Source organism: Ixodes scapularis, unplaced genomic scaffold (genome assembly GCF_016920785.2).
Source record: "Ixodes scapularis isolate PalLabHiFi unplaced genomic scaffold, ASM1692078v2 PGA_scaffold4__175_contigs__length_147842914, whole genome shotgun sequence".
NCBI classification, from domain to species: Eukaryota; Metazoa; Arthropoda; class Arachnida; order Ixodida; family Ixodidae; genus Ixodes; species Ixodes scapularis.
In genome coordinates, this window is record NW_024609879.1 from 85,379,928 (window position 1) to 85,452,016 (window position 72,089).

Genomic DNA, 72,089 nt, shown 5'->3' on the forward strand with positions numbered 1-72,089 from the left:
GGGGGGGGGGGGGGGGGGGGGGGGGGTTCCTGCAAACTGGAAGTCCCCCGGGTTCACTTCTGGTGACGTCATATTGCCTCCAGAAGCCTCCTGCCTCCATGACATGACTAGATCTCAGGAGAGCTCGTGGTGATGGGAACTGTGGGGCTGTTCACGTATACGCTCGTGCTGACTAGAACATTTTGAAAGCGGCATGATTCTTATCATTAGGAGCTCAGAACAGACACAAAATAGAACGACCGTGAAGGAAGGTCATCACGCATTCAGTTTTACATTCATTCTGCCTTTCCTGCGTTCTGAAATCACAAAACGTTAAACCAATATGAACTTTGTCTTTGATTTCTATATAATCTCACATGCCGTAGATCGGAACAGCATAATGCTTCAAGCAGCCATACATACCAGGAAAGGTTTATCGTCCCGATCCCAAATAGTGTTCCCGCAGTGGTCGTGCCCAATTTATACGAGCCTAATTCGACTATTATCGCGATGAAGTATTCCGGTCATCAAATTCTGAGAAGGCCAAATTGAAATCAAAAGTCCACTTTTGTTCTTCAAATTGAGCCGCGACCATGAAGCTTCTTGTTTACTGGCGTTCCGTGTGAGTCTACTTAGGTCACACTAGGGCCCGTAAGGTTGTCTAAAGCTAAAAATATTCCAAACCAATATCGATACAGGCATAGATTGCCTCCACCGCGCATCGTGGTAAGAAATTACTGGAAGGCGACGGCCATTAAAATCTGAAGGCCACCAGCAATAATTCCTAGATCGTCCCTTTTCTCTTCGTTCCCGTTGGTCAACGGAAGGTGTGACATTTTTTATTTTGACGCAGCTCGTTATCGGCGGGACCAAATAATGAGTCAAGTTCTCAGAATATATTTTTCAATAGAAAGTCCCCCGAGCAGCTTGGCGCATCGCAATGCGCATGCGCTGAATTTCTGCGCTTGCGCAGTGCGTAGGCCTCAAGGTGCTCGGGGAAACCGAAGAGTTGGGGACCCCTATTCTAATACCTTCCATTGTTGCGATATGTGCCAAGAAATGATATGATTGGAACGCGTACTTTTTTTATTATTATTATTTTGAAAGGAAATTAAGAAACTTTTCGCGTGAGTGGGACTAGGAAACGGTTTATATTTTTCTGAGAAACGATATAAAAAGTGTTTTCTTAAAAACGTAACGCGTTGAGAAAACGGGTTAGGAAATGCATTTCCTTGCATTTCCTAAAAATACGTAAAGGGAGTTGTTTTTTTTCCTTGCACAGCCTTTTTTTTTTTGCCTAAAGATTGTACCAGACTTGGGAAGTAATCCATGAGTAACGGATTACTTCTAATTCGTTACATTTTTAAGTAATTTATTATTGCCACGTAACTTTTTGTGGTAGTAATTTTAATTGAATCTCGTTACAAATATTTGTAACGAATTACTTTAATCACTCGTTAATTTTTTTAAATATGAACCTAATACAGACACTGAAGAATATTCATGAGCCGGCAATTCAGCAGCATAACGATAGCAAGTTCAACAAATAAAAAAAATATCGTGAAGAGAAGAAAGACACCCCCCTCTCCCTAAAAAAAAAAAAAAATATGCGAAAAACAAATATCAAGAAGACAGCGCCGAGTAGGCTCTGCTTCTTTTCATCGCCTTTCTATCGTGTTTTTCCCTTCTCCTGCTTATGAGAAATAGAAATTAGTCAGAAAGGAAAGCGTGCAGGCGAGCTGGTTAAACGACATAGTTGAAAACCCCGAGAAAAGGAGAAATGAAAAGAAACACACAAGACAACACAAGTTCTCGAACACAACTGAGTTTATAGACACGGAAGCACCGATAAATGCACTTTGAGACGGAGAAAGGGGAAAGAGGGACCTTAATGGACAGACTACGACTAAACACGACCAACAGTCGGACCGGCTAAGCCTCTCCCGAACCCCCCATGCACCTTTTTTGTTTTTTAAACATCAAACTTGTTTCTATTGTTTTCTTGATAAGCGTACGAAAAAAAAAAGTAACGTGAAAGTAATTTGTAACGTAACGGGTAAAGTAATCCGTTACTTTTCAGCGAAAGCAATTTGTAACGGTAATTCACTACATCTGAGGCTCGGTAATTTGTAATTTCGATCCATTACATTTTTCGAGTAACGGGCACAAGTCTGGATTGCGCAACAAGGTAATTTGTGACCGGTTTATGTATCTGTGATTAATTGTAACCTAGTGGAAAGAGCAGTACAATCGCGTATTCGTGCCTTGAAATAAGATTAGAGCATAGAGACCACCCTTCAAAAGCATGGCTGTTCAAAAATGCACAAAAGTAGCATGACTGCAGAAAGACGTCATTGCCTGAATTATGGTAACCCCCTATTTTGAATAAATTACAATCATAGCAGAAACTGCTCAAACAAAAAAAAAGAAGAAGAGAGGGGGAATTTGTTTCCTAGTTTTGAGGAATGGAAATTATCGCTGCTTTCATGATCTAGGAGGTCATCAATAATGTTGCTATCTTTTCTTCCCGGGAAAAAAAAAACGTTATTTAATAATGGGGAAAGCCTTTCCATGCAAGCAGCAGCTAGGGTCATTTATATTCGTGTCGGTACGTTTCCAGCTGCTCTGACATGTTTGAGAGAAAACACCATATCTGAATTTCGACTACACGGTATGTAGGGTTTCCCTTCAAATTAACACCGACCTTTTTTGGTCTTTGTTTCAAGAGTTGGAAAATATTATCATCAATATTTCGTAATTTCTTAACCCAAAAGAATTAACGAGTTACAACTTACAAGTATCGCGTCAGTATACTTCGTCCTACCATAACCTGGCAAATTTGAGCGAACGCTACGACCCCCCCTTCCCGCGTCCATCAGGGGGACGGCAGCGAGGCTCGTGACAGCCATTAACAAAGGTACAGGGCGTAGAGCGCAAACCAAACAATTGCAAAAGGGGAGGGAGGAGGAACTCCCCTCATACTCGGGGTGTCATCCCAATCCGGCTGAAGCCTCAATTCGGCTAGAAGTTTCGATTCGGCTGCACCCCCAGTTCGGCTACATCCCCAGTTCGGCTAGAAGTTTCAATTCGGCTAAATGTTTCAGTTTGTCTAGACCCCCGTTTCAATTCGGCTGGACGTTCCAAGTGATCGAGTTGGACATCCAAGCATAAGGCGCCCCCAATGAATGTGAATTTTTCGCGCTTTGGCGTCAAGTAGAAAAACACCAAATCGCCCAAACCTCCATCTTCACATATTTTTAGTGTTGCCAGTAGAAACTTCAACTTTGAAAAAGTGACAAGGAACAAATTTGAAAATGAAAGTCGCCAAAAAAGTTTATGCGGACGTAACATTTTGATTACGAGGTCAGTCATATCTACTGGTGTGTTTAGCCAATTTTGAATCAAATCCGTGACCTTGAAAATAATTACAGGTGTACTGCTACATTCCTCTTAGACGCCTGAAATAGAAATCGCTGGATTGAACCCCTACCACATTGTTTCGTCTGAAGACGGATGCGGGTATCTTCTCTTTTTCTTCGACTCGGTTCGACGTAGGAGCTACCAAGGCGTACTGTCCCTTTCACGTGAACAGTGGCCAGGACTGGAAGAAGAAGCAATCTTTAGACTTCTGTAAATTCATTCTTTTGGCAAGTAAATCAATAATTTTATTGTGAAGCAGAGACCTTGTGTTTACACACCAGCTCTGCATACAAACAACACAAATACAAATGTTTCTGTGCCCAAAGCTTAGCTGCTTGAAATTACTGGTTTAAAGTCGCAGGTTCCAGCGTTGTCCAGCCGAATTGAAAGAAGGATCTAGCCAAACTGAAGCATGCAGCCGAATTGAAACTAGTAGCTGAACTGAAGATCTAGTCAAACTGAAGCGTGCAACCGAATCTAAACTTCTAGCCGAATTGAGGCAATAGCCGAATTGAGGCTTCAACCGGATTGGGACGTAATCAAAGAATAATTAACCCGTCACTCAAAATCCGTACAAAAACGACTTGTCGCTCTCTCTCTTTCTCCCGCCCATGGCTTTGAGAGCACTGCACACAACTAGTGAGTGAGATAGAGAACAGTCACGTGTCTCCCTCCGACGCGCTGATTGGCTCACTGGGGTTGTAGCCTCCGCCGTTTGCCAAGTTAATGTGAGACTGAGTATGGTAACGCGTCAGGTAAAAGTATCTTCACGTGCACGAAACAAACTATCGAGGCGCATTTTTTAAAAAATCTGTTAATATTATAGGTGGATGAATGAACAAATTAGCAAAGCGAACTACTTAAAGTTGCACGACTTTAAGCAACAATGTTATCTAGACCAATTCAACAACCATGTTTACCCATGAGTATGTTTAAATCATTTGTTGTATGCAGTGAGAGGTTAGGAGTGAAGCCGAAGCTCCACCCAACTCTTTGCATTTTAGCAGAGCGAACGCTGGAGAGGAGGTCGGCTCCTCTCCAGCCTTCGCTCTGCTAAAGGGGAAAGAGGTGGAACCAGCTTCCACTTAACTCTCAACCTCGTACCGACCGCAGTCAGCTATGTCATGCTCGTCTTTCGCGCCCTTTGGCGAAGGGATTTCAGTGCGAACTTCCGGGGGCTAATACAGTGCCTTGCAGTAGGACTATACAACAGTAAACCATATTATCACGATGGCCGTAAAGGTAGAGCGGTACCTCTCGTAATCTGATACGTAAGCGCATTATTGCAGGGACAATTTCCCGATGTCGAATAAATGGTTGATATTGATAATTCTTACTTCAAGGATAATGCTACAGTCTACGCTACTGCACTATATATACCGGGAGTTCTCGAGAAAAGATAATCGTGTTTATCGGCCCGGGTATATAAACTATGCATCGCAGGAAGCTCAAACACCGGGACAATGTGACGCTGGCCGTTGGGATAGAACGCGAATGTTTGAAAACATGACGTTACCTGGATCGCAAGATAAGAGACCCTTCCCGAAATTCAGTCCGGGCACTTTTATCACTATCATCATCTAAGGAATGACATATGCGTAGTACTAACGGCGACCTCGTGGTTACTAATAATAATTAAAAAAAACAAAGCTGAAGATATTCCAAAGCGTATGAAGCGAGGGTTATATATTGGACACGTGAATACGATGCGACGCAGGAATTGAATACAAAAGCTGCGTAAGCGTTCATTCTAAATCGGGTCTAGTCATTCTGTTTGCGGCATATAATCAGCTTTCAAGCCCTTCGATGTATAAACGTTTATCACGGTGTAAATGTGAATTGGTGCCTTGTTCCTACCACTTTTATATTGTCACCATCGATACTAGGAGATCGAGCAAGAAGTGCAAGGTAAAGAACACAATATAGTCTGCTGTTGACTAGCGAAAGTAACGGTGTTCGGCAAAACACTACAGACTGCAGGTCGATTACCGCCATTAGTACCACAAAAGATAAACTGCTATTTGAGCCACAAAATGGTTCTAAATGTAGAAAATCGTCTACTGAGAAAAACAAAATATCATCAAAACAAGAAATGACATTGTGAGCGCCCGTATGGCATCTATTTCAGGAAAAAAAAAAACGTGTTAGCAACAAACAAAGTGAACAATATTATCTTTCTTGTTGAGAAGTGTGCTTCTCCTATATAAATCGCACATGCGTCTGCAATCAGTTCAGTATGAATATCAGTACTTGCTTTGACGATATTAGGCTTAGGGTTCTGTTCCAACCGCTAGCGTCACATTCTCGTGGAGTCTGAGCTTTAGGCGATGCATAGTTCATTAACCTGGGCCGAAAAGGACGGTTTTCTTTGCTCGGGAACAGCCTGTAATATATAGTCACCGACAACTCGGAGAATATCAGGGCGTGGCGAGTTCAGAACATTTCATTATCGAACTTTAGTTAACGATATCGCGGCATTCACCGATAAGAACGCCGAAGGACGAATGAAGGAGCAAAAATCATTAGAATAGCCACATCCTGCGCACCCTAAACTGTACCCGTCGATAGATGCTTGTTTACCCCGGCTGGGCATAATGAATGAAAGCCGCGTGCGTCACGCCAACTGCTGGCGACGTGGTAAGCTAAAAGAAACGGTGTTTGCTGCCCCGGAAGGAAATCGACAATGGAAAGACGACCGCTGCGAGGCCCGATATGTCCTTTGTTCGAATGACCATGTTGTTATATACAGAAAGCAATCGATCGTTTTATTTTTTTTAACTTCCTTTACTAATTTATTCGGCGCTCAACGGGGAACCCAGTTGCAGCGATATGAGTAGCTTCCACCGACGTAGGTCAGACATAATGGGTGTAAGAGTGCGGGGAAGGGTAGCTTTTTCTGCGCTTCTGGCTACCAGAAAGAGAGGCGGACTAACGTCACGCTCAAGCCATAAATAAAGCCCTACCTCAGATAACTGACCCGTCCTACCATCGATCAACGAGTCGTCCATAATGGTAATTTTAATTTTTAGTACAGATATCTAGCTTTGCGTTAAATGTATGGCGAAAGCTCGCTTTCTTCCACGCACAGCGCGTGTCGAGATCCGTATCTTATTACAGCCCCGCAACCAATGGGCTGCGGTGAAGACGCTTCGAAGCAGCTGATCATGGGTGCCGCCGTAACCAACTTTCAATTTTTCTGTCCCCTTATTGCGTTTACTTCACTTCGTCGTGACCACATCAGGACAGGTTATTGCCATTTTAGCATCTATAGTGTGTCCTTCTCCCCAGCATTGGCCTTTGTAGAAGCTCGTCAACGGCGGCTTCACTGGCTCAGCGTCCGGGTAAGGCAAGAGAAGGTCAGCAACGGCATCTGTAATCTGGCTCGTGTGCAAAGGGTGCACAAAACGAACGCTGAAAAGGAGTCAGAAATCAAGGTGCGTGAGCATTATAGACGACGCCCTGTTTCTTTATCTGCCGGTGACTACGGTCGGGTAATTAGATTGGTATAGCTTAGTACTTTTCATCCGCGTGCACTCACGGTCGCCGCGTTCGATAACGTTGTCTGAAGGGAATCGTTTCTTTTATTTAGAGTGTATTTTTAGAGCCCAGGCTCTTAGGCGCCCGTTTCCAGCTTGAGTGGCGTCGCCGTCGCCGTCGGCGTAACCGCGCGGTGCATTATGGGCAAATTGCCCGCTAAATGTAGCGGAAAAATTTCCCCGCTAAATCTAGCAGAAAAATTTCCGCGCTTGATCTAGCGGAAAAATTTCCCCGCTAAATCTGGCGGAAAGATTTCCCCGCTAAATCTAGCGGAAACTTTCCCCGCTAAATCTAGCGGAAACTTTTCCCCGCTGAATCTAGCAGAAAAATTTCCCCGCTAAATCTAGCGGAAAAATTTCACTGGAGGGTCACTTGACCTGGGGGTCACCTGACCCCCAGGTCACGTGACACCCCCCATGTTACGTGACCCCCTCCCGAGGTGACGGGGGTCACGTGACCCCCACGTGGACCGGTCACGTGACCTCGGGGGGGGGTGCCACATGACCCTCAAGGTCACGTGACCCCCCCCCTCCCCGAAAACACATTACCCTCAGTACCCTTCCCTCCTCCTCCTCAAGAGCTGCGCTCTACTTCGGTGTTACAGGGAGGTGTAAACGGCTTTCACGTTTTTTTATTTAAAATTACTCTCAGTCGTTGGTGAAACAGCCTTAACGAACTAGCGCCTCGTAGCGGCGGGACATGGCAAGTTACGCCTTAATATAATCATGCTGATATGTTGAAAGCATCTAGAATCGTGCGCATTGCTTAAACTGCATAAAAAAATCCTGGTTTTTGTTGTGTTTCGGAAATGGGCTGCAGGGTGACTGCCGAAGCACTTGCGCGCTGAACTGCAGAAATACAATCCAGAGATGACAGTAATGGCATTACCGTATTTTCCGGACTATAGTCCGCACCCGGTGTATAGTCCGCAGGGGGAAATTTGGGGTCAAAAATAAAAGATTTTGCTTAGAAAGCCCGCATTCGGTGCATAGCCCGCACCCGGTGCATAGTCCGCACCTGGTGCTTAGTCGACACGAAAATGTCTGCTTTTGGGCTCACAAAAAAAGCCTATAATGTGCATAAATCATCATTAACATACACTTTAGTGCACAAAATTCGTCACGTCTCGTCATAATAAACGATCTTGAAAAACATAATTCCTGTATAGTCCGCACGCGTAGATAGTCCGCACAGCCAGAAATTTAAACTTTTAAACTTGTATAGTCCGCGGACTATAGCCCGAAAAATACGGTACTCTAATAAAATGACAGTAATTAAATTACTTTTTGTTGTAAACAGTAATGCAATTAATTATTTTCCAGACTGGTAATTTAGCAATGTAATGCATTAACCTTCAGATCTGTAATTCCGAACAATTACTTATTCTTTTCGTAATTACATTTTTTTCCTCGAGGACCACAACACGCAATTGCACTGCACACAAATACCTTCCCATCTTATTTGGCGGAGAAATATTCCTGCCAAGTGTAGCCTCGTTGCGGGAAATAAATGTACGAACTTTTTCCCCACTAAATCTAGCGGCGAAATTTCACCCACCAAAAACTTAGCGGGAACATCTTCTTCACTAAACGACACGTTGTCACGTTACATAGTGACGTCGAGTGAAGCGCTTACGTGACGTCATGCGTGTCACGTGATGTCACGTGACGCTGCGACGTGACGAGAAGTGGTTACGTCACACCGTGAGGTCCTGGTGCACTGTGATGTCAGGTGACGCCACGAGGTTACGTCCCATTTTACGTCACGTGACAGGGACATCGCGCGTCACGTGAAACTCACCCGGGGATCCACAAATAACCTCGCCGTAATAAAAAATAAACAAAAAAGTCTCGTGAAACGTTTTGTGTGAAGGGCTCAGTACGACCACATTAGCGTTTCGCTAAGACACCATGAAAGAGCAAAACTTGGACTTTTGTTCCGAACCTTCCAGAATGTTTCTATCCGGGGTATTAAGATCAACGTCTGCTAACTTCTCGCTTCGTTACGTGCAATTTGCCAACTTGTAAATAGCAGGGCAAAAAATTATATATAACCCGGAATAAATATATTTGTATATCAAAATGTTATTAGGTTAAAAAAAAAGAATTAAAACCAAAACGAAAATGCGAAGCACGTGGAGACCGAAAAGCGTCAAATATATGCGTACCTTCACCGCGTGCGTGTATTACTTAAACACAAGCCACGCAAGCGGGAAAATATGTGTTTGCGAACCAAAGGTCACAACACTAATTACCCCTTCCAAGGGAAAAGAAAAAAAAAAATTAAGCTTTCACTAATGAAGAAAAGTATCGAATTATAACTTTCGAAAACAGTTTTAACGAGGTGCGAGCTTCGCACAAATGATATGCTAATTGCGCCACGCGCCTCATTATTCACACGCAAATAAGTGAAGAGGAGCTCGCTTCAAACCCCGCATTCACTCTACCGGGGGCCTTTGGCTTTTAGTGAGCTTTCGCGGACCTCAAAAAGCCCAGAAGTGCTGGGATCGTCGTTGAACACTCCGGGGTTGTTGTTGTTGTTTTCTATTTTTCCGTCCTACACATACTTTAGGTCCCTATGAATATTACGCCTGATCTAATAAAAAAAATTATTAAAGCAAAAAAGAAAAACCTCAATCGAAGCTTTATATTAACTTTACACAAAGGCGGCACAACTGTGAAAGTAACACGGTCTAACCGAACGAAGAGTTTCGTTTTTACGGTATCGTTTCTTGCATGATGGTGACGTGACGTGGTCGTGCTTTACAGGACCTCTGCCGCACCTGTGCCTTCTTAGTAACGTATCATAAAAAGAAACTTGATATGAAAAACAATTTGGAAAACAAAACAATTCGGCAGAGACACTTAAGACTGCTTACGTGCAGGAATGCGAGAGCATTCCTACATGCAGAGCATTCCGACAAGCAGCGCGCCACTTCTTCCTTTCGCACACGGCGCTCCGGCGGTGACACCACGCACCCTCATTGCGCAGGCGCGGCACACCCCGCCGGCTTCACGACGGATTCCGTGACGGAGCATCTGCGTTGCCCTGCTTTTCTTTGTGTTTTACTTCTGAGGATCGTCCGCTTTGACCTTGAGCGCCCCCGCCGCCTTCTGTAACGAGGCATCTGCGTTGCTCTGCCTTTCTTTGTCTTTTATTTCTGAGGCTCGCCCGCTTTGACCTTGAGCGCCCCCGCCGCCTTCTGTGACGAGGCATCTGCGTTGCTCTGCTTTTCTTTGTGTTTCATTTCTGAGGCTCGTCCGCTTTGACCTTGAGCGCCCCCGCCGCCTTCTGTGACGAGGCATCTGCGTTGCTCTGCTTTTCTTTGTGTTTCATTTCTGAGGCTCGTCCGCTTTGACCTCGAGCGCCCCCACCGCCTTCTGTAACGAGGCATCTGCGTTGCTCTGCTTTTCTTTGTGTTTCATTTCTGAGGCTCGTCCGCTTTGACCTTGAGCGCCCCCGCCGCCTTCTGTGACGAGGCATCTGCGTTGCTCTGCTTTTCTTTGTGTTTCATCTCTGAGGCTCGTCCGCTTTGACCTTGAGCGCCCCCGCCGCCTTCTGTGACGAGGCATCTGCGTTGCTCTGCTTTTCTTTGTGTTTCATTTCTGAGGCTCGTCCGCTTTGACCTTGAGCGCCCCCGCCGCCTTCTGTGACGAGGCATCTGCGTTGCTCTGCTTTTCTTTGTGTTTCATTTCTGAGGCTCGTCCGCTTTGACCTTGAGCGCCCCCGCCGCCTTCTGTGACGAGGCATCTGCGTTGCTCTGCTTTTCTTTGTGTTTCATTTCTGAGGCTCGTCCGCTTTGACCTTGAGCGCCCCCGCCGCCTTCTGTAACGAGGCATCTGCGTTGCTCTGCTTTTCTTTGTGTTTCATTTCTGAGGCTCGTCCGCTTTGACCTTGAGCGCCCCCGCCGCCTTCTGTGACGAGGCATCTGCGTTGCTCTGCTTTTCTTTGTGTTTCATTTCTGAGGCTCGTCCGCTTTGACCTTGAGCGCCCCCACCGCCTTCTGTAACGAGGCATCTGCGTTGCTCTGCTTTTCTTTGTGTTTCATTTCTGAGGCTCGTCCGCTTTGACCTTGAGCGCCCCCGCCGCCTTCTGTGACGAGGCATCTGCGTTGCTCTGCTTTTCGTTGTGTTTCATTTCTGAGGCTCGTCCGCTTTGACCTTGAGCGCCCCCGCCGCCTTCTGTGACGAGGCATCTGCGTTGCTCTGCTTTTCTTTGTGTTTCATTTCTGAGGCTCGTCCGCTTTGACCTTGAGCGCCCCCGCCGCCTTCTGTGACGAGGCATCTGCGTTGCTCTGCTTTTCTTTGTGTTTCATTTCTGAGGCTCGTCCGCTTTGACCTTGAGCGCCCCCGCCGCCTTCTGTGACGAGGCATCTGCGTTGCTCTGCTTTTCTTTGTGTTTCATTTCTGAGGCTCGTCCGCTTTGACCTTGAGCGCCCCCGCCGCCTTCTGTGACGAGGCATCTGCGTTGCTCTGCTTTTCTTTGTGTTTCATTTCTGAGGCTCGTCCGCTTTGACCTTGAGCGCCCCCGCCGCCTTCTGTGACGAGGCATCTGCGTTGCTCTGCTTTTCTTTGTGTTTCATTTCTGAGGCTCGTCCGCTTTGACCTTGAGCGCCCCCGCCGCCTTCTGTAACGAGGCATCTGCGTTGCTCTGCTTTTCTTTGTGTTTCATTTCTGAGGCTCGTCCGCTTTGACCTTGAGCGCCCCCGCCGCCTTCTGTGACGAGGCATCTGCGTTGCTCTGCTTTTCTTTGTGTTTCATTTCTGAGGCTCGTCCGCTTTGACCTTCAGCGCCCCCGCCGCCTTCTGTGACGAGGCATCTGCGTTGCTCTGCTTTTCTTTGTGTTTCATTTCTGAGGCTCGTCCGCTTTGACCTTGAGCGCCCCCGCCGCCTTCTGTGACGAGGCATCTGCGTTGCTCTGCTTTTCTTTGTGTTTCATTTCTGAGGCTCGTCCGCTTTGACCTTGAGCGCCCCCGCCGCCTTCTGTAACGAGGCATCTGCGTTGCTCTGCTTTTCTTTGTGTTTCATTTCTGAGGCTCGTCCGCTTTGACCTTGAGCGCCCCCGCCGCCTTCTGTGACGAGGCATCTGCGTTGCTCTGCTTTTCTTTGTGTTTCATTTCTGAGGCTCGTCCGCTTTGACCTTGAGCGCCCCCGCCGCCTTCTGTAACGAGGCATCTGCGTTGCTCTGCTTTTCTTTGTGTTTCATTTCTGAGGCTCGTCCGCTTTGACCTTGAGCGCCCCCGCCGCCTTCTGTGACGAGGCATCTGCGTTGCTCTGCTTTTCTTTGTGTTTCATTTCTGAGGCTCGTCCGCTTTGACCTTGAGCGCCCCCGCCGCCTTCTGTAACGAGGCATCTGCGTTGCTCTGCTTTTCTTTGTGTTTCATTTCTGAGGCTCGTCCGCTTTGACCTTGAGCGCCCCCGCCGCCTTCTGTAACGAGGCATCTGCGTTGCTCTGCTTTTCTTTGTGTTTCATTTCTGAGGCTCGTCCGCTTTGACCTTGAGCGCTCCCGCCGCCTTCTGTGACGAGGCATCTGCGTTGCTCTGCTTTTCTTTGTGTTTCATTTCTGAGGCTCGTCCGCATTGACCTTGAGCGCCCCCCCCCCCCCCCCCCCGCCTTCTGTAACGAGGCATCTGCGTTGCTCTGCTTTTCTTTGTGTTTCATTTCTGAGGCTCGTCCGCTTTGACCTTGAGCGGCGCGTGCTTGATGACGCATTTTTATTGCCATCTTTCGGGTAGAACGCCGACGTCTTGTCGCGTAAAAGGACAAATAAGGCTTTTGCCTTACTTGCTTTACGTGCTTATTTCGGCTTTCTCCTTATAATGAGCACGCAAGAATGGGAAGGCCGATAAGCACATCTGCGTTCGAGTGCGTTCTACCGCACCGCTTTGAGAAACAAAAACAAATCACCGGCACGTCTGCGCTTCGTATAAAGCGTGGAATCCAACTCAAGGAGTAGCTTGGCACGCGACATAAGAAGGGACGTCCCGGTTTCTCGCAGCCGCAACGCAGTCAAACGCACTCAAACACTCTCAAACGCAATTGCGTGTAAAGCCTGGTTCAGACAGTTGCGTTTGGCTGCGTTGCGGCAGCGAGAAACCAGGACATTCCTGCTGCTTATATCGCGTGCCAAGTTGATTCCTTGAATTGGATTCCACGATTCATACGAAGCACAGATGTGCCGGTGACTCGCTTTCGGTTCTCGAAGCAACGCAGTCAAACGCACTCAGACGCAAGTGTCTAAACTGTCTGTTTAAGTACACGAATGTCATTAAATAGTGACAACGTCAAAAGGATACAATCGATGCAAATTTGAACATTGTAGGTATGCGTTTACGCCAGCAAAGCAAAAATAATAACAACTAAACAAAACCTAATTACTAAATAGACGGCCCACGCCAAAATGAGTCTACACAATGCGGCCATTTTTCCAATGACAAAAAAAAATATAGAGAAACGCAATAAGTAATAGAAACGGAATATTTATTGTTTACTTCGAAACGATTCATCGCGGCTTGTTAACGCACCAGAGGTGGCAAAATTAGTTTTATTTTGTAATTGAATTACATTGCAACGTTTCTATAATCCGCCAAATAAAAGTTCGACTGCAAAAGGAAAAAAGTAGCTTGCAGCCAGAGCAAAATCCGAACCCGGTGCAGAGTCCGGATTGGGTGCCTACTTTACCCGTAAACAATTCTTATGCACAGCGTACCTTGAGAAAGGCCTGCTTCATTAGATCACCAAGAAGCTTGTAACATAAATAAATAATCATTAACGTACTCTATGATTCACAAATTCCGTCACGTCTCATCCTAATAGACGACCTAGAAAAAACATTCCTTGTGGAAGTGACACAGACCAAAAAAACAACGCAGAAAGATGTGACACAGCACACAAAACGAAGTATTCTCATTGCCAAAAAAATGTTGCCTATAACATACCCTTGGCAAGTGGTAAGTGAAAATCCGGATGACGTCACCATAAGTTTGCTAGCTCCAAGCGTGAAGTGCTAATCAAGGACAGCTCGAAAAAAAAAAAAAGGAATGTGCACAAGAAGGCGCATAGAGGCGGACATACTTGGGGCTATCCATTTTGTCTTTTGTTAGCGTTTAAAGAGTGAATTTCGCTAGTGCTTTGTTTCATTTTTTGTGTTCGGCCGCTTGGCTCCAAGTTTGATATCGGTTCAGCGTCACCCTCGAGTCTGACGGTCCCTAGTTCTGAAGATTGTTCTGGAGAATTTTTTCTACTCCAAGGTTTCAAAATGTATTTGAGATACTGAGTACAAGATAAATGTAATTAAGATAGACTAGCAAATACTACAAACTAACTGTAGTTCCAAGATACACTACTAGAAGTATTTGAAATACGGTATGTTGAGTAGAATATTTAAGATAGGCGCAAGTCTGGGCGAACCCTGGTTCGCACTTCTGTTTATTTTTTTATGGCGATACCAACAAACTTATATGCATTCCTAAGGAAGACAACTGACCTTTTCCTTTACTTTTTTCTCAGTTACGAGCGCCGTCTGGGGAGTTGTCTACGAATTACAAATGAAATGCTGCCCGACATGCCTTCGACCGTCAGAACGCATTGGCATCAAGCCGTTGGATTGGTTTTCATTAGGTTTTGTGACCCATACTACCGATTTTAGCAAAAAAAAAAATCGTCAAAATAGACGAAAACGCGCAATGACAAGTGCTCACAACAGGGAGTTTTAAAGTAACGTACGCAAAAAGCCCTGTGTACGCAAACAATAGCGTTGCCGCCACCGCACATGCGTCGAACGCTAACAGCGTTTTTTACGTGGCGTGTGCTATTTTTCGGATATTGAGTGCGTACGCAAAAAGTCGTTGCGTTCATCGTGGGAAGTTTCATGACGCGCGAGAAGTTGGCTCAAGCCAAGACGAGCAGTCCGGAAATGACGTCACCTAGGACTGCTTGGGTCGCGGCGGAAAAAAGCCATTTTAAAACTCTCTTGCGTAACGTGCACTCACGTAAGGGCCACATTTAGCGCTAAAGTGCGTTACTATTGCTCGCGTTATTCTAAAACTCCCTAATGCACGTCGTGCGAAATAGCGACCTCCGAAAGCGGCGATAATGAGTATAGCACGGCAAGAAGAAGGCGTGTGGACAAAATTCCATTAACTCACTAAAGCCATCAGACACTTTCGGAGAGCTTTCAAAAATTTTGAGCGCAGTGCCATAATTCAACCGGCTCTGTCTTGTTACGTTTCTGCCTGTAAAATCTTACCACGTTCCTACACAGGATTAGGGCTCCTACGAGTAAACGCCTACAAACATATGCATACGCACGAACATCTCTACAAATATCTATGTCCCTGGCCCGTGAAGCAGTAGATTATCGGCTGCCGATGGCTCGCAACTTTGCGAGGCAACTTCGAAAATCGTTCGTCTACTGAATTGTAAACAAAATTTGTAAACAGCCATTTCGTTGCCGGACTCGTGTTAGCAGGTATTCTGAGTGTCAAGTATAACGGCTATGTCACGTGCTTATAAACGCTTTATAACGTTTCAATCGTATTTATCGATCGCTACATCAGAGTGGCCCACCGGAGTCAGGTGCTTCTATAGCTCGCGCGCACTCGGCTTGATATGTCCGCAGCATGGCGGGTGTAGCGCGACTTCCTGGGAATTTAGTAAAGGCCCAAAGGCGTGAGCGATGCAAACGGGCGGCGCGCGGGTGACAAAAACAGACGTGGCGCGCGGCGGTTGCTAAGGAAAAGCAACCGCCGCGCGCCACGTCTGTTTTTGTCACCCGTGTGTTTTGGGCTTTGCGTTTCTAAAGAAATTAGCGTGAAGTCCATTCGAATTACGATATTATACTCCGTCCCGAGGTTTCCCTGGCACGCTGTGTGTATGTGTGTGCGTGTGTAAAAAAAGGGGGGGGGGGTGCTGATGAAGAACTAAACTTGCATTCGTCATTTGCGCGATTCATTAGAATGCTCTTGAACTTCGGGCTATTCACCTTGATACTTTACACAATCGTTTGTCACACTGCACTGCGAAGTGAAACGGAGTACGTATAACACCTTGACTGTTACAACAACACCTTTAGTGTACCGTAGTAATAAGATGCTGCGACCCAGCACTCTATTTTTATGGTGAATCACCATCTTTGAGATATTTTACAATCCACGAGTTTACAATAAACACAGAACGAATATTACAAGGGTGAAACTAGGGACTACGCACAATTTCTTTCCTTAAATAAATTGAACGTCGTCCATCATCCCACCTTTGCCTTATGGTTTCGGTGTTCCTCAACTGAGCCAACACGCTCGTCAGTCTAAAAGTTAACATGCGGCGCGTATCTCATACATTTTACCGTGCAAAAATACAGGCGAAATGAAGCGTGCACGAGACCGAAATCACAACCGTGTTAACTGCTCCATCGCCCTATATCTTCGAGAGCTGGATGCTACTTATTTTCCGGTGATCGCCTCCACGATTACGAAGGAAAGCCCATGTTGCTTTGTTCACAACAGTATTGCACATAAAACATACTGTCTCAGTCTCCAAGGAATCTATCTTCATGTCAATCAATACAATTTATGATACAATCTCCTCTAAAGCTGTTTGAAGCGGGAGTAAGGTAGCTTACACATTTTTCCGGAGCAGCACCTTTTTTCACACCCTTTTTGTATCCTTCGAAAATGAAGGGTGTTCTTACACCCCACCTAACTAAAAGAGTGTTTTACTCGAAAGAACGGTGGTAAAGGGGTCTACTCATGCATGAGCCTCCGACGCACTTTTTCAAGACCTTAAAGGGTGTAACATGTTTTAACTATGGCGTGTCATTGTAACGCTTTTCGTGCTCCACTTTGGCACACTGCCTTCTGCCCGAGAAACACTGTAGATATGTCACAGCGGTACTGTGATAGTGTGGCGACATGCCACTGTTGCAGCATCCCACTAAGCGAACTTTCAAAGCAATGTCTTCCTAGCGTTAGCTGCTTCAAGCGTCGCCACAAGCCACAGCTTATACACCAACTCCTGTTTACAAACAAACCATGGTGGATACATCCTTACCCCCATCTGATACACCAATTACGTCAACACAAACGACAAAAGAGCCAAAGGGTAAGGGACACCCTTACACCGCCTCCCGGTACGTGAGGATCGTGCCGGGCTAAGGCTGACATGAAGCATCTCCTTTGGGTCTGCCCGCTGCACTCGGAGCCTCAGACCCGCGCCTAGACCACCATCCAAAAGGATTCTCGGCCTACCTCGTTGCGCGCCTGGGCTAGCCCGGACCCCTTTCACCCCTAAGGTGACCGCCATCAAGCTCTGGCGATCGCTGCTCGGGTACCTCCAGCCTCCAGGACCCTGCAGCTCCACCTGTTAGCGCCCGGCTTCATCCTTCCACCGCAGCGTTTTAACGCAATCAAAGTGAAATAAACGTTCTACCACCACCCCATAGCGGCACGCCACCGGCGACGCGCATGCGCGATGGAATGGGGGCAAGAAGCGAGCCGACGCCCATAAACAAACCATCGGAATGCGATGTTGTCGGCGTCGGTGCTCTTCTTCGCATTGCAATTGTTGATTGTACGTTTTCCTAGCAATATCTGAGTACTTTAATGACCGAAATTAATGAGGCTCGGTACACAGCAAAACGTTGCGTGGATAATGCGACATGCGGCGATTCATTCCGCGTGGACGTCGCAAAATGGACGATAGAGCCTTATGAGTCACGTGATGGAATTCTGCTCGATATTTTCAGTCGCGACATCGCTCAGGCTTTTAAAGAAGCGTTGACGGTAGTGCGATGGTCAACGTCGGTACTGAAAATTTCAAGCAGAACCGAACCATGTGAATCACGAATAACAAGACGGTGATGGCCACCGGTAACAATTATAAATATCTCCTTGTATCTACTGTTTACATCGAACTACTTGCGCCAAACAACCATTAAATTTAAACGTTTTAAAGCCTACAATTACAATTTATCGCAATTACCCCATCAATGTGTGATCTACGGGCCGTTGTCTTTTGAAAGTGTGGACGATAGTTTGATAAAGCAGACGATTTTGAAAGGACAGACGATAGTTTGAACGAAAACACGTGCTGAACGTGGTCCGTGGTTTACAAAAGATTTTGTCATCTTCTGTAAAGTAGATAGCGGACAGACGAACGCTCATGGGGTGATGTCGCATTTCTGAAGTACATGTCGCGGTTTCACGGTGTATATATATATGTTTGTTTCCTAAGAGTAAACGTCAGTTGCAAGTAGCGCTCTGTGTTGTACGTTTCTTTTACTTGTCCGTTGTTTTTAGCGCTTTTAACCTCACATACATCGCCACCACCGCGGCGTGACGTAACAGAGTTGAGTTTGAGACACCTAGCCACTCCATGGACTCTTGCGGTTGTGAGTGAAAACACGAAGTATGTGGATGTCAGACTGCGAAAAAAAAAAAAAAACTCCAACTACTTTTCTTTTTTTTTTAACGAGTCAGGCGTTTATTTGTTTCTAAAAGCCGTACAGGACATTTGACGCGTTGTCTGGGGGGAATCTTATAAACGGTGCATCTGTTAAAATAGTATGATGGTTACTGTGATGACGTTGTTTGCATTCAAAATTCAATCTTAACATCGGTTTTTCGTGTGAAGAATATTTTAATATATAAAATAGCGACCAACAGAGATATATCTGTGTCTTCTTGACTACTGCGTCAGAAACCAGTTCTTTAGCCTACGTGAGTTGTCTTCGAGATGTCAGTCATGACATGATTCGTGATCGTGTCCTGATCACTGATCTTATCATGCAAATCTCAGTTTTGAACCAAGTGCCAACCGAATCATGTTCAGATCACTTTTCTGGGCGCAAACTTATTTCGCAGACTCCAAAAAAAAAAAAAAGCTAAAGTCTTTTTTCAAAAAGAAACATCTCTCAGGATGTTAAACAAGCCCTATGTTATAGAAGCCCTAATTAAAAAACGGTTGTTCAGACATTTTTATGTGGCGCAAAGCGTAGAGTACAATGACTGTTCAATGTGTTCAATGAATTTCAAAGTACGGGTTCTATATTAAGAACTGCAATATATGAAAAGTAAAAAAGTACAAATATTACGACTCCATAGAAAAATTACATTGTGGAGGCACTCAAAGATGACGGGAGGATGAAGCTTATTTTTCGCATACTATCAATAGTGTCGCTAATGCTAGTCTTCCTTGTAATGGCCGGACCTCGCGTCTTAAAGGTGAAATATTATTAAACCAACAAGCCAGGACGTGCAAACAGTCACGTCACGCGCCTCCGCTTCGCGCGCACGGCAAAAACAAGCGGACCGGATATGACGTCTTTCAGCCGTCCCGTCCCCTTCCGCCCTTGTGCGCATGACGCTAAAACAGGAAGCAACTAATAACATCCGCTAGTGGCCGTGAACCAACGCCTCCGCCGCTCCTTGGCTTCTTGCGTCTCTTGCCCGGAAAGGGGGAAGTGGGTGCGGAGGTGGTCAAGGCTTTGTTTTTGCAAATTTACGCTGCAACGACGTCATTCGCCTCTCCTAGTCCGGCATTTCCTGGGGCACACGGCTGGATAACAAGGCCGTGCTGCTAGATTTGTGACGTCACCTATGAGAGGCCAGCGCGGAGCACAGGTTGGATACGAGTGCTGCGTCCGCGTTCGGCTGGGACACGTCTCCTCCTTGATTGGACCCGAGTCCGAACCGAACGCTTACGCGGCACTCGTGCCCAATCCCTACCCCGCGCGCGCTGGCCTTCGGTAGCTGACGTCTCAAATCCAGCACTACGGGCTTGTTATGCAGGAAGTATTTTTCTTCAAAGGTACGTGTACAAACCGGAAACGTAGCACGTTCAGGTTCTGTGGCAACTTTCCTTATGTTTTTCTTATGTTATGTTTGGGCAGCGGACCTCCAGGTGTGTTTCCTGTTGGGTCGTCGTGGCTGACATCACGTGACACTGTGAAATCATGTGGCACCAAGAAGTCACATCGGGATGTCGAGGCTCATGGTGCCGTTACGTCACGCGACGCCACGACGTCACGCGACACTGTGAAGTCACGTGACTTCATGGTTAGTGTGACTGTGTGTGTGTCTGTGCGCAGTAAAGCCGCTTGATGCGTTTAGACCGTGGTTTTTATCGAGGTACCTTAGTGTGCAACAGTGTGCAGTGCCTCGGCTGTCCCCGCAGTTAATTTAAAAACACAACAAAAAAATTGATAATTTCTTTTTTTACGAGACAGGGAGTGGTTTGTTTTCGCGTCTGGCAATAGCTCTACACTTTAAAATCTAATTGTCACTCCTAATTGTCGAGCTACAACTATCCTTCTAATAAACGCATTGAGGACGATACCGACTTCGCCTTTGTGTTGTCGTCTATCAATAGCGACGGGCGCCTTTCAGCGTAAACCGAGAAAGCGGTGACCAACAGACTATTACGGTCACCAGAACTTCCAATTCGTCGAAATACGTACACTGAAAAAGTAACCCATTCGAAGCCAACCCGAGGCGACCTCCACCGTCGATCGATACCCTTAAACACACAGAGATCCACGTGCGCTCGCCGACCTTGTTTATTCCAACTTAGCTTCCGTCCAACGCCAACAACGTCATTGGCCTCTTCTAGTCCGGCACTTTAGAAGTCACCCTTAACTTCTAAAGCGCGCTTTGAGAGTGTGCCTCCAAGACATGCGCAAGATTGCAGCAGAACAAAAAATTAGAGGTCGTATTTTGAACTCCTATTTCTGTTTGTAGTACACGGTAACATTTTTTTTTTTCTGTCTTTCTGGTACAGTTGAGTACTCGGAGTTATTTCAAGCGCCTCCCCATCTTTCCGGGCACTGCAGTGTCTAAACTTAGGGACGACTTCTGTGAAGAGCGGTCGTTAGCAGTTTATAAATGGCCGCCCGGGGTGATCTCACGCCCTATGAATAAGCGCCGACGGCGGCGCCGTTGTGGACCGTTGTGAAGAGGTATAGAGCGGCGACGGGCGGAGGAAGTTTAAGAAGTGTGAACCCTGCATGGTTTACGGGAAGTGTCATCGGCACCTCTTGAGAGCGTGACGTGTTCAAAGGTTGGCGTGAGCGCGCGTTGTGTACAGCAGACGTCGCGTAATTTTGTTTACCTCGATCATTAACGAGAGTCGACATTGAGCTTAACCCCCCCCCCCCAAAAAAAAAAAAAAAAAAAAAAAAAGAAATCGCTTTTTAAATTTGAGGTTTAGACTCTTTATACTCGGGGATTTACACGTAGAAGGCCCAAGCATGTGCAAAGGAAGCGGCACGAGGGGCGCACTTTCCGTTTTGACTGATCGACGTTTTGGTTGTGAATTAGTGAATTACATTTGGAAGCCTGGTTCGGTGTCGTCACGTTCTTGTTTCTTCCAGTCGCGGGTCAAATTATCCGTTTGTTTTACTTCGTTTGGCTTCTATACGGTTTGCGGAAAGACCGCTCTTTGCTCACCGCAATGATACTGCGCACGCGCGCCGATAGCCTTGCCTGCAGAGTTCGAGATAACCATATAAAATAGCGCAAGAAAAGACAAGTACAAAAAGTACACAGGACACCTTGTCTTTTTTGCGCTATTTTAGCGCAAGGACTTGTCTTTTCTATACTCCGCGACAACTTTTCTTGGCAATGCAGTGGAAGGTACAGGCCTGCGTTCCCTCTCCCATTTTGAGTGCGCGCGGGCTCTCCTCCTCTCCCCGGAAATAGAAAGAGGAGGAGAGCCCGAGCACAGCTTTGCTGCGCTCAAAATGAGAGAGGGAACGCGTGCCTGTACTTTCCACTGCATTGCCAAGAAAAGTTGTCGCGGAGTATAGCGCTATTTTATATGTTTACCTAAGATAAACCAGCTAGCCCACCAATGTACCGAGTTCAAGATCGTGAAGGGAATTGCGGAGAGCGTTGCGGAATGACGGAAAAGAAATCTACGACACTCCCTAATCGGGAGTTTTTGTAGACCGTTTTTCCCTCTCCGCAACGAGGACGCCATTACTCCGCGTGCGCGCCGATAGCCTTGGCTGCAGAGTTCCGGATCTTGTAAGGGGTTGCGGGACGGCGGAACCGATCTACGAAAATTTCCTAATGCAGACAACACGGCATGTTACACGAACACGATACACTCCACACGGGATCGCCCAAACATCCTTGGCTGAGCGGCGACAACAAATCGAACGTACCATCTTGTACATTTCTAAGATAAAATGTCCGCCCTTCCCCGAATCGACTGAAAGAACTGAAGGCGAAGTCTCCAGTTTCAACAGCCATCAATTGAGCAGCACCGCCGCCAATGACGCCTCATCGGCGAGATCGTTTGTTCTACGGCGACAAGTCTAATCGACACTTGTTTCGCCGAAAACCGTTCGAATAAGGCGTCGTGCAGAGACCTTGTACGTTTCGAGAAGCACACGTTCCTACAGGTTGCCATCGTGAAAACAAGACCCCGTTTTTTTTCGGGCCGCGAAAGTAAACTGCGCATCCGCAGGAGGCCGAAACTCGTTGTGGTAATATGGAATGTTGAAGTTTAAAACAAAAAGTTACCTGAGTAAAATATATATATTATGAGCCGACATTTACTTACGCTTCGTATTAGTCAAACCATGAAATGGCGTTATGGATGCCCGCGGCATTTGTTGAAAGGAAAGAAAGCAAGGTTGCCGTTTTTGTTGACAAGTTGTTATCACATACATAGATGCACAAGTGCCTTTCTAATGACAGTTTTTGGTTTGACGGATACTACAGGGTGTCACAAAAGAAAGATTACACGGTCTTTTTTACCGCTAAAATAAACTAGGTATCGCCGAACGCTCATTCTCCACCCAAAGGTAGAGCTAGAGGTCACAACCAGATGCCAAAGTTTGAGCCCGATCCGATAACTTAATCAGTTATAAGTGATTTCCTGAAAATTTCAATGGGAAAATGGAGCCCATTTTTGCCCGCTTTCGGTTTCTGGTGCCATATAGAGCCCCATGTGTTCCAAAACTCCGTCGGCCACCATTTTCCCATTGAAATTTTCAGAAAATCAGTTATAACTTTTGATTAAGTTATCGGATCGGGCTGAAACTTTGGCATCTGGTTGTGACCTCTAGCGCTACCTTTGGGCGGAGAATGAGCGTTCGGCGATGCCTCGTTTATTTTTGCGGTAAAAAAGACCGTGTAAATTTTCTTTTGTAACACCCGTATATAGTGCGGAGCGGGCGCAGTTGGAGATTGTTACGATTCGAAAATGGGACACACTGAGCTTTGGCAACGATGTCATTATACTCAGGTCACATCTTTTTTTTTTTTTTCTTTGTCGCGAACGGTTCTTATATTTCTGGTGCACGGAAAGCCGCCTCCTGCGATTTCAGACGAAGCTTTCCGAAAACTGGCAACAATGGTTCCAAAGCACAAAGATGGCCGAAGTCTCTCTACTCTGAAGCCTATAGCTGATATTGTGGCTCTAGGCCGTTCAAAGAAGCGGTTTGAAAGGGAGTAAACATACGGACAGAGGATGAGGGAGAGGGGGATACGAAAGCCTGCGGTGACGTCAGAACACCGAGCTTTGATCGAAAGGATAAGGGGGTATTCGTAAAGGCTGCAGCTGCTTCTTTTTTTATACCCACTTTCTCCGTCCAATCGGAGGGAACAAGAGCATCTTCGGCTTTTCGCGCAGGGCATGGCATTCGAACGCCAAGTGTCGAACGCCAGCGTCTGGCGTTCGAGCGCGAGACCCTGCGGAATCTATATTCAGATTTTTCGCCAATGACAGTGTCCATTTCACCACCAGGATCCAAAATTCACTTTCCGCCTGCTCGGATCCGCCCGAGAATCCGGGAGCGTAAACGCGCGCCACAAAGGGACCGTGCAACGATATTTTGTAGGAGTATTTTTCACTTTACACGAGCTTCTTAGAGCTAGTAGAATTCAAGTATACTCGCAAGCAACGACACTGACCAAGGAACTCCGTCATGGCGGTGTAATTTCGGGGATAAAAGCGAGCGTTTTCTTTCAGTCACTCCTTCGCAAAACTTGATCACGTAGTTTGGAGGTGGGACAGTTGGCATATAATCGCCCGAATGGCGATATTTAAATGCTGCTAGTGGACTGTACCCGACCATTGCTTGAGCACTCGATTTGGTCCGGTAATAATTTATGTTTCGACGAGCATTCGGGTAGGGGCTCTTGCCCAACCGCTACAGGGACGACGATAACCGAACCCTAAAGCGGCCTAATAACTCACCGCGTGTCCTGTGCTTTGCCAACCCCAGCGCTCGGATAAAAAAACATTAGCGGCACATAATCAGCTTCAGATCTCGTGGCAGCATGTTCTGACTATAAGTTAATGAAAAAACGCTGCTGTTGTTTTTTTCGTTTTTTGTTTTCGATTACATTACAGAGTGTGGAGAAAACTAACGTGGGGGTTATTAACAGACTGGTATGGTACCCATCACAAGTATTAAGATTACTTGTAATAAATTGTTTTGTTTTTAATTTTTTAATAATTTGGTTATATTTATTAGGAAGTAATCGCAACAGTAATATCATTACTTTTGAAAGTACTAGAATAACTTCCGAGCGTTACTTTTTTTTCCCTCGCGTTTCTAAAAGCACACTTGTTCCTCCAAGATTACTCCCAAGGAATCCTGGAATCAGATTTCCGATAGGAGAATGGTTTACCGAAAATCGTGGATTAAGAATATAAGTAGCCTATAAATCGATCATTCTAATCCAATACAAGACAGTACGAAATACCCGTTTGCAAACCGGCAGGAAGCACTGCAAGGAGCGAAAGTATGCAGGCAAGCTTGTTAGGAAACGTCACAATCTAAACCCTGAGAGAAGGATAAATAAAATCTTGTCCGTTATGCTATCTCTCAGTCTCGAGGCTTAAATTATGAGGAAGCACTGTCGTTTGGAAAGTCTGAAGTAATCGAAGAAGTAACAGTTACTTTTTTCAAGTAACTGCCAATTACCTACGGTCTCGAGTAATCAAGTAATCTAATTGAGTATTATTTTAAGCAAGAATAACTGTAATTGTAACCGACTACTTGTTTTGAGTAACGTGTACAAGACTGGTTATAAATAGGGTGTGTATTTTCCGGTTTTAACCGAAAAACACCGATAAAGGGGTATCCACACGAAGGAGAAATCCGCTCCTTTGCTCCGCGGAGCGCGCATCACGTGAGACATACGTCATTCCTTTTTGACGCCTCGCGGCGACGTTCTCCCGCTCTCCTCCGTGGCGGAGGCGCGGAAGCTTCGTGCTGTCAGCATAGGTCGGCATTTTAAGCTGTCCTCACTCAAACTCACGATCACTATTTTTTCCTCAATCAGAACTCACGCCCACTCACGATCACGATTTATTCAAAATAGGATCTTCACCCAGACTCACCCTCACGGCTCAACGCAAAACCAAAACTCACTCGCCGTCATCATCACGGTCGTCACGCTCACAGATCATCACGGTCATCATGCTCACAGGTCATCACGAATCATCAGACTCACAGGTCATCACACTCACAGTTCCTCACGGTCCTCACACTCACAGGTCATCACACTCACAGATTCTCACGGTGCTCAATACTCACAGGTCATCACGGTCCTCACGGCACTCACACTCTCAGCTCCTCGCGGTCCTCACTGTTACAGGTCATCATGCTCATCACACTCACAGGTCCTCACACTCACAGCTCCTCACGGTCCTCACACTCGCAGGTCCTTGCGGTCCTCACACTCACACAGGTCCTCACGGTCCTCACACAGGTCATCACGCTTGCCGGTTGCTTTCTTTGTGCTTTTCTTTTGTTTCTCTCAAGCCTTTGGTTTGTCCTCGCGTGAGTCGTGCGGCGGGGAAACCTCTGAGCCACTAACCCAATTTGAAAGAAATGTACTATGTTAATGTTTATGCTCCTCACATTTCTACCAAATTTCGAAAACCTGGATGAATTACGAAAGAAACTAAATGCAAGCTGACTAAAGTGGGTGCGTTTAACTTTCGCCTGCTGACAAGGGCGGCGGGGAAAACAGAAACGCGCCTTCCGACAGGTTACACAGACAATGTCGCAGTGATTAGAACATCGCCTCGCTGTGCATACCTCGCTCATTTGTACACATTGGTACATTTGTACCAATTACTACATATATCACCTCCGTTTCTTTTTTAGTGCCACCCACAGGTACTTCTACGGAAGTTTAGGCAGAATGTATATATAGTAAACATATGGGCATCGACCCATATTTTTTTTTTGTGTGTGTGTGTGTGCGTGGGGGGGGGGGGGGAAACGTTATATTAGGTAGGGTGGTTGCACGTGACGACGGTTTGAAATCTCACCATAATTCCTGTTGACAGTGGTGTCTGTCAGTCGTATGCTATTCTATGATCAGAGGCCGCGGTGGCCGAGTTTTCTTCTCACTTGAGTTGCTTCTGATTTTGTTGATCGACCGTGCTTGCCGGAGTAGGCTGCGATTTAAGGAGAATCATCGGCTGGCATTGTTTTTCAGTCATCTCGGCCTTTATAAAATACTGTCAGCATTCATTATCTTGATACATGCAGCCGTCCTTGAATTGATTTCGTTTGGATTGGTTTGACTTTGGCATGACTTTGCTTGGTTTGGTTTGGAGTGGTTTGGGGGTTTGCGGCCGTCCCCATGTGGTTCTTTGTCGCGCTCTCGATCATGTAGGGCGCGCCACTTTTCATGTGGCGAGCCGCGTCATTCTTGACACGCAGTTTTATAGTGAGCAATCAGTTCGTCGAACAAGGTTTCATAGACAGATTGTTTCATCGACACTGCGATGTTTCATCGGCAGATCGTTTCTTCGACATTTGTTTCATCGATGTGTCATCCGAAGATCGTTTCTTCGACATTCCATGCTCGACAGAGCTTATTACTCAGCCACCATATTACTACATTTCGTCGACACTTTTTTTGTTCGTTTTTGTTTTACTCGTACGTCTAACGACATTTCTCTTTCTCTCTCTTTCATCGACGCGGCGTTGGCTCCTTGACGTCATGCGTTCTTCGCGTGTTCGCAGCGCACTACGGTGTCCGCTTCGGACAGGGCGCAGGTGGCGCTCCTCACTCTTTGTACGCATGCAGTGCAGTGTGCTGTGCGTGGTGTTGGCTGTGCGCTTACGTCGCTTACGTTGCTGGAGTGGTGCGTGCGGCGCGGCGGCCTTTTGCACACGTATGACCGTTTGGCCGCGTGCTCGGCCTGTCTAGCGGATATTGGTTTACGAAAGGAGCGTGCCCTATAGGGGGGGGGATTCCGAGTCAAGAGGTCCAACGAGTCGAAAGATCCAACGCGTCAAAAGATCCATTATTGGATCTTCTGACTCGTTGGACCTTTTGACTCGTTGGACCTCTTGACTCGCCGTGGATCTTTAGACTCGTTGGACCTCTTGACTCGTTGGACCTCTTGACCCACATTGGACCTTTTGACTTGTGTCGGGCGAGTCAAAAGATCCAACGAGTCAAAAGATCCAGTATTGGACCTTTTAACTTGTTGGACCTCTTGACTTCCTGTCCGATAACGTGGAAAAGAGGGGGAGGGGGGTGAAGGGCTTCGAAGAAAGTTGGAATAAAAACAGCAGGAAAAGAAAGAAAAGCCAAACAACGATGAATGACTGCTTTTGGGTGGCTAGGAGGGGGTGACGGTCACTGCACTGCAACGAGTTGGGATCCCGCGAATAATAACAAAGCAAAAAAAAAAAGGTGATGGGAGATGATGCAGTGGCCTCGGGAACGACAGGTTTTGGCATCCTAAATTGGTGGCCACGTCACGGCGTTGTGCGTTTTCCATTTCAATCGGCTGGTGACCAACGTAATCTCTTCGTGCTGTATGCTTGACTACCGCAGGAATTTCCCAAAAATTTTGCGCGCTGTACTAGCTTGAAAGTCACTACACAAATGCACAAGCGCACACTAAAAGTGCAAAGCCGTGAGGCACTCTGCGATTGATTGGACTAGCCGGCAATAGCATGCATAAAAAAGTCGACGCACGCCATGAACACGTTTTGTTTTCACCATTGCTTAATGGGTCCTGTCAGCTCGTAGCGTCGGCTGCACTGTAGCTTTAGTAGAACGTAGTCTAAACGTGGTTGATAATATTTTTTTATAATTTCGAATTGCGGTGCAAGAAATGCGGTGCAAGAAATGCGGTGCAAGAAATGCGGTGCAATGGCGGTGCAAGAATTGCGGTGCAATGGCGGTGCAAGAAAAAATATCCACATGATGAATCAGACATTATCATAAACATGCTACATATTTTTAGTGGCGTGCGTGCAGTCATGTATGGCTACTGCGTGATGCACGTTAAAGACCACAGGCTTGTAGTGGTACAGCACTCTTAAAATTTCTCGTCTACAGCGTGAACCAGTGTCGCCGCTCTTCAAAGGCAAACCGACCTGACACTGAATAAACACAAACCTCAAATATACTTTTTCGTGATTGCGTGTTATGCAACAGCGTCTTTGTGAGTCACCATATTTAATTCTGACGTAGCCAGGATAGAGGAAATACGACCTTTTTTTTTTTTTTTTTTTTTTTTTTTCAATTAGCGTTCTATTGACATGTGTTCTGTTTTATTTTTGACAATTAGCCTTTATCGGAATTATTTATTTTATTTTCGTCGGGCAACGTCTAAAGTGTTACACAATGTTATAATATTTTAAAAATATATTCTGCTAGTGAAGGGCAGAATGATCGCATGCGCATAAGCCATCACAGCATACTTCAGTTTAGTGAGCGTATTTCACTTGAGTCAACGCTCGATTCTTAGATTCGCAGGTGAGCTTTTCTCAGCAACGGACAGTTTGGCGGTGAGCTTTTCTCCGATGAGCTTTTCTCCAGTGAGGTTATCTCCGGTGAGCTTTTCTCCGGTGAGGTTTGCTCCGCCGTCCCGCAGGTGGCACAGCGGCACACCTTTGATAAACCCTTATTATCTACGCGAGAGTCTACTGATCTTGAAAATAATGCCTATTGACAACATCTACTGAATAGACCTATTGCTAAATTACCCAAGCATCAAGGAGAATGCAGGGAATGGTGTTCTAGGCGCCGCACGTGCCGTCGTCTGCAGCAGTAACTGTTCTACTATCTCTCCGGACATAAGCTCACCGAATTTTAGGTCCTGGATAACTTTGTTTACACACATCGCCACTCAGATCGTTTTTTCGCCTGCCTTTTTTGTTTAGATGTTGGCAATTTGTATATTGTCTGCTTGCTAGCCCGCTAATTATTCGTGACTCCAGGAAAATCGAAGTCACCTCAAGACAAAGGTGACGCGTTTTGAAAGCAGGTGCTCTCGTCGCGGTTGTATGCTCGTTCTGCTTCGTCTTCGATGACAATATTGCTTTAATGAAAAAAAGTCACGGTTCGGCGAAACCACAACAAAATGGGGAGAATCCCCACCGGCCCTGCCCTAGCCGCGGAGAAATCGCGAAGAAGAAAGGGGACTAATCCCCTTTTCTGCTGCAACCGCTTGTGCCTAGGGAGCCTTCATGTGCACTCTACTTGTGCCGGCCAAGAAAATACGCGCGTGACGTGAACTGAGTGAAGGAGTTAACAAGTTCAATAAGTACCTGCTCAATTTGAGGGTACATTTTTTTTTTTAATGTTGTCGTGAAAATGTGAACAGACGCGTCAAAAAACTCATATTCTTGACTTTTGTCACGCAAAGTTTTAGTGGCGCATCTACCCGAAGCAAAGAAAAGCGCTCCCTCCCCACTTCCCAAAGCCAGCGACACAAAACCGAACTCCGGGTAACCCCTTCAGGCCCGTTTTCCGGCCGCCAACAGGGAAACGGTGCGGAGTTGAGCGGCGCGTCAAACTTAAATCTCTCTCACATTTGTTTTCTTTTTTTTTTCAACAAAAACTACGGCACTTAGAAAAAAATCTTTTCTGATCTTTAATGTTCAACGTCTCCTTGCACTAGGGGAAAACTGGTGAGGAGCTTTTCGCGACCTCCTTGCAATGTGGCGCGGCAGTTCTCGAGTAATTGGCCCTCTTGACCCGCATTGGATCTTTTGACTCGTGTCTGCCGAGTGAAGACGTACAACGCGTCAAAAGATTCATTATTGGACCTTCTGACTCGTTGGACCTTTTGACTCGTTGGACCTCTTGACTCGTTGGACCTCTTGACTCGCCGTGGATCTTTTGACTCGATGGATCTCTTGACTCGTTGGACCTCTTGACCCACATTGGATCTTTTGACTCGTGTCTGGCGAGTCAAAAGATCCAACGAGTCAAAAGATCCATTATTGGACCTTTTGACTCGTTGGATCTTTTGACTCGTTGGATCTCTTGACCAGAAGCGGGGGGGGGGGGGGGGGGGGGGGGGGAAACTGAGGCTCGGAGCTCGGCAGCCAGACGGTCGGACGTAATTGTTGCTTTCTGTCGTGCTTTTGGCCGCGTGCACACTTGACGCTCGCGAGATGCTGAATCATTCGAAACTTTTTCTAAAAGGAGTTTTTCTCCACGCAGTGGTGGCTTAGTATACCGCTCATTTTTTGTAGCGTCATGTGAGGCTTATTTTGTGCCCAGTAATGCACGCGAAATTCCAAAACTGACGTTTTGCAAGTGTTCCGAAATAGGTAGTGACGTAGAGGTTAATCTGTCGGTTTCGGTAGTCTTTAAAAGTCCAATGAACGAGGTATTTGCATTGTTATAGAGTCGGAGCATAAGGAGTTTGAGCGAATATAGGGGGCACTCCGATCAATCCAACATGGCGGAAAAGAGGGGGATAGATTTGCGGCGCCCGTAGATCGGTAGCGTATAAATTAAACAAAGCGTGCTGTTCTGTTTGTTTACGTGTGCAAGACGATCATCGCTTCAACCAAGACCTACCGTGATGCTACAAATGAAGTGTTCAAGCCAGTCGAAGGCAAGCAATCTTGCCATAGTCAAGATATGTGTGCAAGTGTTCGACGTGAGCTCTCACGCTGGTGCAGCTGTCATCAAGTTGAACCGAATGTACTTGGGTCCAAAGAAAGGTGCACATCAACAATGTTGGCTCGTTGAAACTATGACGCGTACTTTATCTAAAACTAAACTTATCGGTCTGCGGCTACAAACATTTTCGTTGACGTTGCTTAAATGAAGTAACCATTCAGGCCTCGCATTAAACGGTGTTGCGAACTCTTCGGTTGTTCTAGTTAATAGTGCTAAAAAGCGGTTGGATGGAAAGTATGACAGCTACAGCATACAAGGGACGACTGAGGTCTTTATCCTGCGTTCTATGTACGGAAACATCGGTATCCTTGGTGTTATACTGCGATCAGCTGGTCGCCGATCGTCCTGTTTTTATGCATAATGTAAACAAGCCCCGGAAGCGCCAATCTAATTTCGATGTGCTTGTGCACCCCTACAAGCCTCCTTTTGGCTCCTGTGGAAAGCTTTATTGTAATAGCAATAGTCTCATCGGCCGTTCGAGTTGTATGTACCACGGTGATATCTGCTGTGTGCGATCTGCAAAATAAACAAGTCTGTATTAAATGCCAGAAAGAGAACAAAGGTAAAGCTTTTTTAACTTTTTTTTTTCTTTTTACAAAAGAGGGCAAAGCTTCTGAAACAAGAGCAACCTAAGCTGATATTTGAGTGTGCTCAAGAATGATTGGCAAAAGGTGCTTATGCTAAGTGGTAGATGTACACAGTTAATTTTCTTTTGCCTCTGCATTGTAAATTGAAAGATATGTATCAGCAGAAGGCACGTGTCCTTTTGAAAATGTATTTTATTAGGGCAAAAATAGGTGTTCATACTCAACCGAAGAGTTCGCAACACCATTTAATGCGAGGCCTGAATGGTTACATCATCTAAGCAACGTCAACGAAAATGTTTCTAGCCGCAGACCGATAAATTTAGGTTTAGATAAAGTATGCGTCATAGTTTCAGCCTCAAACGCCAAACATTGTTGATATGTACCTTTCTTGATGACAACTGCACCAACGTGAGAGAGCCCACGTCGTCGAACACTTGCACCCATATCATGACTAGGGTATGGCAAGATTTCTTGCTTGAAGTGAAGATCATCTCGCTACGACTAGCTACGACCACACACCGCAGCGATGCAGGCGTCGAAGGGGTGCACCGCAGTCAGTCGCCGTCACCCGACGCTGCTCGTTTGACATTCACGGCTTTCCGCCCAGGTGCTTCATTTGTACTTGGAACCAAGTGTTATTTTCTGAGCTTGTGTCTGTGCTCAGTGGCTGGATATGGGCCTCAAGAGCAGTTCTTCAGGCTCAATAGCATTCGCCGAAGAACTTGCGAAGAAAATGCCACCCAGGAAAAAAAGCACGAAGACACAACGCACCAGCTTGGTGAACTATGCACTGGTCGCGGAAACCAGGCCCTGCGGAGTATACACCAAATGCAAACTATCTAAAAAAAATCATTTTTAGGTTCAAATTGGCTTCTGCGGACTAAACGCCTCGACACTGCCTGTTATTATGCATTGTATATTCACCACTGTTTGTTGCGGCTTGAGACTGCCTTCCTGTAATGACGCAGACGGGTCAACTGAACCTTGAAATAAACATATTTAAGCACATCTAGACACGATGTTCCTTAAAGCCAGATGGTCAGGGAAAAGGTGTGCCATTACCTAATTTGCCAACAGCACACCAATGGTCACAATCAAAACTCACCGAGTCAATGGGCAGTTTTCCACCGCATTATCGCCGTGTAATCACCCATTTGGACCATTAAAAACCTTGAGGCTGTAGCCACCAGCACACCCATTCTAGATCTGGAAAGCTCATGCTGTAGACGAAATTCCCATATCATCACATTTTTAGCAAACTGAATGGTCCCACCTGTTACACTTTTAGCTTTGGAAGTAAACCAGTTCACAATACCACCAGTGGCATACATCGTGCCAAGCATTAGTGCCGCGTGTGGCAGCAAAATGTCCTAACTAGGGAAGCAAACTTAATCGATCGTGTTGATTAAGGCACCTAGATACGGGAGAAATTATCAATCAATCAAAGAAGGACCCTCGAAAGGGAAGTTTTCTCGCCGAACGAACATTACTTTTTATTGGGCGTTCCGCAATGTAAGGCCGAAGACATTCACTCCGGGATCGGTACAGAAGCATTTGCTCAGTAGTCGGTCGTGCGTGATAAAAACAACAACAAAAACAAAGGTGGATTAGAAACGCGATAGATTCGCCTTTGCACGGAGTACTTACACTTAAAATCGTGTCAACATAAAGCGACTATGGCCCGCCATGCTAGCAGCTATCTTAAATTTTACCCGTGTAGTCGTCACACCCGTGCACCAAACGAAAGCGTTGCTGCAAGCACCTCCGCCGTCAACTTTGAGTCGCTGTTGAGTCTGAAGAACTGCTCTACGAGGTCCATATCCAACCACTGAGCACATACACAAGCACAGGAAATAAAACTTGGTTCCAAGTACAAGCGAAGAATCCTGGGCGGAAAGCCCTGAATGCCAAACGATCTGCGTCGGGCGACGGCGACTGACTGCGGTTGCGCTCCTTCGACGTCTGCATCGCTGCGGCGGGTGGTCGTAGCTAGTCGTAACAGATCGTGTCAGCTCTGTTGCTCGTACCGGAACACTAGAGCCGCGTAATATTCTTGCTGCTGAAGTTTATAAGCCTACGTTCGTGGCCAACGCATTTACACAAAGCCAACGCCCAGCTAACCTATCCCCCTCTTCCTCTTTCGGCGACCGGCCGCCAGGGCGGTGACATCGTCGCTGAAACTCCTCAATCGCCTACGTCGTCTTCTTTGCCATAGGGCAGCTGACCGCTTCTACGTGCGCGAGCTCTCGCTGGAAGCGTAATCCTATTTATATAGTGCTCATCTGTGTGTACTGTAGCGAATATTTCAGGCCCAACATATCAATAGTTTATTGTTATCAACCAGGAAAACGCAATATCTGTAAACACCCCCCGACAAAGAAAGAAAACGAGAGCGCGCCGTTCGCTTTGACCAACGTTGGCTTTAACCAATAGACCGATCTCACCAACCGTCAAGAGCGTGCGTGATGCAGCCATAGTTGTACTTCACAGGAGGCAGCGGTAGTGCACGAGACGGCTCGTCTCGTGCACTACCGTGGCGTTTACCCTCGTGCGGAAAGATCAGAGTTCCCGCAATTCATTGCGACAGAGGAGGCATTGCGAAACTGGCGATGAGGTCGGTCTATTATCCCAAGCCCGGTTCACAAATCTGCGTTTGAGCGACAGAAACGACAAAAACAACACGAACGACATGACAAAGGGGACGATTATGTTCGTATTACAGAGCGTGGCAGATAATGCAATGAGCAGCTTTGTCAAGCAATCATGTATCAAGGTTGTCCCGGTGTCATGTCGTTCGTGTCGTTGCTGTCTTTCCTGTAGCTCGGAAGGCAGATGTGTGAACCGGCCTTTACGAGCCTACTCTGATGTTACGCTTGAACGTCACGGAAAATCGGTCTCCTCGCCTTTTCGAGGTGTCGCATCGGGTACGAATACTGGCTGGGTATTAAGTGATTTGTTCGTCACACAAGCGTCACTACAGGTTATCACTCTGTCAACATTGCCTGAATCCTATTCTAATTGTAAAATAAAATATCGAAGGTGTCTTCCCGGGCACAATGTCCGCCCATATCAAAATCGAACTTGGCGGTTTTTTTAAATGCAATATTTAGCATTATTTCGCGCATTAAGTTCCCGGAAATTAGCAGCACATTCGGGAAATTGAAGTTGAGTGTTTTTTTTTCATAACTCGCGGAAATGATGACAAACGGTTTCTCCGGACATTTAGTAGCAAATTCACAAGATATATTATAATTTATGTTGCATAATTATCAAATTCGCGGCCTTTCTGTAACCATCGGTTCGAGACAGATTCTCTGTCGCTCGGTTAACAAGTGTTCGTTCAACGCAGTAGCGCACTTCAACGAACCGCTGATCAATCTTGCCGTCCGCTACACCATTGTAAAAATTCATTACGGGCTTGAATCATCGCGATATGTGTCATATGCCTTCCAACGATAAGAAGTGTTTCAGAATTGAATTGTAAAAAGTTGGTTATCAGATATATTATTTTTGTTTTACAAGAAATTCTTGCCTCACTCTGAGCACCTATGCATCAGACCATAACAACGTAAAAAAGAAACATGAATAAACATAGGCCAAGGGGAGCACAGCGTCACGCACGAAGCCCGAGAAGCCCGGGCAATTGGCGCCTCGGAGTCGCGTCCAGCCGGCGCGCCGGCAACCCGGCCGTGGCCCTGGGGCAGGCGCCGCGACGTTGCGGCCACTGCGCGCCTCCGTCAGCGAAGGCACACGGCACACGGCGAATTCTGCGAATCCCGATGAGCCAATAGATTTATTGGAGTAAGACACATGGCAGCGTCTCACAGGCGTCCATTCTAGATGCCACCTGTCTCTATGCGACGCTCTAATTGGCCCACTGAGTCGTAGGTTCCACAGTTTGCTAAGTGTGCCCATAGGCAACCAGAAATGCAGCTTGGAAGTTGGAATAGAGTGCCTTCATACACACGCGCGTTTGCTTGAGTGGTGACATGTCAGCCATTTTTCCGCCCATTCGTTTTTTTATGCATTTTGAAGTGCGCGCAATCCGGTGTCACTCAGCTCGAGCGTCTAGCTTTGGCTAATACATAGGCGCCATTTTGCCGCCCAAGTCACGCACCGAGTGCGCGAGAGGGTCACGCACTGGCACATTCAGGGGAACAATGGATGTCTTCACCCTGAGACAGACAGACATGTAGGCACCCTAAGTTGGCACGACACGTTGCGCCATCTAGCGACTGAAAAAATAAAACAACTTGGATAGTCCAGGACGGCCTGGGTCGCGAGGACTGTGGGCGGGCGCATTTAGAAACCACGTGTGAACGTGGCATTTTGGATCGGCGTGAGCCTTTTTGCAACTGTTTTTTCATAAAATTAAGTCTCAACTTCACGTCTCTATGACCTTTCCGGGTTCCTGTGACATCTCCCCTAAGCCTAGAGTTTTCCCCAAAAATAAACGCCGCTACTGCTGCGTGAAAGACTGCCACGGTCGTGCAGGTGACCCAAGCGTCAGACTTTACCGCTTCCCTTTAAGACCTTGGGAAGCGACACGGCGACAAAGTGGATTACTGCAGTGCGATGCATCAAGTAAGTGAATTTTACATTAATTGTTGAAGTGAACGAAAATAGATGTGCAGGCTTGGAAAGTGGTCTGACAGACTCCTTTTGCAAAGTAACGTATTTATACTAGTTTTTTACGAGTCTCTGAGACAACCATTTAGAGAAATACAGTAGGAAAAATTGGGCCGATTGTTGCTTCGCTTTGACGTCGAGAATCAGGCGATCAGGTCTTCAAGCGAGATGCCCTTCGACCTGTTCCCGGCACTCGTAGTTGTAGGCGTGCATTTGGTTGCGACCGCGCGCGCCGTTCGGCACGCGCGGTTGCAACCAAAACCTTTTAAGCATGCAAGTTTTAAATAATGGATTTTCGTAGAACAAATTTTTGTTTGCTTCGGCTACCAAATTTAATGCTGAGTCTGGTAACAAATGTGACGGCGTGCGGAAAACAGGATGCTCACTTTTTTTCTGGGAAAAGCTCATGCGAAGCGTAAGTATCCTTCTCATATCCTGTCGCCAGACTTGTGCACTGTTCTCTAGCACGGAGAGTTTGGTTCTAATTACCCACATTTTATTCTAGTGTCGTGGGGGCGCCGGGAGAAGAAGAGGACGGTCGAGCGAGGCGCGAGCGGGGGCCAGCCGGCGAGGAAAGAGGAAGAGCGTGCTGCACGAGGCTGGGGCCGGGCAGGAACGATAGAGCCGTTCTGGCTGGTCCGGCCCATGTCGGTCCCAGGAGCGTTCCACCAGCGAGCTTCGGATCAGGACCAGCGGAAACGGCGAGCCTGGCCTTATCGGCCTAGTCCATGACGGTCCAGGAGTGGTTCTGCAGCGAAACTCTAGCTGTGATAGCCCGGAACAGCTAGCGTACGCAGTGCGTGGGAAGGACGATCCGCAGGCGTGGACACGGACTCCGACTGCCAGCTATGAACGACGGGCGACAACTAGGGTCGGCGGGTCCGGACTGCCGGCTCTCGAAGACGGGCAACCGGGAAGTACAGTAAACCTATTCGCTGCCTTCTCGTTGCGTTGTGTCACTTCCTGAGAGACGAGCGAATCACAGACCGATCGGGCGGCGATTATTATAGAGCGACGCCGCAAGCGCACGAAGACAGTTCAAACAGGTGTCCAAATGACAGCTTCAGATTATGCTCTCAACACTTGGACCTATCAAGGCTCCCGATGGTCTTAAAAAACCGCATAAAATAAAAAGGGACATGGCGCGCACGTGCACACGGGGACTGCAGAAATCGGGTTCGCCGCCGCTCGCCACGGCCGGACGGGCAGACTAGCCACTGGCCGACCCATTAAGAGAGACCCCTCCGCTTGTGGCGCCGAATGCAGCACTCTCGTGGCGCCGCCTGGCCATTGCTGGCTGGCTGTCCTGCACTTGCGCCATCTTGCCCCAAACAACACTTAAAAGCATGATATCGCACAATGTGAAAGACCTCACTCGAAGCTTCGATCGATCATGACACCGCCTTTGTCGCACTTCCTGAGTGATGACTCATTGCGAAAGGTACGTTGAGGTGCGCGGAGAAATGAAATTCCGGGTGCTGATGAGGATCATGCGAGTCATTTAATTTTATTGCAGCTGTGCGAACGTTATAGTTGACGCAATCATAACATTTTGTGCCCACTGACACCAACTTGACAACAGGAACCGAAATACACCCGAACCTTTCTATGCCACAGAGAGAGGAGCGCTAGCCGTTTGGAGCGCTTCCCCAACTCCGACGTTACCGCGCCGCCTCGAGGCGCCGTCAGTCCGTTGGCGTCTCGCAGTCTGCCGTGAAGCGAAGAGCGAACGCCGAGGAGAGACGAAAGCGACCCCCCCCCCCCCCCCCTTCCTCATACCCCCTCTGCCCTCTACAGCTGGTTGAGACATTGCGGAGGGCGCTGGCAAGGAGGAGCCTGCAAGAACAAGCACCCCCCCCCCCCCCCCCCTCCTCCGCCCTCGACAGGAACCGGCGCGTTCACATGGCGAAGGAGCAGGCGAGCGACACCCAAACCAACTCTGAAGGCCCTAACCCCACGCAGTACTTGCGAAGCTAGAGTCTCCTCGCCCACCAAGACGGCCCCGGAGCTCACGTGACCAACCCAGCTATGAATATACCAGCGCTCACCGCGACTCATCATGGCCATGGTCCTCAGGCTCACGCCATCACGCAGACTAATGCGATCACCGGACTCATATCCACCCAAAGACTCACGTCTTGATTCAGGCTCATGCTCATGAGCCTCGAAACTCACAATCACACTCAAGATACCTCAAAACTCACACTCATGAGTACTTCACTTAGCGCTCAAGCTCACACTCACACTCAAGAGTTTTAAGAACTAACAATCACACTCACGGTCAAACTCACGTTCATGAGTTCGCAGGGCTCACACTCGCACTCACACTCATTAGTTCTCTGAACTCGCAATCACACTCGCGATCAGACTCACGCTCATCAGTTCTCAGGACTCACGCTCACACTCACACTCATAAGTTCACGTACCTCACGATCACACTCACACTCACAATCACAATTTTTCGAGACTCGCGGCCTCACTCACGATCACCTCAAATCTGATGGTGAGCGTGAGTGATCGTGAGTGATCGCACTCATGAGTGAGAATGCCGAGGTATGGCTGTCAGCTTGAAAGCTCCGCAGGTGCACGCGGCGGAGCCGGGGACGGAGTTTCCCGGGTTGTTGACGTCATGACATCCGTCCGCGGAGTTCTCCTTCGTGTGGATACCCCTTAAACATCCGTCGGTGACGAAAATACAAAATCGGTTAAAACCGAAAAACACCGGTGGTTGGATATTTTCGCCCCGGTTAAAACCGAAAAACACCGGTCGTTGCACTTTTCCGACCTAGCGAAAAGTGCAACGACTTAGTTCGTCAAACGTGTTATCTCGTGGATCCTGCATTCTTTCAGTGTCTATACATGGCTTGCACGTGGCGTCAGTCCGCCCTCCTTTCTGGGGGTGAAAAGCGTCCAGTTAACGCAGTGAAAGCTAAGCTCTCACACGCCTTTCCCCCATTGTGTCGCCCATGGCCCCCTTTTGTGGAAAAATTAACGCAGCGGAGGTATACGCTCTCAGGTGCCTTTTCCCCATTGTGTCTGGCCAAGTAATGTCGGTGCAAGCCATGTATTCAGAGGCTGCAGTGGTTCCTGGAAGAGAATGCCAACGTCCGTGTCGTACAGGGCTACTGAACTTTCAGAACTGAGATGCGCTCCTTGTTATCTGTTTAGTTTCTATGGGCTTTTGGGGAAACGGAAAAAGGGTTTTGTTGGCGGGGGAGTTTTTCGCTGTATATAAAAGAGCCGTTCTGTAAAAAAATTTGCAGACGTGTTTGAGAAGGCGCGTCCGTCCCGCGTCTGCGGGTTCTCTCAACGCGAGACTTGCTTCCTTTCGTCGTCACGCGGAATAGAAGGCCACCAGGATGGGAAGTAAGCGGAAAGCTCAGGATGACTACGCTACAGATTTCATGGATGAATTGTCGTTCTGGTTCCGCGTGCCAATTGTTAATCTGTGCATAAACGTGGAGCTGCCAGAGGGATGTGTGCCTTATGAAAGTATCTATCGGCTGGTCCTCCGAGACGAGAGCTAGCTGAGTGACCTAGAATCAGAGTTTCTTTGTTACCGCCAGTATGCTGTGACTAGCACCGTTGATCCAGTGTTATTTTGGAAACTTCATTTACCTGACTGGAGTCTACTGACCCAAGCCTGGCTGGACATTTTGGGATTTCCTGTGTCCAGCGAAAATGTGGAGCGTGTGTTTTTAAAATTGCGGGTTGTGAACCGCAAGGAACGTGCTACCATGATGAATGCAAACCTCTCGAAGTATGCATGTATCCACTATAATAACCAAGTGTGAGAAATATATGCTTTCTCGAGAAGTGTATGAAATATGTTAATAAAATTAGAACTCTCTGTCTGTGATCAATTGCATTTTTTTCCACCGATATATAATCACCGATTTTAGCCTCGTCGTGAGACGTTCCACCGAAATACACCGGTGTTTCGAAAATAAATAAACACCGAAAAACATCCGCCGATTTTTCTCACAAATAAACACCGGAAAGTACACACCCTAGTTATAAACGACAAAGATCCGTCCTAAGCTGCATTCGCGCAAAGTACAAAAATCGTTGCAGTAAACCTTAAAAAGCCCCTGAAAAAAACTGTTTTACAGCGGAGCTGTTGGTTAGTCTTCCCAGGATCGTGTCCCCCGCAAAGAAATGTCGACACAACACTCTGGACACCTACCGCCATCTATGAGCGACGGCGGTAAGCCAACTATCTGGTTGCCGCTGTCGCTCATAGATGGCGGCAGCCTTTCCACTCTGGCTTGCCAACTTGCGGTCGGCCATTACTTTCCATTGTACAGCTCCGCTGGGCTTTATTCTTTACCGGAGTGGAAAGACTGAAAGTTTTTTTTTTTTAACAATTTAATTGGGCAACGCGTGTCAAAAAAAAGTTAAGCGAAAAAATGTTTAGAGCAATATTGACGGCGAGAGATTTATTTGAAATTCTGCGCGCAAAGTCCATGACGTCACGGAATGATCATTCGCTCTTTCCACCTCAACGTGAAGACGAAGACGATCCACATCGCCTCTACGCGTCCGAAATGCGGAGAGAGAGCACAAGTGGAAAGGAGGCGACTACCGACTAAATCGCGTCCTCGCGCCGTCAATATTCTATAAAAAAAAACTTTTTTCGAGTAATACATATATATATATATATATATATATATATATATTTGTTTTTACACGTTTGTCCCAACCAAACTGCTTAAAAACATTCTTTTTCTTTCAGGGACCCTTTAATGGTTCTTTCCGTATGGGATCTGGCACCTCATCTCGGAGTTTGCGGACCCAAAGCGTTCCTGTTTCGTAGATAACTTTCCCATATTCCAGGAGAGCATACGCCCGCCTTCGAGGTTTCGTCTTCCTCGTAGTGACGCTAATTCGATGTAAATTATATTTTAACGATCGAAGGCCCGGGCTGTGCGCTAACAAAGTTTGATCGACCAGGGTAAGGATCGTAACGGGGTTGGGTTATTATTCTAGATTAGATTGCGCCTCAGTTCGACTCACTACAAAACCATAAAAAAAGGAGGAAACTCAGAACGGAGGAAATTTTTAGCGGCTCAGTTTAGCTTACCTTAAGGGAGTTTTAAGGACTGCGCTCTTGCGCACATCTGTGGGAGTTTTAAACCTCGAGTTATAAAACTTTGTGGATAGGAATGATAGTTTTTTTTTTTTTTTTGTTTTCTTCTTAGATTTTAGGATTACACAGTTCTAGCATAATCCAACCGATAGACTCTTTTTGAACGTGCGCGCCGTCCAGTGCTCAGAGGCCGCCTCCTTTCTTGCCAGGCACCCACCAAAATATAGCAGCCGTCAGCATTGTTTGATGGATTAAAAAAAAAATGGTCTACTGTTTTATTGTTTCAGAACTTGATTGTCTTAAATCTAAAAACACAGTAATAAAATTGGCAGACTGTTTAATACGCATTCATCTAGGAAATATTTAATTTTATCTTTAAAAATAAAAGTTTTGTAGATTGAATTTTCCTTCTCAAACCAGACTACAATATTTGTTTCAAATTATTTAAAGGCGAAAACAATGGAATGATTTGTCCAGAGGTTTATATACGGGCAAGTTTAACATGCAATCTTACGAATTGAATTTTCACATTTTATTTTGGGTATATGAGGGGCTGCTAAAAGCAAACCCCCCCCCCCCCCTCCTTTAAAAATAAATCGGATGAATGGATGAATAGATGAATACGGATAAAATTGTTTCATATGGCGGCGTCTTGCCCCACCTATCCAGTGCTTTTCTACATAAAGCCGGGATTACACTGCGTATAGACCTTTTCCCCAAGGGCGCCGCCATCTTGAATGTCGTCACTTCTGGTATGGGCGAAAACACTGTTCTGCCGCGTATCAACGCCAATACAAGACATTTAGGATATAAGCGTAACCATCACAAATTCTCGTTTTGTCTCCCCCCCCCCCCCTTTTTTTTTTTTTTTTTGCTTTTTACAATTTGCAATGTTTAATTTTTTTTTTTTTTTTAGCGCCTATACCGGATACGTTTATTAGGCGGCTGGAGACGAGAGTAAACTAAAATGGTCTACTGTAGATTAAACTAGAGTTAGGGGCGTCGCGAACTTTTGTGAAACCTCAAGTTTGACCTTCAAACTTTCACGGAAGTTCGAGGAAGTTCCACTTATGAACGGTGCTGCCCAGCTTTTACACTAATATTTAAAATTTTGCGCAAAAAAAAATAAAAAAACAGTTTATTTTTTATTTCATAAAATGGTCAAATGTTTACACTTTAAGAAAGCTAAGATATGCACTTTTAATGCTTTCGTTAGTTAGTAATGGGAACCAGTGATTCCAATACACCCTACAATATTTCACTTTTCCTCTGCCAGGTAAAGTAAGCTTTTCTTTTCTTTTTTTTTTTTTTTTTGTTCGCGAATGGTCACAAAATTGAACTTTAGTCGAATCTTTGTTGAACGCCAAGTTGAAATTTCGAAAAAGTCGAACTCGAGTTCGTTAAAATAGGAATTGTTGTGTTCCACAACTTTTAAAAATTCAACATGCTCATTAACATATGTTAAAATTCATTGCGATATGCTCCTGTCCTGACCGTTTTGTGTTCGTATCAAAATCATTATTTCAGCACACTCGTCACCGAACAGGCGCACGGAAAATCCCGTAGAATCTCTCCCCGTCTCTTCCGCCACCTTGGAACTACCGCCCTGCCATCTCTAGGACGTTAGAGTTGCGAATGCGAAGCGGCAGTGATCAAGTGGCCGTGGTTAAACACAGCTGTTTCGAGAGCAGGGATGGATGCATACTTGGAAAGGTATGCACGGAGCACCCACACACTCGCGAGCGCATCTAGAAACAGACAGGAGAAAACGCCAAAACGCATGGGAAACCACTGTCGCTCGGCGCACCCCCGATTTCCGATTGGCTTAGTAGACCTTTCAAAATCCCGTCGCCCAACATTGACGGTCACCATTTTCGCAGGGGGGGGGGGGGGGGGGGGGGGATGTTGATATTCCTCACCGCCTGGTGATAGTCACGAAATTGCAGAGGGTAAGCAAGTTGGCAAGGGAAAGAAATCGTACTTTCGGTTCCTAATTTGTAGGCTAGGTGGCGCAAGCTACCGCCCGTTATTAAGCGTAGTGCCGTTAGCATCCATCCATTTCTTATGGGGTACGAAGCGTGTGATTGCACGCGTGCTCCGATGACGCAACCGAATCGTATACTTAATCAAAATGACGTGCTTCGCGAGCCTCTCGCTGGAAGTCGCGGTTCGAGGGGCGTCTTCTTTCGTGCAAGACTAAGCTCGTCGAAGCGATGGACGGCAGTATGACGCTGCGAGTTATCCGAGACCAATCCAATACCGTTTGAGTGCCAAGGGATCTTCGGAAGAAGCACAGGGATGCGCGGAAGCGTATAGTCCCGTCGTGGTAGACTATCGCAGTGCTCGATCGGCTCGAACGGCTTCTATAGCATCCATTGCGGCCCATAAGGTGAAACCGGATAAAGTGAATAATCTTCTGGTTCCTTGCGTGACGAATATCTGGGTGCTATCTATAGAGGAGGTCGAACGAAAGAGACGGTGGTATGCTAACGTGAGCGCCACGTCCGCTTCCGAGAGTTTGCGTGCGTCAAAATAGGCCGCGGTGTGGCGCGGGGCACGTTGCAAAATCGCCTTGGCAGTTATTAGCTCTCCCTGAGGAATGCGCTCGACGGTCGAGCCGCTCGAAACGAGATTAAGGCTCGAGCCGTACGCGTGTTCCTGCGGTTAGGGGAATGGATTGACAGCCTCTTTTGATGGAGGTAAAGGATCTAAAAAAAAAAAAAGGAAAAACCGTTGGGAAGCATTTCGAAAGCGAGATGATAAAACCTGGAATGCGCGTGCAAAAACGAAAAACTTACTAAAAAATAATATATTACGAAAGTCGGAACCTAATAAAATAGTTCCACATCATTTTCATTACGCGTGGACCTTTTACTTTGTACAGAAATGGCAAATGTGCCTAGAACAAAGCTATATTCTGAGCATTAAAGTGACAATTTGGGCAAGGTGCTTCATGTTCACGTAGGTAAGCGCCGAAAAACACTGCGATCATGAAATAAAATATTTGGAGTTTTGCAAAAATAACGTCGGAAGTTTACGTGTGTGTGTGTGTGTCAGTGCGTGTATGTTTCGATTGACGTACAATTTTCGGTTGTTTTTTTTTTGTTTACCTAAACACGAACTTACCTAAGAAAAATAAAGAAACAATATAACGGGTTGGGTATTAAAGGTGCCGCGTGGATGATGAAATAAAAATGACGACCGCATACAGTGCGAATTTATGGTGCTTTGTTTGCACTTTGGTTGAGGTTCAAAAGAAATGGAGGCTTTTGTACCGTTATTCAAGAGCCGGAATTTGTATGAACCCGAAACTTGAGAAAAATAAAAAAATAAAAACACTCGAGGTACACCTAAGCACTTCTTATGAGTTGTGAATGCGAAAGCATGCAAGCCGCTCGTCCGCTCCCTTTTTTGTCTGCTGCGTACTTTTCGTTGCCGGTCAGCGCGCGTGCTACCCTGGGCACGCTGACCCTGGACGCTCCGTGCTAACGGCGCACTGATGGACACGCAGCGCCATGGGGTGAGCGGTCGTGAAAGCTGACGAGCGCAGCAGCCAATGGGAGCCCCGTCGACGCGTGCCAGCCAATGGAACCTTTGGGATCGGGGAAACTAGGTGCCGTTTTCGTGCTTCAAACTGATGACGTCAGCTTGCTCCATGAAACAGTTAATGCTTTCGCTTAAAAAAAATAATAATTTAATCGAGAATCTAAGCAGAAGGAAACTTTAATAAGACAAATGAATCACAGAGGCTCTTTGAAAATTCTATTCGGCAATAATGTTAATAAACAGGTACTAACAAATTGTTTACGTGAATTAAAAGACGTCAGAATCTAAGAACGAGCCCCAGAAGTTCATATTCTTCTTAGCCAGTGTATTTTAGACTCTGGGTCACGACTCCATGGGGGGTCGCGACAGATTCGGCCGATTAAACGCGAAGATGCTCGGCGGTGGCGTCGATAGAACGCTCCTCCTGTGTAGCATGGCTACCGTGTCCCACAAAGTGGTCGTTCAGTTTCTGCCCTATTGACGTTATAGAAGTGTAATGTTGTCGCCGGTCACGAACCTGACGGCGCCACGGCATCAATGATGAATGTAGCAGACACCACCATACTCAAATCTATCAGTCGACAAGCTCCACGGAAGAGCGACATTCGTGAAAACGGTTCTTCTCTGTTGCCTGGACGCGAGCAGGCACGGGCGGACAACTTTCTTAACGCCACGCGGCGTGAACGCCTCCACGGACAACGGAGAAAGACCGTTTTTGAACAATGCTCTTTGTGCGCCAACTTTTGCGCAAACTTAATGTTTGCCAGAAAGGAAAAGCAAAACACACAATACACACACACTTTCCGCCACAGGCAATGTGAATCTAACGTTCCACAAATTCTGCCGCCCCTGTCCATATACAGGGTGTCACAAAAGAAAATTTACACGGTCTTTTTTACCGCAAAAATAAACTAGGCATCGCCGAACGCTCATTCTCCGCTCAAAGGTAGAGCTAGAGGTCACAACCAGATGCCAAAGTTTCAGCCCGATCCGATAACTTCGTCAAAAGTTATGTGATTTTCTGAAAATTTTAATGAAAAAATGGCGGCCGACGGAGTTTTCAAACACATGGCGCTCTATGGCACCAGAAACCGAAAGCGGGCAAAAATGGGCTCCATTTTCCCATTGAAATTTTCAGAAAATCACTTATAACTTTCGATTAAGTTATCGGATCGGGCTGAAACTTTGGCATCTGGTTGTGACCTCTAGCTCTACCTTTGGGCGGAGAATGAGCGTTCGGCGATGCCTAGTTTATTTTGGCGGTAAAAAAGACCGTGTAAATTTTCGTTTGTGACACCCTGTAGAGCGGGCTGCTATAGCGTAGCCAACGCCACCGAGCGCACGTGGCACGAAAAGGCGACCGGCGTTCAATCTGACTTTTAATCTATTTGCGTTGGCAGGCACCTATCCTGCCGGAGGTCACTCTCGAGCTCGGCTGTCCTAGGAAGCTATAGGGAAACCTGAGAAGTCGCGACGAGAGAGACACTTGCGTTCTTTCCTGCTTTTTGTTTTTCCTGAACTTCCACGTTTACCCGCCAGGATCGCGGCATTCACGACAGTGTGTCACTCCGGCCTTTGTGGCTCCATTTTTTTGCGACTTGGGGGCAACTTTCGATGCAAGGGCGGCATAGGAAGCTAAACACACCAGTAGTAGACGCGTTTCAGTCACCGTATGTAATTGCGGCGTTCAATCTCCGCTCCAACGGACACTGCCACTTTATAAGGAAACGTCATTCCTGCCAGTATCTGTTGTTTCTTAATGCTGCTAAACCAGCTGATACACTAACTATTGAACGGACTTTCAGCATCAATTTTGTTTATGCACTTAAATCAAAACGCTTATGGTATGGCTAAAAACCGGGGAGGTCGCGAAGCTATATATATTTTACATTAGCTATCCCATGCCGGCGGCGTCTGTGATTACAAAAAACGCGAAAGAAATGGCTATTTTCTCATTGGCTGAGCAAAACGACTCTTAGATAGCCATTGGCGGGCGCTTCACGAGGACGCGCTCGGTAAAAGCGGGGGGAGGGGGTTGTTCACGCCAGTGCACCGCAGACGAAGTAAGGGAATTCAAGAACGACATTCATGCTTTCGTATTCACAATTCAGGGAAAGCGCTTAGGTGTGCTAAGCAGGTTTTTTTTATTATTATTTTAACGACTACAGTGTTTCTTTCTTTTGAAAAACTAAAACGGCAAAAAGAAAAACAAAAAAAACTATTACGTGCTTTAGGATTGGCAATCAGTGGCTACGTCGACAGCGTCATTAAAGCTTCATTTAGTTCAGGGTACGGTTATTAAGAACAGGGAATTTTCCTCGCAACCTTTACTTTTTGTTTTCGTGTCGCTCAAGCCCTTAACAAAATGCAAATAATTCAATGTGCGCAAGGAAAAGTTAATTGATTTTTAAGGGTAGGACTCTTCGTCCACTTTTTCTGCTAACATGCGTGCCACTGGCCCCATTTGTATTTTATCCCTTTTAATCCCTGGCTGTAAAGCTTGCGTGATTAAGGTCGCCGTTCATCGATTAGTATTTTAACAGCGATTAACGGGTCGCCTAATTTCTTCCGGGTAGCGTTCCGGTGAACGTTCCGGGAAGACTACACTGATGAAATCTGATGGCACGAATATTCCACCTCCAATCAAAGGCAAGTTACCAGTCTCCACTTCTACTAAAGTAAAACAAAAACATCGAACTGTATATACAAAAAAATAGCTATTGTGCGGGTTAATTGCTTCCGTGGAATATTCCAGTCAAAGTACAAAACTCAACAATACAAAACGGCACAGCGGAGAACGTGACCTCGCGCATAAACAGTCACTCTAGCAATGCGTAGAGTAATTAAAAGGCGGAGTCATACGGTTGCGCTAGAGTAGCACTATGTATGCTAGCTGGATACACTATAGAAAAACCGTATAGGCTCCTCAAGCGGAGTATTCGCGACTCCAGCGAAACCGACAGCACATAGTGGCTGAGACAGAAAGCTGAGACAGCAGGTTCGCTCACCAGCCTTCTCGAGCAAATCGGATATTCGCAGCGCCTGGCGATCTAAAGACAAAGCCATGAAGTAGGTTCCAAAACACGCCATGAATATCGCCAATGTGCCAACGGAGCTGTTTACAAACCAGCCCGCCTTTGGCCACACGAGGCAAACGCCCAGTTCTCACACGAGGTGGCAGCACTGTGCAGAAACCGGATCTGCGTGAAGTAAAGCAACTGCGCATGCGCCATGTCGACAGCAGCGCCACCGCCGAGGCGTGACTTCAGAGCCGCGCGTTGGTCTATATGCGGTTACTTCAGCGAGACCGAGCGCTCCGCTGGTCTTTTCCGTTTTGTTGAGCACTGTTCGTATGCCGCCACTGTTAGAGCTGAGGTTAGAACCTCTGACAAAGAAAGATAGGGCAGGGCGTCTTTTTTGTACGGCCGGCGTCCCGCGGGCGGGCGCTCGTTGCCATTCCTCGTTATTAACCGTGCCATAGCCTCCTTTATTTTATAAAGCCGGTCCAAACGCGAAACGTGAACGATATAACGGGGAACAGGTCAGAGAAGGGGGCGTGCGCAGGGGCTCTCTCCGGTAGCGCCAAACAATGCCCCAGCGGGGAACTCCGGAAGCACAAACGCGCTCCTTTTCGTTTATTTTTCTTTCCTTCGTTTTTTTTTTTTTTTTTTTCTTTTAAGGAGAACATTTTGCGTCAACTTTTCTCTCTTCCGCCTTTCCTCTGTTTCTGCACGCGCCGATAGCCTCCTTTCATTTTTTTTTTACCCCGTTGCAGTTTGTTGTTTTGCGGAGAGGCCACCACAGGTATTGTTGGCGCAGGCTGAAGGGTTGCCCCAGAACTGGATCTGCGCTTCCCCATAGGTAAGCGTACCGCGCTACTCATAGCCCTCTTTCCAGAGGCCACGCGTCCAATGGCTCCGTCGTGGAATTGACAGGCTCTTTAGAATAAAGGGGCTACGAACGTGCTTTGGCTTCGCGAACACGCTCGAGGCTGAAAATACGCCGAAACATTAGTGAAGGTGAGAAGCGTGTGCTGGAGGTGGGACTACTGAAACTCCTCCACGCCGCTCTCATTCTGTCTGTGATTATAAAAGGATAACCGAGAATCGTGGGCAACGTTGTCGAGCGTAGCGTCGTTGTCGTAGTGCTCCGACGCGCCTTCGTTTAACCTTTCCTTCGCTCCAGTGAGCGCAAGCGAGTGCGACGCAAGACGCACTCGCGCTTTACAGTGCCGAGTTGCAGCAGCGTGAAAACTACACCCACCTCCACAACGTCGCACAAGAAAACAAAACAAAAAATTAAAGACGTTTACAACTCCCTGTGATGCCGAATTAGAGCGCAGCTCTTGAGGAGGGGGAGAAGACTGTGTGGAGAGGAGGATATACCCCTCCTTCTTCTCCGTACCCTTTCCTTCCTCTCCTTCTCCTCTCTCCCCCTCCTCCTTCGGCAGCTTCACGTGAAGGTCACGTCGTGACCTTCATGTGACCTTCACTGTGAAAATCGTAACCTTCACAAGTGACCTTCGTGACGTCACTCGTGACCCTCGTGATGACACACGTGACCCTCGTGATGTCACATGTGACGTCACGTGGGACGTCATTATGGTAAACATCTCATAATGCAACGCGCGGTTACACCAACGGTGACGGCGACGCCACTCAAGCCGTAAACGGGCGCCTAAGAGCTGCATTCTAAAAAAAAAAACAATTTCACTGTTTACGAGAGCCGCATTTAACGCGTGCTACAAGGTTGTAAGTTGAGTCATAGCCTCCTCTATACTCACAAAGCCTGGCAGTTCGACGACGGAACCATAGAGTGCCCGGTCGCAGATTTGGAGCGCGAGGATCTGGTAGCACAGAGCATCAAAGAGCCATTTCTCGGGAAACCTGGACGTCAGCGCACAGCTTTTGCAGCGGCGAGGACCTGAAACACACTTTTTTGTACGGGTGAAGTGTGTTTCGGCGCCTCGCCACAGCGGGGCGCCGGTCACGTGGTTCTCCTCTCATCCGTTGTCTGCCGCTCCCCCTTTTCCATTTCGGCGGCCGCTTCTCATAGTGATCTGCCAAGCTTTGTCATTATCTAGGAGGCTGTGGTTGAGTATATCGTTGATGTTCGTTGAACGTGACGGATAAACAAAAGCGCGAGTGTGTTCTGCGTTCGTTCCTCGTGCCCCGTCCTTTTGAGTGCTGTTCTATCATCGTGTCTACACGTGCTAAATCGCATTTCAGCCAGAGCGCATTCGCAACTACAGCGAGGAGAAAACAACTCGCCGAAAACGCCCGAACACAGCAATGAAACGCAGCCCGAGACGCTTCTAAAGTACTGATCGGCGAAAGCTTGCACAGCAAACTCCCAGGGCTTGTACATCGTTGTAGCAGTGTCGCCATTTCTCAAGTGCATACCGACTTCTCGCTGTATACGCATTCACAACAAGCGTTTTGCGTTTTTTTTTTTATATCTCATGTAAGCCTTCGCGAGAATCCAAACTACTTTTTCATGCTTCTTGAAGCGAAAACGATTACTCCAGGAGCGTCGGCCATACAGAACCACTCCGACTTTAGGCGTCGTTCTGAATGGGAGATTTTCACGCGTCCCTTCCTTCTCTTCCAGACCGCAGTGGCGAGTCGCCAGACGGTCTGAAGGGCGCCTTACAGGCGCACATCGGTCACGTATAAGACTCCAATCTCGTTCAATTTCCGCGGCGAGAGGAGGCTCGTCGCCAAGCCCGCCATTCGCTTCTCGTCAATGGCAGCTGCTTGGGGTGACTGAACTCTGTTTTCTGCAGGACGGCCGAGAGCCCTCGGCACGGGGCGCTCGGCTATGATATAGATTACTCTAACACTCTTTAACATGGATTGTGACGAAACCTTCCTTTTAACAATGTTTACTACGTATGATTCGTCTAAGGAATACATCAAGGCAGGCGTGCATCATGCATGTCGTGAGCGAAGGCATATATAAGTGCTTATACGTTCTATATATGTTCTCATATAGGGTGTCCTGACAAGAAACGCGAGATTTAATTAGGAAGAATATATAATTGTCGATTAATTCAACAAAGTACCGGTGATCATTTTCTTCTCAGTCATATGACGCACGGCTTGAAAAAATCAAAGGGACCATGAAATCCTTTTTCAACTTTTTCTTTCTTAGCTTTAATCCTCAACTCAAAAGTGAAATGCGATATCACGTGTTCGTGCCGTGCTTAGGGTTCGGAGGCAATGAATCCAAGCTTCCGCGCATGGCCAGAAATTTGCGACAGGCACTTCTAGTTCACTTATCTGTCTCCACGTGGCGTATTCACCTTTAAGTTTTACGCCATGTGCAAATGGCCGCCGGAGTGGAGCGTGTGCCGAGTTAAAAAAATAAAAAAAACAGCAACAGTAACTTTAAAGATAAAATTTAAAAAAAAGAGATGAGATCATGAGTGTTCTGCGGTTGCAACCTACAGATAACTTTATCATTCTCCCTTACCATTTCATAGCGATACTGCGATCTAAAGAAGAACATCAGAACTTCTAAACCATTTCCCACAAGCCATCGCACGCATTTATATGGTTCTAATAGTTGACTTGGCGTGAGATGAAGTAAGATTAGGGTGACCACCCGTCCCGCCACTCGCGGGACTGTCCCGCATTGAGGACCCGTGTCCCGCGTCCTGCAAGAAATTCCCAAATCTTCAAAATGTCCCGCATTTTATACCGTCGTAAACTTCACTCCGCAACTCATGGTGCTGCCGAACAACGGGGCACGGGGAAGCGCGGGGATCGCTGGTATCGTCTCAATCGCAATGGTACGCTGTATCGAAGCATTGCGGTAAGCGACCGTCCTTCTTGCAGTAAAACCGACGCGCATGCTCTGTTGGGCCTCTCCCCATGGTGGCAAAATATTGTAAAAAACTTGCTCGCCAAAGTTTCCAATATAAGATACTGTAATTATTTTCAAATCGCTCTGTCAATGCGAAAGGGTTGCCGCTGATTATTTTTTTTTAATGAAGACAGCTACACAAGGCAAAAAGCCTGCAACTCACAACGGTCGAAAAAGAACATAATGTTAAAAATTTGTGTAGGACCATGTTGATAAAAGTAAGCGTTGACAGGAAACAATAAGCCGAAAAAGATTTACTTTTTCTTATTTCCATTTGTTGCATTGAGTTCTTCTACAGTCGATTTTTGTGTTTTCAACTTTGACACATCTAATAACACATTTGGCATAAAAATATATCACTGGGAGTGCAAAATATTTGAGCTTAAATGCTGAAATACAATTAGCAGGTGTATAAACAGCACAGGAGATTAAATTTGTTAACAAACTCTCGGTTCGTCCTGTGTGTGCTAAAAAATCCCCCCCCCCCCCCCCCCCTCCCTGTCCCGCGTGTCCCGCATTTCGCTAGCAGGAAGGTGGTCACCCTAAGAAAGATACCTTCAGATATAACTGTGTTGTGCGTGAGTGAGGCATAAAACGTATGCTTTTATTAGTGGTTCATTCCGTACAGGACATATCTAAGGATGGACTGTCAGCTTATGTATTTCAGGCAAATGATTTTTTTTACGCGTTGAAGTATATCCACTTTACGCCCGGTGCAATGTTGTCAACAATAATAAAAAAAAAATCGGATAGATTTAGAACGAAAATTGAACGTTGAATGAGGCGAAATCGTGCCCACGTACATAAAGAGGCATCGGCGACGGAAGGGTGACTGACCCGAAGCAGGGCATTATCGCTACTTTCATACACGCAGCACGTTCAGGAATGTTCTGAACAAGAACCCTCGACAGACAGTCGAGAATGGGCTGAAATTTCTTAGAAGAGTACAAAATTACTAATATGAGAATCCGGGCATGGCGGGATTCGAACCCTATTCCTCTGTGCTACAGCCGCATGCGTACCAAGCTTGTCACGCACCCGCGGCAGTCGGCTATACTTTGTTTCACCTTGAAGTCCAGATGCAGCCGACGCTACGAGCTGATGGTACCAATCAAATAACGTCAAAAGTACATCATCATCATGTTCGTCGTGCTTGTGTACATTATATCTTCGCTGTACCAAGCATAAATAAAGAAACGTCCAAAGCTATCGTTTATGGGGCATCTACACCACCACCGAATGTGCTACAATAATGAATTTATTACATTTAGATCATGTATACTTGGCTGTTTATGTTTGGCTCTCCTCATCGCTTCCAAAAATTTATTAGGGCTACACTAAAACAGTATAATCGCCTAAGTTATACGGCCAGGGCGACATTATATCTAATTGTCGAGATAAGCTGAATAATCAACTAAAATTTGTTGTATGGTTTTATTTAGTAAAAATAAGCACACTGTTCTAGTTAGAAAGTTGCTGGGCGTCATTGAGAACCATTAAATTAATAAATTTCAAAAATAATCGCAGCACGTGGGAAACGTGGTAGTACGCTAAACTTACCATTTGTGTAACAATGCGCAAGGCTGCCAAATCATCAAAAATCAACGCATATCGAGTAGCGTTGTCTCAAGGTGGTGATGGTTCGGGTGTTTTTACGTATTCGTTTATCTTTTGAAATTTGAGCATCCGTGCTTCGCCAGGGAACTTTTTTCAGGACAATCCAGTCCCCAACTCAAGCTGAAATATAACATTTAGAACCCTCAAGCACATCCTAATATTTTGGCAGGCTTAAAAATGAGTCCTTCTTTAGAGAACCGGCCTCGAAATGAGGATGGTTCGGCAGTTTTTACGCATTCGTTCAACTTTTGAACTTTCAGCACCAGCGCCTCGCCAGGGATTGAAAATTGGGCATCCGCGCTTCGCCAGGGAATTTTTTCCGGACAACCCAATTCCCGACTAAAGGCGTACTAAAAATATCGAGCCCTCCAGGTCATTCTGGTATTATGAAAAATCAGTCTTGGACGTAGCTCAACTACTCTACTCAAACTACTGTAGTTTAACTACTTTTCCGAGTAACTTGGTAACTTTCAATTACAACTTGATTTGGGTAATTAGTAGTTTAATTTAACTACGTTTTTCAGGTAACTTCTACTCGAACTACTAACTACTTCCGAAATCTATCGCTAATTTTGCTCATCACAAAGGTTTGAGCGCAGAAATAAACAAGACGCCAGCAGATGAAGTGGCATTCCGGAGCAAGGGGCCCCCAACTGCACCAAAGGCGTCCTTGGGCCAAGGTGGTGACGAGCAGCCAAAACATAACACCGGCGCGCACGAACGCAGGCAAAGATGCTCAAGCCTTGGTCGGATATTGACCTAATCCGGTAATGCACGCAGGCGCCCGCCTCAAGCTGCAACCGTGAAAGACGGGGACACTCCCAGGGTTATTGTTGTTTTCATGTTGTCTGCCTTTATTGACCTCTGCCTCAAGCAGTTTGGACGTTCCACGGAGAGCGACACTGAATGACCTCGCAGCTGGGCGCCTGTAGGGAGCGCACATGAAGGCACTCTAGGCGCCCGTTCCCATGGTCGCCTTGTCGTCAGCGCGTGCTCCCTTGCGAAGCCGGACTCCCCCGCGCACAAACGCAGACACGGATAACCCGTTCATGGGAGCACGTTCCCGCTTCCAGCTGCAACTGTACAAGCGACGATGCTTGTTCACGTAGTTCGACTACGCGTCCTTCCGACTTTCCACGCTAAGGGGACTGAAAACGATTTACTTGTCAGGCGTGTCAGGCGCGTCAAGATACCGTAGTCGCCGGCGAGGATTGCGAGTCACCCGTGGGAGATCCTTTAGTTGGACCCGACATCAGCGGCGTAATATACTTCGTTTTATCTTCTGTCAAACCAAAGCAATTTTTTTTTTCTTTTCAGTAGCGTAGCACTGCACAGTCGTCCGAATGATCTCATCGTCGTGGCGCGAGACTTGAACCCTTGACGGTCAGATGCACTCGCTCAGCGTACTCTCCGAACGTCGTGGGATAAAGAAGGGCCATTCATAAGAATCTCAACTTACCGAAGAAAAAAGAAAAAGCACGAGATTTTCTTATAAAAGACCCTCTAGCCTTGGCAAACCTCAGATGTTTCGTCCCGGACACCCAAGATGCCGACACTCGCTTACCCGACCCTGCACAGCCTCTCTCAAATTCAACGCTGCCGTTCCATCCAGCGCGTCGATGGAACGCATTTTAGCCTGCCTGGGGGCGTCTTTAGGAGGAAAAGGGGAAAACTCCCGTATCAAGAACTTTGAAAGTCATTTGCTTCTGCGGGCGAGTAATCTATTTTGGTGAAAACGCAAGCCATTAAATGACTGCATTTATTTTAGGCTCGCTGGGTTTTTCACGGATCAAAATTGATGTTCATTTCGCTACCACAAAAATATAAAAAAGTAACTTCGAAAGTAACTTCAAAGTAACTCGCTACTTTTTTACAGTAGCTAGTATTTTACTCAATTACTATTACAAATGCGTAATTTCTACTCTATTCCAATTACTTTTGGCGTCGATACTCAGTAACTTAACTTAACTACCTTTTTTGAGTAATTTGTACATGTCTGTGAAAAATACATCAAAATTAATTATTCGTAAGAAAATCGGTCTCGAAGTATGGATGGTTCAACTGCTTTAGCGGATTTGATCATCTTTTGAATTTTGGACACCTACGGTTCATCAGGGAACTTAATGAGGACAACGCAGTCCCGAAATAAAGGCGGAATATAAAATGTAGAGCCCTCAAGCACATCCAGGTACTACGGCAATTACTTCAAAACGAGTCTTTTTTGAGAGATTCTTCGGTCTGAAAGTGGGGATGGTTCAAAATTTTTACACATTCGGATATTTTGTGAAATTTGGGCAACCGAGCCTGGTCAGGGAACGTTTTGAGGACAAATAAGTCTCCAACTAAAGGCGGAATATGAAATGTAAAGTCCTCGAGCACGTCCTGGTACATACTTAAAATGAGACCCTTTAGAGAAAACCGGTCTCAAATTTTGGTTGGGCCGGCCATTTTCACTCCTTCTCTCATCTTTTGAAATTCGAACACATGCGCCTCATCCAAGAACTTTTCCAAGTTGGCCGATTTTTTGACTGGAGATGAATTAAACACTTTATGGCTTTTGACTACAAGCGGCCGGTAGGGCAAATTCTCTAAAATGAGTCATCCTGGAGAATGCTTGTCTCGAAGTGAACATGGTTCGACTACTTTCAAGCATTCGTTCTTCATTTCAAATTTGGGCACCCGGACCTTGTCCGGGGACGTCTTCAAAACGACCTAGTTCTCAACTGGTGACGAAATATAAAATGTAAGGCCGCCAACTACAAGACGGTGCTAGTTCAAAACCCGAGGCTTCGACGCTCTTCGGGAGATGGGTAATCAAGTCAAATATTTCAATACGATCTTCTATCGATTTTTTAAATCTTTCACTGTTTGTGAGCAGGGCGCTTAGGATAGTTTAATGTAAACATTTAGAACGTGATTAAAATTTACTTTTCACATGGGAATGTTATGTTCACAAGAACAATCATCCTCTCATAAATTGGGTACTCACCGCAGTGCTTTCATTCCTTAACGAAAACTATTACTTTGTTATAATCACGTAAAATTAAGAATTGGCGAGAATATTGCCGACATTTTTTTTTTGTAATTTTAGATTATCATAATAGAAGACATCTATTTTGCTTGCTAGTTTAATAATGTCAGTAGTAGAATAGTGCGAATGATTGTACACGCCTAAACGAGAACGAATACACCTTATTTGGCCAATTGGTCTTAGAAACCCAAAGGAATAATTTTGAAAAAAATCAAATCGTACCCAGCAAATTATCGATCCTTCTTGTTTACTTCAGTCGTATGGAATAGTTTGTACTTTGTTATATTTTTTTAAATTGTGCTCGTTTAAAAATAGCTGTGTCTCAAAAACTTGCGTGAGGTGCCTTCGAAACATATGTTTCTTCAGATGAAATACACATCTTAGGCACTAGAAAAACTTACCACAATATAGGGGAGAAACTGCATTTAAGTTATACAATAATTACGAGGTTTTTATATACCCAAGAATAAACTATACACTTTGATTAACTTGGACAGTATCCGTTGTGGGAATACACCAAAATGTATATTCGACTGAGAAACCTGCCGTTTACACGTCATGATCTTGTAATTTGGGCACAAGAATAGCGGCACATGATAGAATGGAGTAGTATAGCATGACAAATTGCTCAAAGCGCAACATTTCGTTGTTATGGTCATATTTCTATAATAAATACATGGGCTTCAATCGAAACACTGCCGTGACCCGCTCAGAGATGGCGTAAGCATACGATGGCACACATCTCTGGGGATTGCTTTTTAAGCACACCATGAAACGTGTCCTTCTCAGGTGATGATAAGTGTCACCATGGCACTCATTGGTCACGACCGCGAATTCGAATATTCGTTGACGGATTGATTGTTGACAAGCGCATACGTCCGAGTGACGCAGTTCTTCTGTCCAATGCGTAAGCTGGGCTAGGCTGACGTGTGCTTGGGCACTGCGGATGCATCACTGTAAAGGCGGAGAGCCTTCGAAGGAAAGGAGCTACGAAATAGTCCGCTATATTTTAAAATTTTCGTGCCGAAAAGCAGGGCTTTTCACGTTTGTGCACCAGTATTATTTTGGCGCACTAAATGATATGCAATTAGTAAAATCCCGATTTATCCTACAGCAGAAAATTCATTTCATGGTCCCTCTAAGGATAACAAGTTAAGCAGTCGTTTCGAGGGTCAAAGAATAGTATTTTGTTTTATTGACGTCGCGTGACGTCATGGTATCACGTGACATCCGGACTTAAAACCGTTACGTCCCGTTGTCACGTGAACTGATGATGACTCCAGGTCACATGACGTCAATTTCCCGCCAAATGTTTCCGTTCTGTTTCCCGCCAAATGTTTCCGTTCACATTACGTTAATGTTCCCGCCAAATGCGTCCGTCTCGGACAGACGACGCATTTCTAAAAATAAAAGTTTTGCTAAAAAAAAAAAAAAAAAACATTTGAGGCCTTTTTTTTTTATTTAATAATTCTGTCAGGCCCATGAAGGCTTTTACAGGGGTAGAAATCAGAACGGTGAATCTAAAACGTACACTTTAACCGAAATAAATATAATAAGTAAACAGTCGCCCAATAAGAAACGCCAACAACATGCCACGGGAAATGAAATAATGGATCAGAAGGCATAACATATCAAGGAAGACAAAATAAGAAAAAATATAGTATATCTTTAGTTCGGTATGTAGTGCACCAACTCAGATTTAGTGCTGAACACGATTTTCGACAAATGTCCTCCACTACTCTGCCGACTCATACTTCCTTTCGGTACGAAGGCTTTCCTAGTCGTGTCATCTCACTCAAGGACAGCCACAACTATTTCTTGTTTTATTTTGTTCTTTAATTTCGTGTCTGTGCCTAGAAACAATTCATGAGCTTAAAGGGAAGCTTAAACACTTCTTAAAAAAAGAAAAACAAGCTAGGGGTGAATTCTGGCGTAATTGTTCTTCCGTGAATCTGAATATCACGTTGTTTTTCTGCGAAGGTGTAACCAAACGTCAGAAAACACGAAAAACCTCCGACCAGTCGTGACGTCATACTAGGACTTTTGGGCCACCAAGCGCGTGTCACTTGTGTGAGCAGAGCGTGCAATAGACCTATTGCTAAATTACCCTAGCATCGAGGACAATGCAGGGAATGACGTTCCACGCGCCACACGCGTACGCGTTTCCCTTAAAAATAGATTTGAAGGAAGACACCAAAATAACGCGTTGACCAACGCTCTTGCAAGATGCCACTGGTTTTAGGCATTTTCTTTACAAAAGTTACTACTGCTGACGCTAGCATGAGCAGCGCCCGTATCTACAGTCGCAGCATGCTCCTCGGTGCTTGGGTAATTTAGCAAAAGGTCTATTGCAAGCTTGCCAGGTCTATCCCCCGCACTGACACCAGTTATGAAGTCTCTTTCTGACCTTTAGCATTAATAGCAAAAGTGCGCATGTATACCTTTGACAGGCGCTGAAGATGCGCGAGAGAGGAGATTCTGACAACTCCTAATTCGATGTCACTCCCCGGGAAGGAGCTCTGGCTTCAGCTGTACTTTACATATTAATTTCTGCAGACTCCGTGCACCAAACTAAAAAAATAATCTCGATATTCGTGATCCCCGAGGCCAAATGAAGACGATTCAGGTGTTCTTGCTCAAATACAAAACCTCTTCAGTTTCCCTTTAAGGTGGAGATTCGACGTGTCGTCAGCGAAATCAAGCCACATGTACGCGAAAATGTCATTCAGAACTTTGTCAAACGAGGAAGAGTGTGGCAGCAGAGTCGGTGGGGACCAGGGTGTAAGATAGACAGGTGGGGAAACGAGAGCCAAATGAGCGACCGGATTGTGTACCCCTCGGTTTTCTCTTTTTCTGTGGCGCCATCTATGTGCAGCACCGCGAACTCTCACTCCAGGTGGGCGACCGGTGGCGACCGGCTAAACTGACGGACATGGTTTCTCGTGGATTTTCAATAAAGACTGTCGTGCTCTCGGTTTATTTTGCGCACTCTCCCATAAATTTCCATGCAAATTCGATTCCGATTTTTTTCCTCTCGCCGCAGCGCCATCTGTCGCAAATCGGGGGTGTCCCGCAAGCAGATGAGTACATAATCCGGTCACGGCGTGCGGTAGGCTTCTATGGGCCGTTTCCCCACCTACCTATCTTACACCCTGGTGGGGACTTTTGTCGGATATCGTTTGTCCCAATTATTCGCTGTCTGTGTACTTTATATTCGTATATAAATATCGACTCCTCGTAAATGATGCGGTTTTCTTTTCAATAAAATTATACCTCTCGCTTTTGCTAGGACACGCTATATGTTGATAATGCAATTAATGCAAAGGTGCAAGCGAGCTGAACAAGAATGACGATAATAATCCCTAGACAAGCAAATATTATCATCACCCTATTTGTGTTTATTGGACAAAGTTGGAAGCGTAGCTTTCTTAGTCTTAGTTCAGTCCCCACCCCTGGCCGTTCCAATCTGAATGAGCATCGTACCGGCGTGCAATCGAGTATCACCACTGCTCGATGCACGTGAAACACCACAGGCCAGCAGTGGTACTGCACTGGCTAAATTCCTCATCTACAGCTGAGAAACCAGACAAGCACTCCCCTCCTGGAAACATACAAAGCAATGATAGGTATCACATAACCTACCTATATACACAAGGTGCTTTATATTAATTTGGAAGATTTATTTTAACGAACCAATGAAAGTACAATAAAGCTGTCCACGCAGGTGAGTCGTACGGCCGGGGGGCAGAATATAGGGTACTGATCGTCATGATAAATCGAATAATTAAGTACAATTTGATGTTTAACTGTTTTAGTTGGCAAGAATAAACATATGGTTCCAATCAGAAACTTCCTTAGCGTCATCTACAAGCGTTAAATCACTCCTTTTTTAAAAACAAGTTGAAGCCCGTGGTAAGATGGGGGGTGTGCTCAAATTTACACCCGTGCAACAGGCGGTTTGAGAGCGCGGACGATAATATTTTCACCCGAGTTTTTGAATAAGGTACGTTAACGTACCTTTTTCCTTAACTGTAAGAAATGAACGCTAGGAAATAAATTATTAACCTGTCAAAATAAGTCAGCGAAACTATTTACGGTACCAATTCGTGTACCCCTGCAAAAAGCTGCAGGCCTGCAGCTTTTTTTCTTCCCCAGCGCCCCTGTCACAAATGTACTGTTTGTGGCAAAATAAACGAATTTGAATTTGAATTTGAACTTTCATAAAACACCGAAGAAAAAAGAAATCGAGCCACTTCGTTGGCATGAAATATCTCAGTCAGTATTGTACCTCTTTTATTTTTTAGTACGGGCGTAATTAAATTGGTATCGATGACCTTGCTCCCGCCTTTATATTTTTAATACATATTTTTTTTACGAGACGTTTTTGAGCGCTTTAATTTAATGAGGTAGGCGCGTTCTCAGACTCCGACTTCAAGGGCTTAGAGGCAATCATCTTCAGTTCAAAAGTCTGCCTTTTTTAAAACCAAATTTGTTCGTCTCATTTGTTTTTGTATCTATTTTTTTAAGAGGACACACATCTTTAGCGAGGTAAGCTCGTCTGGACGACCTCGCCGCAAGATGGCGCAACAGTCCCTGACTCCGCCGTCGCAATCTCGAGGACTGGACCCGAATCTTGCCGAGTAAAGCAGGATCATGAAACGCAAATTCAGTTCGAAAATGACACCACGAAAAATGTCTCGAGAGACTGGCACTCGACTTTGTCCCCGTGAAGTAGCCAGAAACACCGGAGCCAGATATTTAAGTTATAATAAGTTTCGCGATTAGTAATCCTTAAACAATAGTTCCTTATGCCGGACTAGAAAAAAATAAGTATGCATAAGCCTAATGGGTGTTACGAGTTAGGGAAATGATCGGGGAAAAAACATTAGCAGCGACTTTTACCTCGCAAGTAAAATAATGCCAGGGACGTCGTATTAAAGGCGCGATGCAAGAATTTTTGCACTTTGCGCAAATACCGCTTAAAACGGATCCCTGACGTTAATGACCTATGAAACACGCGTTCGTTTTTCACTCCACGCAGTACAAGTTCCAGAAAAAAAAAATTAAAGAAAAACGAGCACCGTTCACCCCCTCAACTCGCAGCCAGAACAAGCGGCCACGTGATCTGGAGCCGATTATATGCCGCCAATGTTGATCATAGCCACGCGCTGGGGTTGGCAAAGCACAGGAGACGCGCTGAGTTCCAGACATTGTTATGGCTCGGCTATTGTCGTCGTTGCAGCGATTGGACACAGGCCACTTTCCAAATGCATGTCGAGGCATCGATTGTTACGAGCCGAGATCGAATGCGTACGCAGTCTTCGCGTCCACTGTGTGAGCAGCATTTGAATATCGTCACCGCAAAGCTCGATGACGCATTCCCGGGGATTGTACTGTTGCCATTGTCCCCACAGCTCCGTCATCAAATGTCGCGAAGGAGCAAAAGGCGGCATTGGAAGGAGAGACTGAAAGAAAAGCTCCGCTTTCATCCTTTGAATTCCGTCGCGACGAAGACGCTTCTTGGTCAGTGGTGTTGCGTTCGAGTATTCTTGGGTCCCACTAGTGCCAGGAAGCTGGTGTAAAGTAGGAAATATTCCTACCCAATGTCGTTGCACAGGCCCTTTAAAGGAGCGATCGTTTAAATAGTTTTCAGAAAATATTAAACGGTCGTTTCGTGGAGTGACCTCGTCGTTTTATCAGTGTCCCCGGCGAATTCAGCGGGCAAACTGAATTGGTGTAAAGGCAACGTGACAGCAACCCCTCCCCCCTCCCAAATCTAACGGAAAAACTAAACTGGTACATAGTTGACGTGACGTCAAGTTGCCCGCTATATTTAGCCGGGAAACAGAACTAGCATAAAGTCACGTGACGTGAGGTCACGTGACATCTATTCCCTCCCAATATTTAGTGGACGCATGCGCGGACGAACCGACGTATACATTTTGATTATTACAGCTTTCCGCTAAAAACCCTTCCGTGCTTTCAGAAACGTTTCGACCTAAAACGTGAGGTCTACTACGTCAAGGTTGGAATTTCACGCGCTGAAGTCACTCTAAATGTCATATCGCAGACTTCGATTTTCGATCATCAACCTTGGGGTTTTACGTGCCAAACCGACGAATGACATCTAGTAAATACGGCTCGGCATGAGAACTGAGGATTAATTTGGACGTGCTTCCGAAATCTCCATTACGTACCCGGCACCCTCTCCGCAATGACAGCAATAGCATATTTTGCTATTGCTGTCATTCTGAATCCTCCCACATCACAGAGTCTTCTGCTGTTTTATATATATATATATGTACTTTGCATTTGTCTAAATTCTGTACTGCCTCCCCCCCCCCCTCCCCCCTTTACATTATTGCCCTAGCAAGGGCGCTGTAGGTAACCGATTAAATAAATAACTAAATAAATAAATGAATAATGGAGCCTCTGTCAAATTGCGGCAGTCTGGTGCACGTCACTCGAAAAGGTAATCGATTATGATTACAACTGCTCTTGGTTATGAAGTATTAAATTAGATACCTCGATTACTTAAAAATAAAAGTGATCGGCCGTTACTCAAAAGGTAATCGTATCTTCTATGAATATTTCAAATTTTCAAACTTTTAAATTTTTCTTGCTTTTTTTTTTTAAGCGGGTTTTTTGTAATGCCTCTTATTGGATTCGATTCGCCGGACTATAAACTACTTATCTCCCTAATCCATCAATTTTGCTGAGCCGTGTCTCCTGTCCGAGACTCGGTACGAGGGCTCCTTGGTTCGAAACTTGCGCAAACAATGGCCGCCATTTGGAAGGCGAGGGGAAAACAGGGACGATGACGAGTAATTTTATTAGTTCCAAAAGTAATGAGATTACCCTCGCGATTACTTTCTAACGAATGTACTCGTGTGATTGCAGAGTTACTAAACAGAAGGTAATCGATTACAAGTAATCTCACCACTTGTAACGAGCACAGTATACAGGTTTGGGTTGAGGGCACCTCGGCCGGGATTCGAACCCGCCACCCGAGGCGGCTCTCACACTCTAAAAAAAGTATGTGCGTCTACTTTCACGCACAACCCTCGGAGATCCAATCACCGCATGGTGATTGGATCCGCGTGGTGTCGTGGCCTCACGTGGAGCGAGTCACTAAAGCGGGACGTTTAAGTCCATTCAATTAAAACGCGTCGGTGTAACTGTTGGCAGCAGTATGCAACCTCTCGGCTATCGTCGCAGCTCATGAAGAACAAAATGTAGAGCACGCATTTTTTTATTTGTTATGAAAATGTATTATTAATCGCGTTCTGTGTGAAGTTGGAGGACCATCTTTGCGTAATCTTGGACGGTCTTAACTTGTGGTCTCGTGGACAAAGAGCCGTGGCAATCGATCCCCCACGGCCCGCGACGCCTGGATGGGTCCGATAATCCGCTTCGCAAACACCGGGGCCGCAATTCGACGAAGCTCTTCCGACTTTCCTCTCCAACAAAGTGCAGTTATCTAGAGACGCCCTGCTCTAATTTGCTAACGAAAAAAACAAAGAAGCGGTTCTACTTTATTTGGTGCAAAATGGCCGTAATACCGTCCTGTAAACAAAACAACAACAAAAACGGCGATAAATCTCCTCTTTAGCCGTTGGCAGCTTAAGAAATTTTAGAGAAACCGAAGTATTTACTGCACGTAAATAGAAGATACAGTTCGTCAAGAGCATATTTAAGGTTTCTGTGCGGTAAATAGCAAAGCACTAATAGTTTTTTTTTTTTTTTTGTTTTTTCGTGATGTGGAACTTTGCTATATTTTTCAAGATTTTTGCGATTGTCTGGTGGTTTTTCACCCATGTGCGCCTGCTTTAAAGGGGCGATGCAACAATATTTGTGCTTTCAGTAAATACCGCTTAGAATTATTCCTCGTAATTCAAAACCTATAAAACATGCCTTAAGTTTTCTTTCTTTTTTTTTTTTTTTCCTGTATGCAATGACATTTCAGAAGAAAAAAAAAGTCAGAGAAAAACGATCAGCATTCAACCTCCCAATTCGCAGCCAGAACAAGCGACCACGTGATTTGGAGTCGATCATAGGCCGCCAATGTTGATGATAGCCACGCGCTGGGGTTGGCCAAGCACAGGACACGTGCTGAGTTCCAGACATTATTATGGTTTGGCTTATCGCGACTCCAGCAAAACGAAAGGCACCTAGCGGGAAAACACTGAACTGGCCGGAACAGGTCCCCTCGCGATTTCTGCACGTCTCTTCTGGCTTCCATGTTTCCATGTTGTCGGTGGTTTGCGCAAAAAAACACTTCTACCGGTGACTGTGTCGTAAACCTAGTATCGCCTTGTGACCCAGGTTGCTCTGCACGCGACCTACGTAACCGCGTGAGCCGGACATTCTGCATTTATCAACGTTCATCAGCACCGTGGAAGGACAGGGGGCAGTCCTTTCCTCGTTTCCTCGAAGAAAGTCCAGCCTCTGGAAGTTCGCTTACCCCAACACACCGCCGCGGGTTCGAAACGTGGAAGATAAAACGCGGGGGAACCAATTTCGAGCCCAATGCTTACTTGCTGGTGCCCCAGCGTTTTGCGATAGGCTGGCACATGACACGGCACGACCTGGATTCGACTGCCATATTTGCCCGATAGTGGCGTCCCCTGTAGGTCGCTGGAGTCGCGAAAGCGCAAGCTCCTCGTGCATTAAGGACCGCTACCAACGCTATGAGCTCGCGCTTCTAGCCTTTGCTGCGGTACAACATACGGTGAAACAAAGTATAGACACGGGCAATGGCACGGGCCGAATGCTTGTCGAGCTATTGATTATCACGAGCCCTAATCGAGTGCTCACGCAATACTCGGGTTCAATATATGAGCCGCATTGAAGTATCGTCATTGGGGAATACTGCGATGCTCCAGCTGCGTCATCAAGTTTCGCGAAGGAGAGATTGAAAGAAAACGCTCGCTTTTGTCCTTGAGATTACATTGCAACAAAGATGTGTTCTGCTCGGTGGTGATCAGTGCTTGTATACTTGGGTTCCACATTAGTGCCAATAAGCTCGTGTAAAGTGAAAAACATTCTAACTGAGTATCTTTTGCACTGTCTCTTTAAATGGGCCATGCAAAGAATTTGGGCTGGTATAAATAATTTTAAATTGGAACATTACTAATCGCATGTCGTTTAGTAGGCCAAAGGAAAGAGGGTAGAAATCCGAAAGCCAGCTTTCTGTACGAACATTTGAAAACATAGCGGACTTTTTGTACCTCCTTTCCTTCGAAAGCTCTCCACCGTTTTCACTATGATACATACCAGTGTTGCGGAATGGGCACCCCCATTCCATTCCAATTCCATTCCGGGGAGTTAGAGTTTTCGCTAATTCCATTCCTTTAAACTCCTAGGAATGGGGACACTGGGCCCATTCCCACTCCTGGAATGGCTGAGTCCCTCCATTCCAATCCTCCAATTCCTAAACGTTAAAAGTGCCACTTGACAGCTGCATTACGTTGCAGGGTTGGGCAGAAATATTCAGAAATGTATTTGGAAATACAAATACTGGGATAGATGAAAATAGTTGCTGAGATACTGATACTCAAGTCTCAAATATATCCATAAAAATGTATCGTGATACGTATCGGAAATACATTTTAAAAAGAAGCAGAAAGTCTTTGGAAATACAAATACAAGAATACATTTTAGGGAGGGCAGAAATATAAATACTGATAATAAAATACATTTTTCAAATTTCTTTGAGACGCCAACTGAGATGAGGCTTTAAGTTTAAAGTGGAAGTTTCTTTTTTTTGGTCCAGAAATTATTTTTTCGCAGGGTTGGCACTTCGCCTTGAAGGTAGTGGTTCCGGACGAAGAGTCCTAAATGGGTTTAAAAAAACGTTCCATCAAGGATTGACCGCGGTCCCTTCCCTGGCATCCTGTCTGGTTGACCAGTGATGCGAAAAGACCGACCTCTAAAATAAATTTCATCAAACAATCACCACTTTCCTGTCCAATAAGGCTACCCCTGACAGCACTACATTACGTCACGGTGGGATGAACCAGTATTCTTGAATCTGTAGGTGTTGCCTTGAACATGAAACTTTACCCACGCTGCTGTATGAAAGGACAATACATACTTTCGTTGTAGCTGACCTCGTTGAAGACCATGCAGACAGCTGCATTTGAAATTTTCGAGAAAGGTGGACCACCTGAAGCATCCTGAAGCGCATGTATTATCTTCTGTTACGGTTAAAAAATCGATACGGCGGCATCCCTGTTGTGACGGTCCTTCCTGCCGACTCTCCGCCTCCAACGCATGAATGGCAGTCTTCAAGTTTCGCCTAGCATCATTCAAACAGGGACCTCGTGGATTGCGACCTGAGATGGCCGGCACAGGCGCGAGCTCTTCGAGAAGCAGCGCGCTCGAGACGAGTCGAAAGTGTACGAAGTCTGGGTCCGTACAGCGAGGCCACGTCTGGCCTCCTTCCTGGGTATCGGATCACCAGCGCAGCAGGTCACGTTCACGTCGGCTGATGACGTACCAGCCGTGCAATATTACAGGCACAGACGCATTCGGATATGTGTTGAACTTCACTGGTGAAAGGCGCCACCGCCGCCCCCCCCCCCCCCCCCCCCTTCCCCCTTCTGTTCGCTGCTTTGACGCTTGTTTTTTGTATTGCATTTTTTTCTTTTGCGCATAAGTCTGCTAGGGCCTTACGCGGGTTCGCAGTTTCCAGCTCATTTTATTTCTGAACAACCAACTCCCTGACTGGCTCGGTATAGCTGAACGTAAAAAATAAATAAATAAATAAAATATAAAGAACCTGGCTCATTCCATTCCCATTCCATTCCGGTCAAAAGGCATCTAATTCCATTCCCATTCCATTCCCCTGAACGTTGCCGCCATTCCATTCCCATTCCATTCCGGGGTCGCAAAAATGCGGAATGATTCCGGAATCATTCCAACTCCGGAGTGGCAACTCCGCAACACTGATACATACGCGGTACCCAGAGCACGTCAGCGGTACTTAAAGCACGTCAGCCGACCGAAGCTCAAGCATATTGGACACGAGGACTACGTCACTCGGACGTATGCGCTCGTCCACGATCAATCCGTCGACGAACATTTAGGCTCACGTTCGTGACCAATGAGTGCCGTGACAACATGTCATCCCTGGCGAATGACAAGTTCTATGGTGTGCTTATAAAGCACGCTAGAAGCTTGAATTCATCGGATCCGGTGCCCAAGGAGGTCACGACCACGTGATTTTTCAATTCGCTTTTGAGTTGGGGATTACACCTAAGGAGGAAGAAATTGATAAATTGTTTCATGGCCCCTTTAAGGACGAAAATGACCTCAAGATTCCGCCGTCCATTTTACACAGACCATCCAAATCGTCGCTGGCGATCGATAACCCTGGTCACGACGTCATAGATGGGAACCGTAAAGGGCGATTCACACACTTACGTGGAGTCCGACAGAGTGCGAGGGTTGCTCGCGAAGCCGGTTTTTACCCCGTTTCGCTGAAACCGAAGCAGCTGTTGCCATAGCAACCTTATGAGGGACCCAGCGAAACGTCTCGTCCCCAGTGCGCCGAGAAAGTAAGAGAGAGGAGCTAGTTGTCTGTTCTGTCGCCCACTCCGCTCGTCTCCTCGTCTCCCACATTTTCTCGGCGCGTAGACTTCAATCCTGCGCGAGCGAGCGCACGATTGCAGACCCAAACTTCATCCAGATTCCCTCGAAGTTTAAATTCAGAAAGTCGTCCATTCTCCGAGAACCGACCCTCGACAGGAGAGTCGCCCGTAACGACGTAAACACCTGCACCGCTTTAGTCCTCCTCCTCATCCTTGCACATAAGGGTCTCCCTTCGGCGGCAACGGGCGCAATTTAGGCGGCCGGGTTCAAACCCCCAACTCTCGACTACGCTCCGGTTCGACCTTGCGTTGGACCACGGTGGACGCTACGAGCCATCCCAGCAAAACTAGCGGTAGGGATGCCGCGAACCTGCCGAGGATCGACGTCAAACAGGTTCGACTTATTCGGCCTTCTAGCGCGAAATTCGAAACAAAAGTTGAACCGAAGTTCGAATTTTTGCGCGCATGCGCCAAAACCTGAAACCGAGCTCACGCCTCCTGGCGGAAGAAAAGTGTAGTATTTGTTGGTGGTATTGTTTTATTGCTTAATAATAGTAGGGAGTATTCACTGGCGGCCATATCCGTGTGCGCTGCTGCTGAGCGCGTGCTGACGGCGAGCTTCCGCAGTCCTTTTGGAGCGTGCATTTCGCACCATCAAAGTTGCCTGTCTTAGCAGGCTATTAATGTGAGCTCGTTCTGAGCATGCGCTCTAAACATCGCCCTCAAATATGGCGTCCAGTGAATACCTCCTAGTTTGTCCACAATACAGGCAATGGTGGGCGTGCACATAGGTGTAAATAAAAGCCGCGCTAGACGGCATGAGGAGCTCTCGGCACCCTGTATACATAGCACAGCAGAAACAGCGAAATTAACATAGATCGCGCGCACTAAAACTAATCATAAGTAATAGCAGTCAAAAAACGAACAATTTAAGCGGTAGCAAATAAAAGAACCAACTCTATAGCATATTTGCTCACCTGAAATGAGCAGTGATCGTACAGTCAAGTAATACACGGCTTGCACTGGCGTCTCATCAGCCGCCATTGTACCGTACCATGCTCCTGCGCCTGTACCTTCTGCAGCGTACATTTGGCATCATGGAATTTGTTCTCCTCGGAAAGCCATGACGAGAACATGGACGGTGCCATACATGTGCTGCTGAAGGTACGGGCACGGGAGCACGGTACGGAGCAATGGCGGCTGGTACGGTGCCGTATGGCGTCACGTGCACGGTATGTATACAAAATAAATATTTATATCAAGATAAAAAGCTATACATAATCGTTCTTAATTCATGAGTCAATTTATCTATACAAACACCCAGCGAAACGTCTCGTCCCCAGTGCGCCGAGAAAGTAAGAGAGAGGAGCTAGTTGTCTGTTCTGTCGCCCACTCCGCTCGTCTCCTCGTCTCCCACATTTTCTCGGCGCGTAGACTTCAATCCTGCGCGAGCGAGCGCACGATTGCAGACCCAAACTTCATCCAGATTCCCTCGAAGTTTAAATTCAGAAAGTCGTCCATTCTCCGAGAACCGACCCTCGACAGGAGAGTCGCCCGTAACGACGTAAACACCTGCACCGCTTTAGTCCTCCTCCTCATCCTTGCACATAAGGGTCTCCCTTCGGCGGCAACGGGCGCAATTTAGGCGGCCGGGTTCAAACCCCCAACTCTCGACTACGCTCCGGTTCGACCTTGCGTTGGACCACGGTGGACGCTACGAGCCATCCCAGCAAAACTAGCGGTAGGGATTTATATATTTATATCAAGATAAAAAGCTATACATAATCGTTCTTAATTCATGAGTCAATTTATCTATACAAACACCGGCCGAATATAGTAATAAGCAAACTACACCATTAAAACTACATATTTATGCCGTTATAATGAATACACGTTGTAACCGTTTTATAAAAAGAAACAAGCAAATTTATAACTGTTTCTTTCCCAATATCTGCAATTGTGCGTAGAAGTTCATGTGTCGAACTTTGCTTAAAGTTCGAAGGTTCGCCGAAGCAGACGAACCTCCAAATTCGAAAAAAAGAGTTCCCGGTATCAGTGCGCACGCGTGCCACGTGACAGCGCGTACAGCGCGTCAGAGCGCCCCACCGAAGGACATGGGACTCTCACATGCACGGCTATCAATTGGGTGACTCGTAGCGCCCCCTGCGGTCCATCGCGAGGCAAAACGGAGCCCGGAATAATTGCTCGCAGGCGTGCGAGCAGGCCTTCGAGACTTTAAGACATACGACGCCCCAGCGAGCCCGGGATTGTGGTTAGCGCATTGTGAAAGGTCTCTAAATGACGCCGCTTGTTCCAGCTCATCCCACTTCCTTTCTCGGAAGAGAGAGGGAGGGTGGGCTAAGATTTATCTCGACGAATGCTAATGACGTGCCTACGCTAACATCGTTAGAAAGTGGAGAGCCGACTGCGGAGAAAGCTCGTATTTCCATCTCCCAGTGCGACGCAGACCACACATGATCATCTCATTAACGATGGCCAGCCAATGGGATCAGAGCGTCACACAATATGTACGATTTGGAACAAATGGCGAAGCGCCAAAAGCTTCGATCGTAAGTCACGCCCTATCCATTTGCGAACGGTCAGCGACTACCACAAATATTTCGGAGAAAAAAAAAACGAAAAAAAAACGCGTTTTTGCTTACCGCACAAATAAATTACCCAGCGGACTGCGCTAAAGCCTCCACCCAGAAGATGAGGCTATAGCGGTCAGGACTAGATGCAGAAGCTCCAAGACATGGCGTTATCTAATTTTGAAACTTCTAAGCGATCATCGGAGAGTCGGTGCGATTCACGCGTTGTCCGAACGTGTACAGAGGCGTCACGTGTTTTGTTCCGTCGTTCTGATAGGCCGGGGCCTTCGCTATTTTCCAAGTTACGCCGAAACGAGGCAATTATACTGCGTTCTACACAAAATCCGACTGTTGTCGACGCTATAGAGTCTGTAGTGGAGCCAAACAAGCAATGATAAATATCTATGGCGCTCCTGGTCTTCGAGCGTTTGCTAACGGCGGCTAAACAAATAAGGCACATTCAACGCGCCGAGACCCTATACGGACAGCAAGTCGTCTGCTTTTTGCGTAGGAGTCGCGGTGACGTCAGAACGACGCCGAGCTCTGATTGGCTGATTTTAAAAACAAAATAGTGGGTATACCTCAAAGCATCTAGCATAGAGATCTACCCACTATTTTTTTTTTTAATCAGCCAATAAGAGCTCAGCGTCGCTTTGACGTCAACGCAACTCCCGCGCAAGCAGACGACTTGCTCTCCGCATACGCTTTTTTTCTGTCCATGGTTGTTTTGGTCGGTGACAGCAAGCCTGTAAAGACGGCGAGCGCCATGACGATCCACTTTTGGCTCTGCTTGAATGGCTCCGACGGATATTATACCATTGGATGATGTCGGACTTGATGTGAAAAGCGATAGAGCTGTCATTTCTTGGCCGAACGCCATGCTTGACTGCGTTGGTCCCGGAAGAAATGCTCCCAAAAAGAGCTAATGGAGGTTTTGAGCAAAAACCGTTACCGTCTTCCGCGTTTGCGTAACTACCGGAGCCTCTGAAGCGTGCTTTTGAGCGCGCGCTCGGGTGATACAGCGCGAGCGCGGGGCGCGCGCTTAAAAGCGTGCTTCGAAGGCTCCGGTAGTGCGCTAGACGCGGAAAAGGGTAACGGTTTGCTAAAAGTCTCTATGACTTATCGTCGAAATTCACGTTGTGGAAGAGTTAACGGTGCGGTGCGCCCTGTTTTTGTAGTTTCACTAAAATCCGCCCTTTTTCATTACGTTCCGAAACTACGAACCGCTCGTTAATTTTTTTCACTCCACGCAATGGCTTTGCAGTCGAAAAAAAAAAAAAGAAAAGAAGCACAAACGAGCAGCGTTCACCACCTCAACACGCAGCAAAAAATATCGGCCATGTGATGTAATGCCGATTACATATACCGGCAATAGACTCGTTCAATTTATTTGCATGCACCTTCTGCACCGGTCCAGAAAAGTGTAGGGCGGTATACTTCCGATCGTATCCCAATACACATACCGAAAGTACACCGCCCTACACTTTTCTGCACCGGTGCAGGAGGTGCAAGTGAATCGAACGAGCTCAATGTTTATCGTAACCACGTGCAGGGCTCGGCGAAGCACGGAACACGCGCGTTGAACTCCAGACCTTGTTAGGGTTCGACTATTCCGTCGTTACAGTTATTGAACACCAGCCACTAATCGAATGCTCGTCGAAACATGAGTTGCAACGAGCCCAAATGGGGT